Source organism: Schistocerca nitens, chromosome 7 (assembly GCF_023898315.1).
Source record: "Schistocerca nitens isolate TAMUIC-IGC-003100 chromosome 7, iqSchNite1.1, whole genome shotgun sequence".
Classification (NCBI taxonomy): Eukaryota; Metazoa; Arthropoda; class Insecta; order Orthoptera; family Acrididae; genus Schistocerca; species Schistocerca nitens.
This window is the reverse complement of record NC_064620.1, coordinates 550,063,847-550,135,935: the sequence shown is the minus strand read 5'-3', so window position 1 is coordinate 550,135,935 and position 72,089 is coordinate 550,063,847.

Genomic DNA, 72,089 nt, shown 5'->3' with positions numbered 1-72,089 from the left:
GTGTATTCTTCATTGAAATCGGTTGTTCATCTAGATCAGTTGAACAGCCTTCCATCTCTTTCTTGCTCCGTCCCATGAGTGTTCAGGGCTTATTATGCAGTTGTTGATTTTCGTATGGCCTGATGACATTTTCCGCTATTCTACATATTGAGTTACAGAAACGCGTTTATTCTTCTTCCTGTGGTCAATCTAAGCCTCCGTTAGTCCTCGCCGTAATATGTCCGCCCCCGTTCCATTTCGGTGGACATTCTTTATCTCTTCGTAAGCTACTTTGAATAGCTTGCGATAGAAGTGTCAAGTGTCGAACACTTTCGCAAAAACCATTGTTATTACGCTTGTGTGTGGCTTTCGTAGGAATAAAGCTCACGTCAGGGTACATGTTGCTTGCATTCAGGCAGCGTTGTATCTCTCCAAACCGTTGCACAGGGTAGGTATCCTCTAGGGACGTTGTTTCCACCAAGGCCTCTTCTTTTGTTATCTTGTAAGCTGATGTACCAGGCACTCACACTCCGTGTTCCATCCTCTCACGCCTAACCGCTCTCCTTGGTTTCGTCGTTGATCTGGCCGCAATGATGCTGCACCTTGGCTGCTGACTTCATATCTAATACAGAATATCTCCCTTATGTGATAATCTTACTTTCCTTACATCCTCGCCTATTTTCTGTTTTCTCAGTTATTTATCTTATATTATTGTAACCCTTACTCCCTTAGATTACGCTATCAACTTTACAAATATTAAACAATTTTTATATGACTTTACAGAAAGTATCATTAATTTTATCAAATACATTTTCCTATTATTAGAATCCTCCTTTTTTTCTCGTTTAATTTAATTGTACCGTAAGGTAAAGGTCATGATTTCCTCATCTTCATCACGATGGATAGTAAGAGTGAGTGGTGGTGATGATGGTTAGTAGGTTAGAAAAATTTCAAATGTTCACTTCCTTTTTCGTTTTCTAATTACATTATGTTGTTGTGAAAACTTGGCACCTTGACTCCGACTCCAACGTCTTTTTCTGTGTAATCTCTTCTGTTTGTCCTTAGCTGTAACAGAACTTCAAAATACACATTATCTCTACTGCTGAATTTCAAAAATCGTCTCTATTGATCTGTTGTATTGTTTTTAAAGTCTTGATGTTGTAATTTTTTTCTCAGTTGTAATTATCCCTTCCTCCCTCCTTTTCTCGATAGCAAACTTTTATATTCCTACCTTCCCTCATCATACTCTTCCATATAGAAATCTTTTCTGGGTTAACCTGACATACTACTACCTCCTTCCTCGAAATAACATGTTTCTTGCTTAGCTTAATATTTCAATTCTCTTTCCTAATTATTACCTTCCTAACGACTTCTTATACCTATTTCCCCCATATTTCTATTTCAGTATCAGATTGTGGTACCTTTCACAAGTCCTATATGCTTCATATAGTCCTCAAAACATCTTCTCAATTATTTGTTCATCGTCCTGGACGGAATATATCAAAATGCCTATCTCCTTCTTCCCTAATCATCTATTTCCTACCTACTTCTTCACTTCTTTTCTTCTATAAAATCAACTTTCTCCTCCTTCACACTACGTCTTTAAGAGAGAATCCACTACGATTTCGTTAAACTATCCAAATGCTGATCTGTATTTTTCTCCTTACGTTGAATTCTTTCCCCAGAACACATTTCGTTCCCAGAAGAGTTACTTTAGTTGTTACTTTCCTGTCTTTTCGTCATCATTATTATTTTACCTTGTTACGAAAGTTATTTTATTTAATTAACTGAGATAAGTACAAGTTAAAAGTTTTTCCTGTGTGCGTTTTGCTCTCTTCCCTACTCTTTGACTTCAGGACATTTAATACAACTAAATTCTCGAGTGGAGTTACTCTGTTTCCTTTTGTCTAACCTTTGTGTAACTTTAAATGACTCAGGTGGTGCAAAGCTAATGCTTTTCCTGTCTTTGGGGTAACCAATTCAGCAGCATTATCATGGACTACTTTACTCACTTCCATGGGGCCTTTGTATAAAGAAAAAAATTGTATCTCTGGTATTTTTTCTTGCTAGAGAGAGGGTGTGTTTTTACTAGTACCTTTTTTCCTGGTAAAAATACTCGTGTGTTTGGCGTTCTATCCGCTGGGTTCTTTCTCTTTAACGCAGCAGCTTTCAGATTGCTCAGTGCTAATTTTACTACATGCTGAAGCTGTACACAGGGTACTGGTGGGAATTTAATTATGTCTCGGATTTTATTTGGTGCTGGTTTATTTTTAAGAACAGTAATTGGGGGTGCAGATGACACGGTTGTCTACAAGAAAGTAGCAACATCAGAAGACTCGTACGTACTCCAGGAAGACCTGCAGAGGATTAATGAATGGTGCGACAGCTGGCAGCTTTCCCTAAACGTAGATAAATGTAATATAATGCGCATACATAGGGGCAGAAATCCATTCCAGTACGATTATGCCATAGGTGGTAAATCATTGGAAGCGGTAACGACCGTAAAATACTTAGGAGTTACTATCCGGAGCGATCTGAAGTGGAATGATCACATAAAACAAATAGTGGGAAAAGCAGGCGCCAGGTTGAGATTCATAGGAAGAATTCTAAGAAAATGTGACTCATCGACGAAAGAAGTAGCTTACAAAACGCTTGTTCGTCCGATTCTTGAGTATTGCTCATCAGTATGGGACCCTTACCAGGTTGGATTAATAGAAGAGATAGACATGATCCAGCGAAAAGCAGCGCGATTCGTCATGGGGACATTTAGTCAGCGCGAGAGCGTTACGGAGATGCTGAACAAGCTCCAGTGGCGGACACTTCAAGAAAGGCGTTACGCAATACGGAGAGGTTTATTATCGAAATTACGAGAGAGCACATTCCGGGAAGAGATGGGCAACATATTACTACCGCCCACATATATCTCGCGTAATGATCACAACGAAAAGATCCGAGAAATTAGAGCAAATACGGAGACTTACAAGCAGTCGTTCTTCCCACGCACAATTCGTGAATGGAACAGGGAAGGGGGGATCAGATAGTGGTACAATAAGTACCCTCCGCCACACACCGTAAGGTGGCTCGCGGAGTATAGATGTAGATGTAGATGTAGATGTAAAAACGTACTGCTATGTGGCATTTCATTTATGACTTCTTGGAAGTCAGACAAATGTCCATCCCATGTATTATGTTGCTTATTACAGTACAAACGACAGAGGGTTCCTAAATCTGTCATCGTTCATTTAGCTGGGTTGGCGCTTGGTTTGTACCTGGAAATCTAAATAGGTTTAATTTTATGTCGTCGCAGAGTGTTTTGCCATTGTGCTGAACGATATTCCGGTCCATTGTACGATAGGATTTTATCGACTAGACCTACTTGTCGAAGAAAATATCGTGTCAAGCTTTGCTTATGCTCCTCCTTTGTGCTTTCACAGTTGTGTAAATGTCACTATTTTGAAGTTAATTCTAGCACTACAAGAATGAGTACGTGACCTCTCTGTGTACGGGGTAGTGGACCCATGAGATCTGTTGCTATGTGTCTCAATTTCTCCGGAATGATAGGGAATATTGGTGGTATCGTTTGAAATGTTACATGCTTAGCTCCCTGGCATTTCTTACATTGAGCTAGAACCTGTCTCATTCTTCGCTCCATATTTTCTAAGTGACATCTTTAATTTAAAAAAAAAACCATTTCTTAGATCCAAAATGGCTATTACTCAAATGGGTGTACAAAATGTTCTTGTTTTTCGGTTCCTGTGGTATGCGTGTGACCCATAAACTTGTATTTGTATCACGTCTGTAAATAAGACGTTGTCCCTTATGACATAAAATCGTGTTATGTCCCGTGATTCCCTGTTCTTCCACTTAATTTTAATTTTGGCTAGGTCTGGGTCTTTGTCCTGTTCTCTGTCTGTTTCAAGGAATTGGTGACGTAGTTCTCAAAGGGCACATTTTTTAGGTAACACATAAGCAGTTGCTCTTCTTCCGTATTGCTCATTCTGTTTGTGTTAACTCCTTCTGGCAATCGGGAGATGATATCAGCTATGACACTGAAGGTCCAGATACGTAAGTGATTTGAAAATCATATTCCTGAACCATCAACATCCACCGACCTAGCCCCCTGGCAATAGTTCTGCACTTAATAGTTCTGCACTAGTGCTTTATGGTCTGTGAACACATTGGTTTTTCGCCCAAACAGGAAGTATCTAAATCTACGAAACCCCCATGCTACTGCCAAAGCTTCTAATTCCGTGACTGAATAATTTTTTCACATTTTGTGAGCACACGACTAGCGAAAGCTATTGTTTTTGTTACCCGCTGTCCGTCTTCCTCATATTACTGAAAGAGTACCACTCCAAAGCCTGTTCTCGCACTGTCTGTTGCCATAAAGAATTCCTTCGTTAAATCGGGATGCTCTAAAAGTTGTACTTTTACCAATTATCTTTTCAGTAATTGGAATTCCTGTTCTGCTTGTTCATTTCACACCCAGGGCATCTTTTTACTGGTCAACGCACATAAAAGTGGGGTAGCAAGGGATTCTATGCAAATGAATCTTTTATAAAAGTTAATGAGTCCCAAGAAACCACGCAATGTCTTTCTATTATGTGCCGTACCCATGTTTTGTGTCGCTTGTAGTTTGTTAGGATTAGGTTCAGTCCCTTGTTCAGTGATAATATGGTCTAAAAACTCAACCCTTTTATTTCCAAAATTGGATTTCCTTATGTTTACGGTTACGCCATATTCTTTTAATGTCCTTAGCAATTTATCAAGTACCTCATCATGGAGTTTCCATGAAGGCTCAGCTACTAAAATGTCATCAACATAACTAGTGAGATGCTGTTGGAGTTCTTTGTCCTCTTATAAAAGCAGCAGAGGATATGTTCAGAGCGAAAGGGCGTCTTTTGAATTGATAACAGCGTCCAAATGCGATAAAGGCTGTATACTTTCTGCATTCAGCTGTTAGTTCTATCTGCGAAAAACTAGCTCGCAAATGAAGGGAAGAAACAATCTTAACTCCATAGAACTTTTGTAACAGCTCTTCCAATTTTTCTGGGCGATCGTTTTCAGGAATGATAATGAAACTTATTCGTCTTGCATCCACGACTATCCTAATACTCCCATCCTTCTTATCTACAATTTGCAAGGGACTGTTGGATGTTGAAGTTGAAGTTTCAATAATATCATCTTTCATTTTGTGTAGTTCTGCAAATACCTTTTTTCTCTAACATAATGGAATAGTGTAAGGTGGTACTCTAAATGGCTTGTGCTCCTTCACTTGGAATTCATATTGAAAGTTCTTAATGGCGCCGGGTTTTGGTAGGAACACCTCGGCATTTTGTCGTAATATTCTTTCTAATTCGGCTTTGTCTGTTTCTGAAATATCCTTTACTCGTCGCGAATTATCATCTATCTCTTGATGAATTTCCATCATTACTTCGTCATCTACAGGTCATCTACAGATATCGTGGATGTCCCTCCTCCGATTGACGCATATCCAGTTGCATATTCATTGTTTGTTAGCCTTTGTCATCTCTTCATGTCTGGTTTTCTCTTCAAAATTAAGACGCACCTTCCCGAGCATCATATACCCTTCGTCCATATTAAGTGTAACGCGATTTTGACCCATGAAATCGGCTCCTATTATTATGTGTACTTAAAGTTTCGGCACAATTACCATATTCGCCTCTATTTCATGCCCCTGACATGAAAAAGTTACCCGCGTTTGCCTATTAATCACCGGAGACGCACCCATGATCGGTCCTTTGACTTTAACACGTTTTGTCCTTAATTCTGGTAGTGACTGTTCAGCGTTACATTTCTTAAAGAGTTCTTCTGAAATCGCCGTCATTTCACTTCCTGTATCAAGAATGGGGTCTACAAGTATGCTGCCTTCTTCAATCCGAACGATCGGCTGCACCTCATGAGGAGCTTTGGTTTCACTTTCGTGCATTAATGCCTCCTCGATTGAATCATAGGTTAATCTGTCGATATGTTTGGCTTTATTTTCCCACCAGTCTGTTACCATTACTTTATTTTCGTCAATACTTTTACCCCCGTCATCTTAATATTTTGGGATAGAGTTATTTGCCCATAATCTTTGTTAAACGCCTCTATTACTTCTTCATATGTCCCTGTCCTATATTTTCGATCTGCCTTAGGTATCACTATTGGTGTGGCTAATGGTACATTACCCTCTTGGCATACTACCTCTCTCTCCGTTCCGTATAAATGCGTTATGACTTTTACAATTTGCTCCTCATCGGTCTTTGTACTCCAGTCTATATTCACCGTTTCTGTCTCCTGTTCCTCATCATTGGCGGTCGATTCCCAGTCAATTGAATCACAGCATGCTGGTGTCTGTATTCGATCTCCCCTTAAACCTACTTCAAAACTAAGTCTATTTACATGTTTGATAATACGATTAACTTCATTGTTCCATCGAAATGCTTGTGACTGGCCTTCGTACCGTTCAGCTCGTCAATTTTGTCTTTTACCTGGGCTTGTGGCCTCACCTCGACTTCCTCTACTGGTTCATTTCGCGTGTTTTGTCCCGCTGAGGCTTGATTTTCCCAACCTTTCTGCGTTCTGGTCATTCCACTTCCACCTGAATAACCTGGATTTTGCTGCTGAACACTTCTAAACCTTCCACCTTCGTTTGCACGGGTATTGTATCTCGGATCATAGTTATCACCGTAGTTTCTAGGCCCAAATCCCCCATTGTAATTCCGCGGTCCCCCAAAACCATAACTGTTCTTTCCCCTCTGCGTGTTACCAAAACTATAGTTATTATTGTTATCCCATGGGCGATTACCACTCCTTCCAAAACCATTACCTTTTCCTACGTTATTATTACCATTGGAAATATTATTGAAACCTGATCGGTTGCTGTTATTCCCCCTATTTTTGTTTTCTCTGATTGTACGTTGTTTCCTTGTGTCGTCTTCACTGAAAATGGATTCAAGTTCTCTTAATATTCCTTTATATGCTTGTATATTATCTCCTGTCCTACCAACCAATGATTGCTGATAACGTAACGGCAACTTCATTGTGCACATCCGTATCAGTTCCCCATCACTGTATGGATTATCTAAACACTGATTTTCCTCTGTCATATCTACGAAAAATATAACGGGTTTCTTTTCCCCGGAATTTTCGAACAACTCTTTCTGTAACAGCTCATACTTTATTCTGTTTTGTGTATCTGTGGGCTACTATCGCTCCAAGAAGGCAGATTTAAATTGCTCATATGAATGACAGTTCGCCGCTACTCTTTGCATGGTTTCCGCTGTTGCGCTGTCCATATGCCCACAAATGAAGTCACGTTTATGGCTAAGTGGCCAATGCTCTGAAATTGATTTATAAATGTGCATGGATGTAAGCCGTTCCCGCTCTCTTTGTAATGTTGGAACTTTCTGACTGTCGAAAAGTGATCACTGTCAAATTTTTCTCTTCCACCACACGGCGTTTGTGTTTTCACAACATTACCCGTTCCTTTTACCTGTGTCACATTTTGTTGTACTCGTTCTACCACATTTTGGTCTTGATATGCCGTATTTGTGTCCAATTTAGCATCGTATCTACGCAGTGGTGTGCAGTTGTATACACCGTACCGTTCCTCCTGTATCGGAATGAAAGATTCGTTTACATTTCCCGTTAGTGGTTCAGTGTTTTGCCTTTCTGTTAGATTCACATTAACTTGCAGTGTGTAACCTGTTGTACTGTAACTTTGACATTGTGGAATTAGAACATGTGTCGTCGCAATAGGCTCCGCTCTCGCGACATCCGCGTACTTTCGGAGGGCCGGCTGCCGCTCTGCTGGAATGCGCGCCTTTACCGCTTCTCGCTTCATTGTCTGCGGTGACCGTATATCGTCTACTTCGTTCGCCTGTGTTAACTGTTCTTTTCCTATTAACTTTTGTTTCGTTTAGGTGATTACTGAAGCCATCTCTTGGAGATAAACGGCTGGAATGCTACGGCAGATTGCACAACTGACTTGTTTACCTCTGGATTTCTGTCCATTACTATGTAGGATGATACTACCGATTCCGCCACCTCGCTACTACATTCTATACGGCTCTCGATACACTGTTTCAGTTCTGTACGAAACTGTTCATACTGTTTCTGATTTTTCGAGACTATGTTTTCAATATGTGTGTCAAATCTTTCTAAAGCCGTCGGCACACGGACCGTGCATCCGAACGTTGAGCGTTGAGCGTGCCGAGTTTCTGACGTCGTAGCGTCGAATAGCACGTTCGGGATAGCACGTTCAGATATTCTGAGCGTGCGGCTGAGCGTTGACCAATGAGATGGCACAACGCCACCTACGTCACACGCACGCCGTCACCCTTCAGTACAGAGTTGTGAGGCGCCATATTGGCATTCATTTCAAGCCTGTATGTAGATATGCCGTTTATGAGCACCAGCAAATTGAGTATTACTCGAAAACCCGTTGTTAACTGTGTGTTTCGTTGCAAAAAATATAATGAGAAACATCTTATTCGTGGCAAAAGTATTATTGTAACTTGCGCGTTATAAGAGTATGCCATTTGAATGCAACGGCACACTGAGGATCCACCAAAAACAGCATTTTTCTTGGTACAATTTGTTATAATTAAATTTCAATTAGTAACATAGTAGCTGGTAATATATCAGTTTAATAAGTCACAGCTGCAAAATACTAACGCGAATTCTTTACAGACGAATGGAAAAACTGGTGGAAGCGGACCTCGGGGAAGATCAGTTTGGATTCCGTAGAAATGTTGGAACACGTGAGGCAATACTAACCTTACGACTTATCTTAGAAGAAAGATTAAGAAAAGGCGAACCTACGTTTCTAGCATTTGTAGACTTAGAGAAAGCTTTTGACAACGTTAACTGGAATACTCTCTTTCAAATTCTGAAGGTAGCAGGGGTAAAATACAGGGAGCGAAAGGATATTTACAATTTGTACAGAAACCAGATGGCAGTTATAAGAGTTGAGGGGCATGAAAGGGAAGCAGTGGTTGGGAAAGGAGTGAGACAGGGTTGTAGCCTCTCCCCGATGTTATTCAATCTGTATATTGAGCAAGCAGTAAAGGAAACAAAAGAAAAATTCGGAGTAGGTATTAAAATTCATGGAGAAGAAGTAAAAACTTTGAGGTTCGCCGATGACATTGTAATTCTGTCAGAGACAGCAAAGGACTTGGAAGAGCAATTGAACGGAATGGACAGTGTCTTGAAAGGAGGATATAAGATGAACATCAACAAAAGCAAAACGAGGATAATGGAATGTAGTCAAATTAAATCGGGTGATGCTGAGGGGATTAGATTAGGAAATGAGACACTTAAAGTAGTAAAGGAGTTTTGCTATTTAGGGAGTAAAATAACTGATGATGGTCGAAGTGGAGAGGATATAAAATGTAGACTGGCAATGGCAAGGAAATCGTTTCTGAAGAAGAGAAATTTGTTAACATCGAGTATAGATTTAAGTGTCAGGAAGTCGTTTCTGAAAGTATTTGTATGGAGTGTAGCCATGTATGGAAGTGAAACATGGACGATAACCAGTTTGGACAAGAAGAGAATAGAAGCTTTCGAAATGTGGTGTTACAGAAGAATGCTCAAGATAAGGTGGGTAGATCACGTAACTAATGAGGAGGTATTGAATAGGATTGGGGAGAAGAGAAGTTTGTGGCATAACTTGACTAGAAGAAGGGATCGGTTGGTAGGACATGTTTTGAGGCATCAAGGGATCACAAAATTAGCATTGGAGGGCAGCGTGGAGGGTAAAAATCGTAGAGGGAGACCAAGAGATCAATACACTAAGCAGATTCAGAAGGATGTAGGTTGCAGTAGGTACTGGGAGATGAAGAAGCTTGCACAGGATAGAGTAGCATGGAGAGCTGCCTCAAACCAGTCTCAGGACTGAAGACCACAACAACAAACAACAGTAACATAGCTACGATTAGCGCTTTTAGCAACTGGTAATATATTAGGATAGGATATACAAGCTTCGTTGTCAGTGTAGCGTAGTGAGTAACATTACCAGCTTCTACCTAAATGCCAGAAATGATGTTGGTTCGCGTCTCGCGCTGTCCAACTTTTTTTTCCCCCTAACATTCGTGTAATAGGTTCTGACGCATTATTATTAGTTTAATATATACACTATAGTATTTGATGTGATGTAAATATAAGTGCACCTTATTTTGAGGAGTGAGTTTGTTCGATTGGCTTAATCTACAGGACAGCTTGCGCTACTTGTATAACGATACTTTGCTCCTTTTTCTTTTACGTCTTGTAATTCACATGTAAAAATTCTGCTACTGAGTAGCAACAGTGATCAAGTAAAAATGACTTTAGGGTTTTGCTAAAATGTGGGAATGCTGAAATAATGCTTACCTTATATGGAGAACTATTGTAAATTTGTGTCACACTGTTTGTAATAGAAATTTTATAAGTCTGTGTTATTACTTATTAGACATGGTACTTTCCTTTTCGTCTTAAAACATGTACATGGATATTGTAGTTTTTATTTGTGTATATTACATATAGAACAACGTGACTAGCCTATGGGTAATGCAGGAAATGTGCGTTTTGATAGAGTTAATGCGGGAATTTTACGCGCATCCGTTCAAGTGAACAGTGTGATTTACGAGCTAGAAACATACCGCAACTGCCGCTGGAGTGCGTTGTGATCGCGTATAGTACGTTGGGGCCCACGTACCGTATGCACAAGTCGCATCGTTCCTGAGCGTTCAGCAGCACGTTGAACTCAGCACGCTCAACGTTGGCGTTCGACAGCACGGTCCGTGTGCCGACGGCTTAATGCGGCTCGCGTGACACGTTTTCTGACATTGAGTTCTTCCACAATTTATTGCGCCTTACCAAACGTCTTACGTGCTTACTTATCCACTCTTTGATTAACGTTAAACACTGCATCCTGCACCTGGTCAAAGTCAGAACGCATCTTTTTCTGGTCTGCCATGAACGATTGTGTCAGCTCGCGAGAGTCTCTCGCTTCTCTCCGGATTTCAGTAAACTGTTCATTGACCTCTGTTCGTAATTTTTGCCGATCATCGCGGACTTTTTCGAACCCAGCGTAAGTTTCATATTGGAGATGCTTAAGGCAGCATTGGTCTCTGTTTTTAAATTTGCTAACCCTGCATTTGTTTCTGCTAACCCCGCATCTGTTGCTATCTTTAAATTCGTTAACCCTGAATTTGTTTCAGTGTTCAAATCTTCTAGCCTTGCATTTGTTGTTTCACTAGTTTGCTTTACAACCACAGTAAGTTGCTTCAATAACGCGAAAATACTATCTGACTCTTCGCCATCGTCACCTGTCACCATTTGATGAAAATTTTCCCGTTCGCGTCTTTCACGTGGCGTTTCACCGACTCCTGTGCACAGTGCGGGCGCACTTACACACAATCTTTCTGTTGGAAACTGTCCCGTTTGGTTCAAAATTGCTTTATTCGGTTCAACGTACCGAAGTTGCTCGTCCTCTGACTCTGTTTCTGAACCACTAGATACGTCATTTGCTTATTTTTGTGCATTCACAGACCGTGATACCAATCTTGAAACTGCTATCATTCCCTCTGCACTATCACTACTTTCCGTTTCGTGACTGGTGCCCGATGAGTTTTGTTCTATATCAATCTCTATCCCGTCAAGATCTTGAGTTTGACCTATCTGCGATACTCTCCGTTCTTCCGCCACTTCTGATCGTTTAGCTAACCTCTGTCTTTCTCGAATTGCGCTAGTTTGAGCACTCGTCAACATCAAGTTATATTATTTTACACGTTTCCAAAATATCATAGAAAGTTTCTTAGATTACGCACACAAAACTAGTCACACTGTTCACTGTTCGTGGAATTTCAACCCAACTCAACAACACCGTGAATAACTTCGCGCGCGCCAGCAAGGTCATGTACAATCTACTTCTAGACAACGACAAATTAGATTCTACTTGTTAATAAAACTTTTTTACACTTTGGATCACACATTTACTGTATTCTGTCCACTATACATTTACATACATTTAGTAGGCTCGTCACAAAAAATACGAAAGAAATTTTTTTCCAAATTCAAAAATTTGTTTTTATTACTAATTTGACTAATTGCCATCCAGGCAGACCAATTTCCATCCTGGCAGGGCCGCCATTTGTAGTGCGGTTACTTATTCTAGGATTGAGAACAAGATGAAATGACATGTTTAATGTCGTAATTTTTAGAATAAAAATTGACGCTTTTACACAGTTTTCAATTTGACAACATAATAACAGTTGTTAGGATTATGCATCTCGCCGACATCAAAAAGTGAAATAATCCTATACACCACAAAATTAAATATTAACTCTCAGAAAGAATATTAATCCTAAATACAACAATATTAGATTTTCTTCCAATCCGTATGTGGCATACAGCAAACCAGTGCTTAACTGTATTGGTTAAAAACAGTCATGGTTGCAATTTTAGTTTTTTTATTTTTCAACGATGCGTTTCGCTTTATTTAGGCATCTTCAGGTTATCTTTTCTAGATGGACTCGGGAGGCACCAAAATCGGCATAACGCGTTCCCGTTCACAGGAGCGAGTAACAGTAAGATAAAAAAAATTGCAACCAAAACTTTTTTTAACCAAAACAATATTACAGTTTAATTAGAAGTTTCTTTACAAAATTATTCCTACACATACGTTATGATGTTGGTCAGTACTACGAAAGTCGTCCGACTCCAGTTCAAAGTTCGGCGCTATTTAGGATGACAATCAAGTCTATGGTGGATGGTTAGTTACGTGACAAATTGAGCAAAAGATTACCCAAGGCCGCTCGAGTTTACACTGGACACAAGTTGGCGAATCTTCAAGTTTATGCCTCTGCACGCGGTATTTACCTTAAGCTGCGACGAGCTGCCGTCTGCTAGGCTGCTCTCTTCCGCTGAAATTCCTGTAATACTAATCAAAGCTTTGCTGAATTTTCCAGCAGAAACTTTCCCTGTGTTTCTCGTTATGTGAGAGAACATGCACTCAACACTAGTATTAGTATGTGGTAATATACACACACATGGTTGGAGCAGCGTGCATATTATAGTGCCCTCTCAGTTCTCGCAAGAACAATCAACTAACTGACTGGTTCGTTTCTCCACAGTTGGAGCTAAACGTCGCTACAGCTAATTTCTAGCTAGATTTCAGCCACTGTGAACGCAGTGTTCACACAGATTTCTTCTCTGCGTCGTACAGAGCATTAAGCACTCCAATCTGCACTTGATGTTGGTTGAGAAAAGAGTCCTTGAAAATTTATCTCTGGTCCTACTCATAGAAGAACTGCCTCCCCTCCTGGGTTCATTCCTTGTTCACGTCACAGCCTTTTCGACCAATAGGAGCGTTCCTCTTATTTTGTGAAAACTCTCTGTACCAATCGCAATGTTCCTTGTATTAAACTGCGTCGAATCTTCAATATTTTTCTCCTTCCTAGTGCGCTTCCGCCAATCGGACGTTTTGTGCCCGTCCTAGAAGTCTAAAAGGCATTGACCTTTCCGTGTGTCGCAGTCGCTGGACACGTGATCCAAACGCATCACTGTTTTTTTTTTTTTCGTATCCCTTTGGAATGCCGAAATGCAGCTTTCTAAGGCTCTTTCTCACCACATGAGTTTCTCCCACCTAAGCCACCTGGCCGTGTTGTTGACTTTCCGCCGGTTCTAGGCGCTTCAGTCTGGAACCGCGCGACCGCTACGGTCGCAGGTTCGAATCCTGCATCGGGTATGGATGTGTGTGATGTCCTTAGGTTAGTTAGGTTTAAGAAGTTCTAAGCTCTAGGGGACTGATGATCCAGCTGTTAAGTCCCATAGTGCTCAGATCCATTTTTTTTTTTTTTTTTTACTTTCCGCCTGCCACCCCTTTGAGTGGTTTCTGTGGTAACCCCTGTGGCACACCTTCGCTTCTGCCCTTGTCCCTCTGGCTTTCAAATTAAATCGCCTCATGCTCCTTGTTCCACCTTCCACTCAAAGATATGCATTATGTAGGAACGGTGTGTTAATTACCATCGATTGACTGCCATCCCTAGTTGCATTACATACTGATAGGAAAATTTGCTCATAACCGCCGAATTACGTTAGGTGCCATATTCACTTTCTCGTTGCGATGTATAAAGCTCTCATGTAAGGTGCGAATCTGACTTTCATTTATTCTGCCACCTTACACATTGAAAGACTCTATGAAGGGGAATTTTGGTATGAGGAGGTAGAAGAAGAAACAGGAGTCGATTTAGAAGAGATGGGAGATCCTGTATTAGAATCACAATTTAAGAAAGCTTTGGAGGACTTAAGAAGAAATAAGGCAGAAGGGATAGATAACATTCCATCAGAATTTCTAAAATCATTGGGGGAAGTGGCAACAAAATGACTATTCACGTTGGTGTGTAGAATGCATGAGTCTGGTGACATACCATCTGACTTTCGGAAAAGCATCATCCACACAATTCCGTAGATGGCAAGTTTGTCTTTAGGAAAGGTAAAGGCATGAGAGAGACAATTCTGTCATTGCAGTTAATAATGGAAGCAAGACTAAAGAAAAATCAAAAGACGTTCATAGAATTTGTCGACCTGGAAAAACTGCTCGACAATGTAAAATGGTGCAAGATGTTCGAAATTCTGAGAAGAGTAGGGGTAAGCTGTATGGAGAGACAGGTCATGTACAATATGTACAACAGCCAAGAGGGAATAATAAGAGTGGACGACCAAGAATGTAGTGCTCATATTAAAAAGGTTCAATCTGCACATCAAGGAAACAATCATTGAAGTAAAAGAAAGGCTCAGGAGTGGAATTAAAATTCAAGGTGAAAGGATATCAATGATACAGTTCTCTGATGACATTGCTATTCTCAGTGAAAGTGAATAAGAATTACATGATCTGCTGAACGGAATGGATATTTGAATGAGTATAGAGTATGGATTGAGAGTAAATGGAAGAAAGACGAAAGTAATGAGAAGTAGTAGGACTGAGAACAGCGAGAAACTTAACATCAGGATTGATGGTCACGAAGTAGATGAAGTTAAGGAATTCTGCTACCTAGGAAGTAAAATAACCAATGACGGATGGAGCAAGAAGAACTTCAAAAGCCGACTAGCAATGGCAAAAAGACATTCCTGGCCAAAACAAGTCTACTAATATAAAATATCGGCCTTAATTAGAGGAAGAAACTTACGAGAATGTACGCATTGTATGGTAGTGAAACAGGGACTGTGGGAAAACCGGAACAGAAGAGAACTGAAGCATTTGAGATGTGTGCTATAGACGAATGTTGAAAATTAGTGGACTGATAAGGTCTGGAATGAGGAGGTTCTGCGCAGAATCGGGGAGGAAAGGAATATGTGGAAAACACTGACAGGGACAAGGGACAGGATGATAGGACATCTGTTAAGACGTGAGGGAATGACTTCCATGGTACTAGAGGGCAAAAAGTGTATAGAAAGATAGAGATTGGAATACTTCCAGCAAATAGTTGAGGACATTGGTTCAAGAGCTACTCTGAGATGAAGAGATTGACACAGGAGAGGAATTCGTGGCGGAATGCATCAAAACAGTCAGAAGACTGATGAAAATAAGGGGGGGGGGGGGGGCGGGTTGAGAAACTGCTCCAACAAGACGGAAGACTCAGCAACGAATAACGGCATGAGGCTGCAGAAGGCAATGGAAACCACGGCATGGAAGATACATATCGCGTATCCAACGGGCATGTGTTCTGTAATTGGAAAAATAGTGTCATGATGATCTCTCCATTGGAAAAAGCTTCTGGATCAGTCCCCCAAGCGGATCTATGTGAATGGACTGGCAAGGGAGAGGTGACAATAGGAAAAATATAAGATAACCAACGAAAGGATAACATCCTACGAGACGAAGCATGGAAGCTGTAACGTAGTAGAAAAGCTAGAAAATTTGAAGAGGGAAACGCAGAGGCTCAGTGAAGTGAAATGGAACCAAGGTAAGGGTTTCTGGTGAGAATAGTATTGGATGATATGAACAGGAGCATAAAATCTTACAACGAGGGTAGGATTCGTTATGGGAAGTAGGGCAGAGGGTGAGCTATAGTGAACAGATTAGTGATAGGGTTGTCCTCATCGGATTCTACAGCAAACCTACACCAACAAATATAGCTCAGGTATACGTGCCGACGTCACAACCGGAAGATGAGGAGATAGAGCAAGTATATGAGAACACTTAATGGGTAATTCCGTATGTAAAGGAAATAATAATCTAATGTCAGTACTTTGATTTGTTGTTCTCAGTAGACAAGACGAGTTGCTGATGCAACTACTTAGATCCGAAAATTATCCAGAGTGATAGAAACTTGTAATCGAATTAAAAATTGAGTAACTGGGATTGAACTATAATTGTGAATTATCTTAAATATCAAAATTTCAGAATCACGTGACGAAATGATATACTTGGAAAATACCGAGAGACATGGAAGTGTTCCAGTTTCAAAAATGGTTCAAATGGCTGTAAGCACTAAGGGACTTAACATCTGAGGTCATCAGTCACCTTGACTTAGAACCACTTAAACCTAAGTAACCTAAGGGCATCACACACATCCATGCCAGAGGCAGGATCGAACCTGCGACCGTAGCAGCAGCGCGGTTCCGGACTGAAGCGCCTAGAACTGCTCAGCCACAGCGGCCGGCGGTTCCAAGTAGATTGCACGATGGTCAGATATTCTGTAATCAGAAATTGTATTGTGAGACATACCAAGGAACAAACAGAGACTCAGATCATGATTTGAGAAATATAAAAAGTTTAGAGAAATACAGGACTACAGCATCATACAGCACTTCGGAATAAAATGAATGGGAGGTGCAGGGCAACCAAAGCGAGATGCCTGCAGGAAAAATGTGAAAATGTGGAAAAGAGATGATCATTGCAAACGACTGATTCAGTGAAGAGAAAAGTCAAAAAGCCTTCCGTAAAATAAAAATGCAGGGGTATAATAGTAAGATGGTTCAAATTGCTCTGAGCACTATGGGACTTAACACCTGAGGTCATCAGTCCCCTAGAACTTAGAACTACTTAAACCTAACTAACCTAAGGACATCACACACATCCATGCTCGAGGCAGGATTCGAACCTGCGTCCCTAGCGGTCGCGTGGTTCCAGACTGAAGCGCCTAGAACCACTCGGCCACATCGGCCGGCTATGACAGTAAGAGTATACCGGGAATTCCACTGTTAAGTGCAGAAGAAAGAGCAGATAGTGAAAAGAGTACACTGAAGATTAGGCTTGTACACTACGGATACACTCCTGGAAATGGAAAAAAGAACACATTGACACCGGTGTGTCAGACCCACCATACTTGCTCCGGACACTGCGAGAGGGCTGTACAAGCAATGATCACACGCACGGCACAGCGGACACACCAGGAACCGCGGTGTTGGCCGTCGAATGGCGCTAGCTGCGCAGCATTTGTGCACCGCCGCCGTCAGTGTCAGCCAGTTTGCCGTGGCATACGGAGCTCCATCGCAGTCTTTAACACTGGTAGCATGCCGCGACAGCGTGGACGTGAACCGTATGTGCAGTTGACGGACTTTGAGCGAGGGCGTAAAGTGGGCATGCGGTAGGCCGGGTGGACGTACCGCCGAATTGCTCAACACGTGGGGCGTGAGGTCTCCACAGTACATCGATGTTGTCGCCAGTGGTCGGCGGAAGGTGCACGTGCCCGTCGACCTGGGACCGGACCGCAGCGACGCACGGATGCACGCCAAGACCGTAGGATCCTACGCAGTGCCGTAGGGGACCGCACCACCACTTATCAGCAAATTAGGGACACTGTTGCTCCTGGGGTATCGGCGAGGACCATTCGCAACCGTCTCCATGAAGCTGGGCTACGGTCCCGCACACCGTTAGGCCGTCTTCCGCTCACGCCCCAACATCGTGCAGCCCGCCTCCAGTGGTGTCGCGACAGGCGTGAATGGAGGGACGAATGGAGACGTGTCGTCTTCAGCGATGAGAGTCGCTTCTGCCTTGGTGCCAATGATGGTCGTATGCGTGTTTGGCGCCGTGCAGGTGAGCGCCACAATCAGGACTGCATACGACCGAGGCACACAGGGCCAACACCCGGCATCATGGTGTGGGGAGCGATCTCCTACACTGGCCGTACACCACTGGTGATCGTCGAGGGGACACTGAATAGTGCACGGTACATCCAAACCGTCATCGAACCCATCGTTCTACCATTCCTAGACCGGCAAGGGAACTTGCTGTTCCAACAGGACAATGCACGTCCGCATGTATCCCGTGCCACCCAACGTGCTCTAGAAGGTGTAAGTCAACTACCCTGGCCAGCAAGATCTCCGGATCTGTCCCCCATTGAGCATGTTTGGGACTGGATGAAGCGTCGTCTCACGCGGTCTGCACGTCCAGCACGAACGCTGGTCCAACTGAGGCGCCAGGTGGAAATGGCATGGCAAGCCGTTCCACAGGACTACATCCAGCATCTCTACGATCGTCTCCATGGGAGAATAGCAGCCTGCATTGCTGCGAAAGGTGGATATACACTGTACTAGTGCCGACATTGTGCATGCTCTGTTGCCTGTGTCTATGTGCCTGTGGTTCTGTCAGTGTGATCATGTGATGTATCTGACCCCAGGAATGTGTCAATAAAGTTTCCCCTTCCTGGGACGATGAATTCACGGTGTTCTTATTTCAATTTCCAGGAGTGTATTTTGGAACCCGTGACTGTTAGTTGAATGTAAATATAAGGGGCGTTCAAAAAGAAACGAGCCGGAGGCATAATTACAGAATACAATACCTGTGTGTTAGAAGAAGTATTGACCCTGGCTGTTGAGACACTTGTCCCACTGTGACACTAGGCGGTGAATGGCTGTTTCATAATATCCCCGGGGCTGCGATGTTAACCAGTTCCGCACGTAAAGCTGGACGTGGTCTTCCAAGGTGATTTGTTTGCCCCTCAATGCCTTTTTAAGGTTACCAAAAATGGCGTAATCACGTGGAGAGAGGTCCGAACTGTATGGAGGGTGGCCGAGAACCTCCCATTTTAATTTCTGCAGGAGTGCCGCGGCTGCGTTGGCCGAATGAGACTTTGCATTGTCGTGGAGCAAAATGACATCACGGGTGAGACTGCATGGTCGTTTTGATTTGATCGCTTGGCGAAGGGTAGTCAAAGTTTGCGAGTAAGGCTGGGCATTCGCGGTGGCCGAGCGGTTTTAGGCGCTTCAGTCCGGAACCGCGCGACTACTACGGTCGCAGGTTCGAATCCTGCCTCGGGAATGGATGTGTGTGATGTCCTTAGGTTAGGTTAGTTAGGTTTAGGTAGTTCTAAGTTCTAGGGGACTGATGACCTCAGATGTTAAGTCCCATAGTGCTCAGAGCCATTTGAACCATTTCTCTGGGCATTCACATTTGCCGCGTGCTGCAGTAAGTGAATCAGAAGGGGGCCATCTTGGTCAAAGACGAACGTCAGCATAACGTTTCCTGCACTTGTGTGCACGATTGATGCGTGCTGCTGTTTAGCCGCGTGGGATTAGCCGAGCGGTCTTAGGCGCTGCAGTCATGGACTATGCGGCTGGTCCCGGCGGAGGTTCGAGTCCTCCCTCGGGCATGGGTGTGTGTGTTTGTCCTTAGGATAATTTAGGTTAAGTAGTGTGTAAGCTTAGGGACTGATGACGTTAGCAGTTAGGTCGCATAAGATTTCACGCACATGCTGCTGTTAGCTCTGTATAGTCACGTGACGTGCACGCGTGCCCACTAGCGACGAGCTGTGAACTTCCATTATCTGGTCGGAGCCACACCTCGTTACATACGCGACGATATTACCCTCCTGTTACCGGTTCGCGCGTTCCAGACTCCGGCTCGTTTCTTCTTGAACGCCCCTTATACATAAAACTGCAGCCACTCACCGGTCACTTTTTTGAATAGTTTTCGAAACTTTTCAGGTCGCGAGCCAGCACCCAGAATTATGCTAAAAATAGTGACGTAACCTCCAGAAAACCATCTGAAGATGAACCTGAAAAAGTACGAAAACCGGTTCATGGAATAATAAACAACTATTCAAAAAAGTACAGTGGAGGCCACTATCAGGGGAATGACTTGTCTGACGACTTGATAGAAGAAGAAACTGCAGTCGATAAGTAAGGCACAGGGGATCCAGTAATAGAATGTAAAAGAGATATGGAAGACTTGAGATCAAATAGAGCAGAAGGAGTAGATAGCATTGCATCGGAATTTCTAAAATTAGTTGGAGTACTTGCAACCAAATGGTTATTCAGGTTGAGGATTACATTCTATGAGACTGGTAGAGTAGCATCAGAATTTCGAAAAAATATCATCCACACAATTCTGGAGACAGCAAGGGCATAAAAGTGCGAAAACTGTCACACACTCTAGTTATCAAGCATCCAAGATGTTGAGAACAATAATACACAGGAGAATAAAAAGGAAAATTAATTTGATGATTTGTTACACGAGTATCAGTTTGGTTTTAGAATAGGTAAACGCACCAGTTACACAGTTCTGACTTTGCGCTAGATAATGGAAGCAAGACTGAAGAAAAAATCAAGATACTGTTACAGGTTTTGTCGCTCTAAAAAAAAAATTGACATTGTGAACTGGTGCAAGGTGTTCGAAAATCTGTGAAAAGTAGGGGTAAGCCTTAGGGAAAGACGGGTAATATACACCACGCACAAGAACCAAGAAGGAACAATAAGATAGGAAGAAAAAAGAACGAAGTTATGGGATTAAAAACGGTCTGAGAAGAAGAAGCAATCATGGAAATGAAAGAAAGATTCAGGGGTGGGATTAAAATTCAAGGTGAAAGGATATCAATAATACGATTCGCTGATGACATTGCTATCCTGAGTGAATGTGAAGAAGAATTACGCAATCTGCTGAATGAAATGGACAATCTAATAAGTATAGAATCTGGACTGAGACTAAATCGAAGAAAGACGAAAGTAATGAGAAGTAATAGAAATGAAAACAATGAGAAAACTAACATTAGAATTGGGGAACACGAAGTGGGCGAAGTTACGGAATTCTGCTGCCTTGGAAACACAATAAAGTACGACGGACGAAGCAAAGAGGAAACAAAAGGAAACTGTCACAGGCAAAGAGGGCATTACTTGCCAAGAGAAGTCTATCTTCTCTTATCAAATATCGGAGTTAATTTGAGGAAGAAATTTCCGAAAATGTACGTTGGGAGCACAGGATTCCGTGGTAGTGAGTCATGGACTGTGGGAAAACGGAACGGGAGACCTGATAAGATTAGGAAGGGAATAAATGAATAACTGAAGAGCTTACGAGACGAAGGGAAAGAATGATAGGGCATGTGTTGAAGCATCACGAATAACCTCCATGGCTTTAGAGAGAACTATAGATGGCAAACCAGTATGGGAAGCATCGAAGCAGAAGGATGTCACGTCGAGAAATACCTGTAAATGCACGTTGTTAAATATATGTCATTCAATATTAGCAATAAATCTTTGTTAACTCTCAGACGAAGAGTTTTCGATCTCTTATGGACTTCTTTAAATGTTTTGGTGTCAGGAAGACATCCCTACATTCATGAACATCCGAACGTCCTGTATGATAAACTCTCATTACTTCCTCACGTAATTATTATCGTTATTTATTCTGATTTATCGCTAGCCATAGAAAAATGTGAACGCGAATCGAAAAAGATTGTGTTAAAAATTCGTCTAAATGGTCAGTGTGGATAAAAAAAAGTGAAATTCATTCTGCAGTACGTAACGAAAGAACACGAAGTAAGCTTAAAACGAATGAGATAATTTATATGTAAACGGAAAAACTGGTCCCTCGACGAAGTAACAACACCGCTGGGTCGTAACTTCATTTGTCGGGGGACTCCAGCACAGACTCTCGAAGCTAAATGCGCAGTTTTCCAGAAGCTTCGAACCTCTCGCTGTAGCACACGGCAATATTTTTCCAGACCCCAGTGGGAGAATGGCCAGTGCTGCCAACCTAATCCAAACTTGCGACGTGTGCAAACGGAAGGTAATCCGTCCCCCAAAAGGTGTGAAGTAAATCAGGCGAATGGTTTTATTCTTCAGGTTAACTTGCTCTGGAGGATGCATCGGTCGTTCCAAAAGCATTTAATGTTAGCACAGGGCATTCGTCCGCTTGAGTGCAAGAAGATTTCGAAAAACATTCGAAAGATTCCAATAATATTTCTGTAGAGAACCATCTTCTCAGAACCTATATTGCAACTCGGTAGCCGTCGATATTAATATTTCTCGTCTGAGGGTATTACAGCAGGGAATTAAAAGTCAAAATTTTGACAAGTAATTTCATGCCTGTGTATCTCAGACAATAACGAAATAGCGTATCATATTGGGACAATTAGACAAAGAAAGTAGGTGTCCTGAAAAGAGATACCCAGCATTTCCACCACTAGAACAAATCCAGCGTGACCTTAGATAATTCGTACAAATGTCACATTCGATAAGCTGCACACAGTTTTCCCTGTAGCAATATTTTACTCTTGAACAAATTTATGATGTCTGTAACATTTCGAATATGAAATATCGTGCTCTACCACTAAGCACCTACACAGTGTTCTCGTTCGCTAAGAAGGCATATTAACGCAGTTGGCAAAGCTACGGAAATACAAAATAATTTAACTGTTGAAATGGTGTGGAAAATAAAACTGAAGCACAGTACGTGTAAGACGATCAAAAGACCTTTAAATGAGTTGGAATGCAGTCACTTGAATTTTTAATGCTCTACAAAATCTACACTGTGTCCCAGTAGTAACGGTCAATATTCAGGGATATCATAGGTGTACTAAACATGGGCCGTAAAATGCTTGCCTTGAGAGCTACGAGCACTTCTTGATCTTCGATGTGTGAAACAGATCTCTTGTATTGCAAGCTCTTTGCTATTCATATTTTGAGAGGAGGTATTATGGATCAAAATAACAAAAAACTATATGGAAAACATGGACTCTAAAAAGCATATCTTTAGCGCTATGGACACTTCAGGAAAAGATATGTCTTTCACAATGCCAAAGATGAACAAGTGTTCAATGGCTTTGGAGGTACACACTTTAGAGCTGAAGTTAATCAGATTTCTTTTCCATATTTTCTTTCATACTGCCACTTCTCAAAACATGGGAAGCAAAGAGCTTTCAATAGAAGAGATCTGCTTCACAATATCGAAGATGAAGAAGTGCTCATAGCCGTTAAGGTTAACATTTTAGAGGCGATGTTTAGTAGACTTTTTTGCTTCGAATGATCGTCTCTGTCGTACAGCTGAATTCATATTATTTCTCGTGGGACACCCTGTATATTTATGTGAAGTGTGTTGTTCTTCCCTGTCTTCTACGTTATAAAAATGTTCCCATAAATATTAAATAAAGAAAGACTTTCAAGCAACAACACATTGTTTGGTGAGGAAATAGTATGAAAACTGTATTAATTCTGTACCTTACACACAGTAAATATCATTTCTATTGAAAATGGTTGCTACTTCTCTCAATTTATCATTCAAATGGTGAGAACAGATTGAAATGTGGTATGCTAGGATAATTTTCCGTTATAAACCCGTTATTCAATCAGTCCTAGTAGAAGTTTTTAGATCGGTACACTGGGAAAAAGAAGAAAGACTAAGTGATAATGAAACGTATCTGAACCACCCTCCATTTTTCTGATTACGTATTTTATATCTCTGGTAAAGAGAGACATAAACAAATAAACAATTACTTTTGTACACGTTATGGGAGTGACAGTGATCAATGTGTTACAAATATTTACTATCGAAAACAGTCTTGATCACAATTTATTTATTATGGTGACCTGTTTCGACCACTACTGTGATCATCTTCAGACCAATGAGTAAGAACCTCCTTCTGCTGGAGAATCACTACGCCAATATTTTTCCAGGCCCCAGTGTGAGAACGGCCAGCGCTGCCAACTTAATCGAAACTTGCGACGTGTGCGAACGGAAGGTAATCCGTCCCATAAAGGTGAGAAGTTAATCAGGCGAATGGTTTTATTCTTCAGGTTAACTTGTTCTGGATGATGTGTGGGTCGTTCCAAAAGTATTTACTGTTACCACAGGGCATTCGTCCGCTTGGGTGCAAGAAGATTTCGAAAAACATTCTCTAGCAGAAGGAGGTTCTTACTCATTGGTCTGAAGATGACCACAGTAGTGGTCGAAACCGGTCACCATAATAAACAAATTGTGATCACGACTGTTTTTGATAGTAAATAAATAATGATCATATTGGAAGGTAGGTTGGAAAATTCATTATTTCTTAATTTTTCCCTATGTTCATCCCACTGAATACGAGTTTCACTTTCTCAGGATTTTGCTATTTTTACTTTATTATTTAATTTTGTGGGTAGATGCCCTTCCTAAGGCTACAGTTGTCAATGTAACTTAAGGGAGGGAACTCGGTGGCGTCCCCGGTCTGTGTATCGTGTAGCTTATATTCTATGCGTCATCGTGTTTTAACTGTTTGTGTAACTTATTCTCCGAGGTGGAATTTATGGGACAACCCAGCATTTGTCTAAACGAGTGAGAGAAACCGTCTAATAAGCATAGACGGGCTAGCCGTTATACCAACCCACGATCGTCAGACCGCCGTACAGATTCGATCCTGGTCCAGCTCACCTCCTCGTCTCGCCAGTTAGCGCATTGTGCATTACGGTTTACGAGCAGATTTTAAAATTCGGTTCCAATTAGACTAAAAGCAGATGGCCTACATACATAAAAGAAAACAGTAGAAAGTAGCAATTAAATCACTGAACTAGGCTAGGCTGTTCCAATACTGCCTCATAAAACATGAGCACCGCCAGGTGTAGATCAGGTAGCTCGTGGAAGGTGCAAGGCCGGCCGGCGTGGCCGTGTGGTTCTAGGCGCTACAGTCTGGAACCGAGCGACCGCTACGGTCGCAGTTTCGAATCCTGCCTCGGGCATGGATGTGTGTGATGTCCTTAGGTTAGTTAGGTTTAATTAGTTCTAAGTTCTAGGCGACTGATGACCTCAGAAGTTAAGTCGCATAGTGCTCACAGCCATTTTTTGAAGGTGCAGGTTGCGTAGACTTTCCTCTACGTGGCCCTATTGCACACGTTCTGCGCGTGCCCCAGGCCCTTGGCCAGCCCTGACGGTGGCCTCCTGGCTCGTGTAGTACGACTGTACAGTGTCAGTCAAAGGGACATCCCGTACTTGCAGAGGCAGCTGTGTGAGCTGTGCTGCGGATACTGATGTGGTTACCTGCCATTTTCAGTTGACACGTGGCTTGGCTAGGCGAGAATCGTGCTTTTGTTGTGGAGGAGTATATTTGTAATGGTGGTTCTGTGATTACTAGTCAGTGAGTATTTCGCATTCGGATCGAACTTGACAGACATGATTCTGTCCCTGACAGGCTTTAATGCATCAGGTTCGGCACTGAAAAGAAAATCCACTGCCCGACCTCAGACTGTAACAACGCCTGAAAATGTGGCGCGTGTGATAGCCTGCACGCAGTAATCCCTAAAGATTTCAACACTTAAACATGCAGCTGCCCTGGGGCTGTTTGGTATGTGTGTCAGAGATCTTCACATGCACCTCTAGAAATTTTGAGATAGTTATTTCCCACATACTTTCTGTCTTCGCGAGGAGACGGTGAGATTTGTTAACTTCAGTATTTGTAATTATTATTGTTTTGGTTAAAAATGTACAGAAATGCGTAAAGCACCATCTCTGACAGTATTAGTGTTAAACAACAACTTATTACTCTTCCTGTAAGACACCAAAAATCAAATTCTTTTGCATATGACTGCGATTATAAAAATATTTTCTAACATCTAACAGTTAATACAATAATGCTCCCGCACGAAGCGGACAACTTGCCTCGTTTTGCCGCTCCTCCTCCGTCAATAATCTGTATCCGGCAACACGCTAAAATACTGTAATTCAAAAGAAATACTGCGACCCAAGCAGAGTGCAATAAATGCATGGTCACAGCTACTGATACAACTACTGCCATTTTTTGAATAGAAATAGAATGATCAGGAGGGGATTGGTCAACAATCCTTAAGCTGTGTGAGAAGTGAAAGAAACCAATAAAAACTTTTTTAATTTATTGTAATCAGAAAACTAACAATTTAAACACTGACAACCTTTACTCGCACCATTCCTTTCCTCTGACATACTGACTAGCAACAGCTTCAAATATTTCACAATATCTGTAATCAATAATCACGTATCAGGTCACAACAAAGATAAGAATATTACTCAGAATGTATGCATACACAAATCTGACGAAGTCGCTCCATTACGCAAGCAAGCAACAACTACATGCAGTAAAAAGGCAAATTACCAAAAATCCTCAGTTACTACCAAAATCTCCTTCGACACTACTGGCGCGCCAGGCTGCAACCTCACCCATAGTGCGGCTTCTCTCCAACGCAACGCAGGCAGCGTCTGACTACTCTCGGCAACTGTTTGCTCGCTACCACTCCCGACAATAATATATCAGACTCAGAGTTTGTATATACACACCACAGCAGACTCAGTGACCAAATTTCCAAAGAAATGTTAACGTCCAGCTTTCACAAACTCCACTCTCACTTTTAAGAATTTTATGTGTTGATTCTTGCCGAACGTGTTGGCATGCATTATAAGGGACTTCACCTCTAGTCAACATAAGTCAGCGAACAATGTGATTTCTTACAACTGCATAGTCAGCGCAGTTTTCATAACTTATTATAAATACATTCAATCATTGGACACAGGGTCAGTGATTGTCACAAGTACTTCCTTCTTACATGAAAAAACTGAGAAAAATAGCGTCAGATGTTTGACAAAAGTGATAAAATGCATAAATATAAGCATAAGATTACATACGTCATGCGCGAGGGTGAGTCAAATGAAAACCTTAAATTTGTAATAACAACTTGAAATTTGGCGCCGTTATCCTGTAAGTTGGTAAGCGTGCTACAAACAGCGAGCAGAATTGCCTGTAGGTGGCAGCATGGTGCAGATGCACACATACCGTCGCAGTATCAGTGTAAAGATGGCCGCCCCACTAGCGACTTGCACCGGTGAAGAACGGTGTTCCGTTATTCGGTTTTTGCGTAGTGAAGGTGTGAAACCTACTGAAATTCATCGACGAATGAAGGTTCAGTACGGTGATGCATGTTTGTCACAGCAACAAGTCTACGAATGGAGTAGGAAGTTCGCTAATGGTGTGACTTCAGTGGAAGATGCTCCTCGTCCAGGTCAGTCACAACGAGTTGTGACTCCACAGAACATTGCAGCAGTTCAAGTCATAGTGATGGAAAACCGCCGAGTGACACTGAATGACATTGCAGTATGTTTACAGATTAGTGATGGGTCAGCACACCACATTGTGCATGATGTGCTCCCATTTCACAAAGTGTCTACAAGACAGGTGCCATGTCAGCTGACTCCTGAAATGAGAGAACGGCGTGTTGATGCTTGTGAAGAACTTCTTCGGCCCATTGCAAGTTAGTCTACGGTGGCGGCAGCTCTCCATCTGCCAACTGACTAAAAAGTCGTAACCACCATACCCAAGAGATGCCACATTTATCGATAGCTCAAGGAAATGCGACATTAATCAGTGGCGCCTGTGTGGATCGCCCCTGAGTTGGGTAACTAGACATAAAATTAATTTACTTACTTCAGTCCCACAACAAAATAAATGACATCATTGGGAATGAGAATGGGTGTCATTGAAAAATTAATATCAAGGACCTACGGTGTCACAAAGAGATTTATTAAGTAATGTCAAGGTCAAGTGAAAACAAAAATAAAAGCAGAAACCTAACATGAACTCAGGTTGGTTGGCAGTAGACATGGGGAACCTAACTGGAATTTACGTGTAAATGAGACTGGCTACTGTGAGTGGAAGGATGCCACTCCAGGCAAGCACACTCTACTGTATCTTTCCACTGATTGGTCTCTCACGTCAAAATATAATTAAGCATGCAATGGACACTGGAAGTGACTACTGCGAGTACAAGGCTGCTATGAAAAAAGATGGTCGTGAGAACGATTGATAGGCTTCTGAATTTGCTGAAGCTGGGCAACATTACCGATATAGCCGGTGAAAGACGAGACACTGTCGTCTGTGTGCGGGCACTGCCGAAGCATTGTTCTGTGGGAGATGACCCTACGTCCGCCAGTGATTGTCTCACGGCCGCGAAAATATGTTTTGCATGAGTGTTTGGACGTCTTTACAACTAACTGCTCTCTCCGTATAAACGGAAGAGATCTAGCAACTGTAGTCTGTGACGGTCGAGAAGCAAGTCCCTAGGTCCACCCGTTGCTCAAAACCTTCCGATAAACAGCCATCTCCCCCGATGTTCTACAAAAACCTGTCATGGCCCAGCAGTGGTTACCATGGCAATCATGTTTCCTAGCAAGGAGACCCGATCTTCCTCAAACAATCACTGCAGTGCAGTACATATTCTGTTCTCCGATAAAGCAGCACACAATGCCTGGAGGTTCTGCAGCTAAACCTGTGGCGCATTTCACAAGGTAAGAGAAGCTTCCTACTGAAAACAAGCTCCATCTCGTCCATAAAACGATGTAGTGTGCGCCGTCTTGGCTAGGCTCAGTGGCATCTAAGAAACACGACATCCGGAGAAATTCGTCATCCCGTCTCACACGTTACGCTGTTCTTGTAATAAACACATTAGCCACATATTATGATACACCAAAGGCGAATGAAAGTATGTGATAATCACCGAAGCAAAATGAAAGAGGAGGTGCCTTACAGGTACTACCGCCGTCTTTCAGCATTCCTTTGGTAGAATAAACAAAATTTTAGCTATAGTTCTTCAATCAATAAAAATCAATTCAATAAAAATCATCTGGCAAACCAGGTAAAGAAACACATATTTTAGGTGCAGCCGACTCAGGGATAACTCACACTATGTCCACCAACAATCACACAAAAATGTTAATAAATTCATCTGACGGCACACAAGTTTGTCGTGTAAACAGACCCAGGGACTAGTTGCACACACTATGTCCATTGATAACGACACCAACACGTTTTAGTATGTCACTCCTTTTCATATTCAGATAAATATAGTTTACAGTATCATTATAAGGCACAAGTATACAATGATGAATACCAAAAAATTCATGATGAGGTCATAAACACATTGCAGCTGCACCTCTCTGAGAAAACAGGTTCTCATAACTGATATAGAAGAGCAAAAGTCTTATATATAACACAATATCAAAAACAAATTACAGTGAATAAATGAATAATAGTATGTTACATACATTTGAATGTAAAATCTACATCACGTGAATAGGTGCATAAGCTCAGTGCTCAGTTAATGACTCAAAATATGTATGGCCACAAATAATTACACAAGTTTGGCAAGTTTCTTAAAGTGAAGATGTAAATATTAAGTCCAGGCCAACCACATGGTGGCAAACTTGTTCTATACAAATACATTTTCTGATGGCACAGTACACAGTGTACTATGAAATATATGTTTTGATCCAGAACATACAAAATGTGTGACATATAACATCACTGAATGACATACAGATTTGTGTAATGACATTATGATGACATATTTTGAAATGTTTCAATCAGCTGTAGATCCCAGTGTTGGTGCATTTACAGCAATTACATCTGATTCAGATTATCATACAAACAGGAAATTAGCATTTCTCGAAGATATATTCACCTACACAATAAGAATTACAGGTAAACAATAAAAATATGAAGTTCATACAATCAAACCTCTGTAGTAGATATTTAAGAAAAAATATGTGCATATACATGCAATCGCTTCTTATACTTGAGCTCCAGTTAGTGAAGACTGTCATTTCTTATTGCCACGTAATCAGTGCAGATTTCATAACTTATTAGATGTTGAATCATTGAGCATTCAGTCAGTGATCATCACAAGTACTTGCTTTTTATTACAGTACAAACATTTAATTTCTCATAGAATCGCACTAATGTTTACATGATGATCATCTAACAGGAAACAGCAAGTTGCATCACAAGGTCAGTATCGTCAGATGTAAAATGCCAACCTGTCTGAGCGTGGAGTCAGAATTGTATGGCCATACGTAGTTAAGCACAACAGTAAAATAAATACAACATTCTAAAGACATATCTTATAAAGCAACTAACAATGACATACCTTACACTCAGATCCAACACAAAAAGGATTTATCCTCGAACTGTTCAGTAGTAGCTGAAAGAAATGATTTATTAATCAACAGTGAAGCAAAAAACTTCTCTTAAAACTTCCTGGCAGATTAAAACTGTGTGCCCGACCGAGACTCGAACTCGGGACCTTTGCCTTTCGCGGGCAAGTGCTCTACCATCTGAGCTACCGAAGCACGACTCACACCCGGTCCTCACAGCTTTACTTCTGCCAGTATCTCGTCTCCTACATTTACAGAAGTTCTCCTACCTTCCAAATTTTACAGAAGCTCTCCTGCGAGAGCTTCTGTGAAGTTTGGAAGGTAGGAGACGAGATACTGGTAGAAGTAAAGCTGTGTGGACCGGGCCTGAGTCGTGCTTCGGTAGCTCAGATGGTAGAGCACTTGCTTGCGAAAGGCAAAGGTCCCGAGTTCGAGTCTCGGTCGGGCACACAGTTTTAATCTGCCAGGAAGTTTCATATCAGCGCACACTCTGCTGCAGAGTGAAAATCTCATTCTGGAAACTTCCCCCAGGCTGTGGCTAAGCCATGTCTCCGCAGTATCCTTTCTTTCAGGAGTGCTAGTTCTGCAAGGTTCGCAGGTGAGCTTCTGTAAAGTTTGGAATGTACGAGACGAGATACTGGCAGAAGTAAAACTGTGAGGACCGGGCGTGAGTCGTGCTTCGGTAGCTCAGATGGTAGAGCACTTGCCCGCGAAAGGCAAAGGTCCCGAGTTCGAGTCTCGGTCGGGCACACAGTTTTAATCTGCCAGGAAGTTTCATATCAGCGCACATTCCGCTGCAGAGTGAAACTCTCATTCTGGAAACTTCTCTTAAACTTCTAAACTGCCTAATGACAGAAAAAAAGATCCTCATCTTACAACCATTCACTTAAACGTGTTAGAATCGGCATTGCATCACCGCTGCAGCAGATCCTACATCTTCATTCATCACCATAAGAGAAATTCAGAAATAAAATCGTCTCTGAACATCATGTGACCACTGGTATAAATATCTTAAATGTTGCAGAGTTCAAGTTAGCTTCTTACTTCTGTAGAGAAAATATGGAGAATGGAGGAGTTGCCACATTTGTCAGAAAGTGTTTTGGTTTCAAGAATATTGATACCAATAAATTTTTCTCAGAGCAGCACTTAGAAACTTGTGCATCAGTTAGAAGCTTGTGCATCAGAAGTAGTATTTCATAATAAGTCCTTTATGATAGTAGGTGTATACAGATCACCCTCAGGAAATTTTAACCTCTTCATAAAAAATCTGGAAGCTCTGCTGTTCCATTTCATGGTAAAAAAAAACAAGGAAATAGTGGTTGCTGGTGATTTTAATGTGGGTTTATTGAGAAGTTCTGTCAGTGAACAATTATAACAGTCAGTAACAGTATCATTCCATTTAGTTCGTACTGTGAACTTTGCTACTAGGATATGTAAGTGCTCTGAGACTGCTATTGATAATATCTATGTAGACAAATCTAGGGAAAAAAGTCATATCACAAAACCAATAGTAAATGGGCTATCTGATCATGACATGCAGCATCTTGTGTTAAATGCTGAAACCTCTCAGGATAAAAAATCTCTTAAATCTGAATACAGGATGGTAATACATAAGACAAAAATTGAGAAATTCAGGAAATTGCTCAAAGACATGAACTGGATAGGTGTTAACAATACTTCTGACTCAAATGGAAAATACAAAGCATTCATTAATAAAGTTACCTCCATTTTTTAAACTTCTGACTCAAATGGAAAATACAAAGCATTCATTAATAAAGTTACCTCCATTTTTTAAAATTGTTTTCCCCTAAAGGTAACTCAAGTCACACAGAAGTCAAAAAATAAAGTGTGGGTTACACAAGGAATAAAGATATCATGTGGGACAAAAAGGAGACTGTATCTACTATCTAGGAACAGCTCTGATGTTTAGAATTATAATGCATTACAAAGAATACAGCAACATATTGAAGCAAGTAATCCAGAAATCGCAGCAGCTTTATTATGAGAAAAAGATGACAACATCAGGCAACAAAATAAAAACAGTGTGGGATATAGTGCAGACAGAGACAAGTGGGGCCAAAAAGGAAGCGGAACAGTTAGCTCTAAAAACAAATGAGACTTTGGTAACAAGTGCATGTCGTGTTACAAACCTCTTAAACAAGTACTTCATTTCTGTTACTGACAGCTAGGGGTTATCAGGTTCAGTGAACAGTGCAATGGAGTATCTGAGACCAGTCTTTGAAAATAACTTCAGTAAAAAGGAAATGACATTCACATCTCCCAAAGAAGTAGCATACATCATAAAATATTTAAAATCTAAGTATTCCGGTGGGTATGATAACATATAAGTGAAGTTAATCAAAGAGTGCTCATGTGAGTTTAGTTCTGTCTTAAGTTATTTGTGTAATCAATCTCTTAAAAGCAAAACATTTCAAGACTGGCTGAAATATGCTGAAGCTAAGCCTCTTCACAAGAAGGGTGATAAAGAGATACTATTAAACTGTCGACCAAATTGACTTTTTCCAGCTTCCTCAAAATTATTAGAAAAGGTTGTGTTCAAGCATCACCATAACCATCTGATGGCACATAATATATTGCTCAAGTCACAGTTTGGATATCTTAGGGGCTCTGATATAGAGGAAGCTATTTACACTTACAGTGAGGATGTACTTAATTCAATAGATAATAAATTAGAGGCTAATGGCATTTCCTGGGACCTGTCAAAAGCCTTTGACTGTAGGAACCACAGCATTCTCTTAAGGAAATTAGAATATTATGGTGACGCCGGCAATGCTGCAAAATGGTTTGAGTCCTAGCAATCTAACAGGAAACAAAGGATGTTGTTGCGAAATACCTGTGCAGTAACAGTCAGTCTTCATCTGACTGGGAATTAATTACGTGTGGTGTTCCTCAAGGTTTCATCTTGGGTCCATTGCTTTTTCTTGTGTACGTTAATGACCTCTAATCTTTTACATTGCCAGACGCTAAGTTTCCCTTGTTTGCAGATGATACAAACATAGCAATAAGTAGCAAGTGATGTACAGATTTAGAAATAGCTGCTAATCAAATTTTCACTGGCATTAATAAGTGGTTTAACACTAATTCACTGTCATTAAACTTTGGAAAGACCCACTATATGCAGTTCAAAACCTGTAAGAGACTTCCTTCCAGCATGTATATAACATATGAAGACATGCAGGTCGAAGAGGTTGACAATGTTATATTTCTGGGATTACAACTTCATAATAAATTCTGTTGGGAAGGGCATACCACAGAATTGCTTAAGCACCTAAACAAGTTTGCATTTGCAGTATGGATGATGTCAGATGTAGGAAATATAAACATAACAACACTTGCATACTTTCCTTAATTGACCCACCTGGTTAGCTGAGAGCGCTAATTAGCTGCTTCCTGGACTCGGGTAGGCACGCTGGCCCCAGATCGAATCCGCCTGATGGATTGATGATGAAGGGCCGGTGTGCTGGTCAGAATGGATGTGGTTTTTAGGCGGTTTTCCACTTCCCACTAGTTGAATACTGGGCTGGTCGCCACGTCCCGCCTCAGTTACATGGCTCACAGGCATTTGAAACCCGTTCACACTATTTCACGGTTTACACTAGACACAGACAGCTGGGGTACACTATTTCCATCCCGTGGGGTATGGGGCGGCGATAGAAAGGACATCTGGCCACCCTCTGAAGCTAACATTGCCAAAACCCATAGTAACAACCCAGACCGAGCAGTAGCTGGAGCGTGATCGGGATACAACATCAACTTTCCTTACTTTCGTTCTATTATGTCACATGGGATCATATTGTGGAGCAGCTCATCAATCCGAGCAAAAGCTTTTGGGGTACAAAGGGTGTGATAAGAATCATTTGTGGTGTAAATTCAAGAATATCATGTAGAAACCTGTTCAAGGAACTTTATGTTCTAATCACTGCTTCTCAGTATTTATTCCTTAATGAAATGTGTTCTAAGTAATATGTCTCTATTTCCAACCAATAGCTCAATATATAGGTTCAATATCAGGAATAAGAACAATCTACATAAAGACCTAAAATCACTTACTTTGCTCCAGAAAGGGGTCCTATATTCAGGAACACACATTTTCAATAAATTGCCAGAAACCTTTAAAAACTTGATTTCAGATAAAGCACGGTTTAAATAAAGTTTGAAAGACTTTTTGATAGGCAACTCCTTCTACTCTATAGATGAAAATCTTAACAGAGACTGTTAAGCCAGCTTAAGTAAAAATGTCTGTTAGATTTCAGTTTTGACAACACTTGGTCTCAACAGTCAAGATTAGGTATTTTATGTATGATAAATTTATTAACAGTGCATAACAGTGTTTCATTCTGACAGCGTGTTAATTCTGTAAATATTAGCTGTTCCAGTTTACCACATTGTATTCACCTATTTCGATAATCTCCTGGCAAATGATCAAGGTAGTAAGTATTATATTCAAATGTGGAGCGTGTTAAATATAGTCATCAGCTGTTCAGGAAAGCTGATCCAGTTGCTGTAGAGACCTTTGTAAACCTTATAAAGGAACAAGAGTGGCAAGATGTTTATAGCGCTGATACAGTAGACGATAAATATAATGCTTTTCTCAAGACTTTTCTCATGCTCTTTGAAAGTTGCTTTCCGTTAGAACGTTTAAAACAGGGTACTAGCACAAACAGGCAGCCTGGGTGGCTGACTAGAGGGATAAGAATATCTTGTAGAACAAAGTGGCAATTATATCAAAACGTTAGAAACAGTCAAAATCTAAATGCAGCAGCCCATTACAAACAGTATTGTAAGGTGCTTAAAAATGTTATTGGGAAGGCAAAAAGTATGTGGTAGGCAGATAGAATAGCTAAGTCTCAGGATAAAATTAAAACCATATTGTCAGTCGTAAAGGAAGTTGCTGGTCTGCAGAGACAGGTCGAGGATATAGAATCAGTGTGTAGTGGGAATGTCTGTGTGACTGATAAGTCGCATATATGTACAATATTTAATAATCACTTTCTGAATATAGCAGGTGAACTAAATAGAAACCTAGTCCCAACAGGGAATCATATAGCGCTCTTAGAAAAAAGTGTTCCGAGACTGTTACCTGAAATGCTCCTCCATGATACTGACAAGAGGGAGATTGAGTTAATAATTAAATCACTAAAGACCAAGAACTCTCATGGATATGACAGGGTATCTAGCAGAATACTGAAGTATTGTTCTATGTATGTTAGCCCAGTTCTCAGCAATATCTGTAACTTTTCCTTTAGGAGTGGTCGGTTTCCTGACCGATTAAAGTAGTGAAGCCACTTTATAAAAAGGAAGACATTGATAATGTTGACAATTTTAGACCTATTTCTATGCCATCGGTGTTTGCTAAAGTTATCGAGAAGGTTGTTTATACAAGGTTACTGGAGCATTTAAATTCACATAATTTGCTGTCAAATGTTCAGTTTGGTTTTAGAAATGGCTTAACAACTGAAAATGCTATATTCTCTTTTCTCTGTGAGGTTTTGGACGGATTAAGTAAAAGGTTGCGAACGCTAGGTGTTTTCTTTGATTTAACAAAGGCTTTTGACTGTGTTGACCACAAAATATTACTGCAGAAGTTGGACCATTATGGAGTAAGGGGAGTAGCTTACGATTGGTTCGCCTCTTACTTTAAGAACAGAAAGCAGAGGGTAATTCTCGGCAATATTGAAAGTGGTAGTGACGTTCAGTCCCAATGGGGCACTGCTAAGTGGGGCGTTCCCCAAGGGTCGGTGCTGGGGTCACTGCTGTTTCTTATTTATATAAATGATATGCCTTCTAGTAGTACAGGTGATTCAAAAATATTTCTGTTTGCAGATGACACCAGCTTGATAGTGAAGGATCTTGTGTGTAATATTGAAACAGAAACAAACAATGTATTTCGTGAAATAAGTTCGTGGCTTGTGGAAAATAATTTGATGCTAAATCACAGTAAGACTCAGTTTTTACAGTTTCTAACTCACAATTCAACAAGAACCGATCAGACAGAATAGGCATATTATAAGCGAGACGGAACAGTTCAAGTTCCTAGGCGTTCGGATAGATAGAAAGCTGTTGTGGAAAGCCCATGTCCAGGATCTTGTTCAGAAGCTAAATGCTGCTTTATTTACCATTAGAACAGTATCTGAAATAAGTGACACTTCAACACGAAAAGTAGTCTACTTCACATATTTTCATACGCTTATGTCGTATGGTATTATTTTTCGGGGTAATTCTTCTGATTCAAAAAGGGTATTTTCGTCTCAAAAACGGGCTGTTCGAGATATATGTGGTGTAAGTTCGAGAACGTCTTGTCGACCCCCATTCAAAAAATCTGGGAATTCTGACATTGCCCTCACAGTATATATTTTCTTTAATGTCGTTTGTTGTTAGCAATATTAGCCTATTCCTAAGAGTTAGCAGCTTTCACCCAGTTAATACTAGGCAGAAATAAAATCTGCATGTAGAATGCACTTCCTTGACTCTTGTGCAGAAAGGAGTGCAATATTCTGCTGCATCCATTTTCAATAAGCTACCACAAGAACTCAAAAATCTTAGCAGTAGCCCAAACTCTTTCAAGTCTAAACTGAAGAGTTTCCTCATGGCTCACTCCTTCTATTCTGTCGAGGAGCTCCTGGAAGAGCTTAAAAATTAAGCAAATTCCAGTGTTACATTGTTGATTTTCTTCATTTCAACTTACGACTTGTCACCTGAATATGTTTTTTTATATTTCATTTTATCTGTTTCTAATATCGTGTTATAATTTCATGTATTGACTCGTTCCATGACCATGGAGACTTCTCCTTAATTTGGTCCCACGGAACAATAAATAAATAAAATAAATGTTTAATGTTTTTATATTATACTTTCTGACATGTTCCACACCCACGCGAATCATCTCATTTTTTGGATCTGTGGAACGAAAAATGAATCTAATCTAATCTCTAATCTTAAATCGAGAAACACTGAAGTATTGAAGTAGCTTATTTTACATAATTATTTACAATATGCATAAAAATATAGCTGATCAACTTGCAACAACGCATACAAATACTACAAGCTGGAAAGAAAAAAGTTGTCAAAATGCATAACATATTTATGTACAAGTCATGGATCAATGATTTTAAGACGACCAGGCATTCCTCGTATGTCTAGTTCTCCGTAACAGACCGTTGCAACATTTGCATTGTTAAAATGTAACTCGATCGCTACTTACGTTACAGTGCGATCTGAAAGTGATGTTTAGTACATACAAAAGCATACAGTTTTGTGTTTTTTATCACTTCTGCAATAAAGAAAAATTTAATTAAGATCACGTCACATACAAAAAATAAAATACAACAAGTGTAAACAGTAATAGGAAGAGAAACAAAATTTTTCACTGAGACAATTTCATTCCACAACTTCGTGAAGCTAGAAAATTCATCTCACACTGACATAGCATAATTCAGCAGTAGAGAAAAAAATCTTTGTAAAATCATTCGTGCTCATAACTCGACAGATTCATCCACATATGCGCCCTCATCTCCTAATTGGTGAGAGGAAAATATGTCATCTGCAAGCGCTGATATTTCATACAGGTAAAAGTTTAATGTTTTCTGGAGTTTTTAATGAATATAGCAAGTGTGATTGGCATCTCAAACTGTAACTAGTGTTCTTTCCATAATCGATAGCTCTTAACGTAATAATACATCTTGTCAGTGGCAACAAAACTTCAGTACTACTGTCCTCTAAGAAATGCTTTCATGACAAATAAATCTCTCTTGAAAAAATCACTGTGACTCAACCTTCGAATAAAGTGTCCACAAACAGAACATCAGTGTATCTAGTAAAGATGTGGGTTGCTTCTTTTAAAGAGTGTTGATTCCTTACCTTGCCTTGTTCCTTAAATAACTGCAAAAAATGCTTCCTTACCATATCATATATAATGCCTCGTGCGTCTTCCTCAGAGCAACATATTTCGTTAACCTCCAGCATAATATCCTATGAATCGTAATCCACTTCACATAGTATACCATTATTGCACCATAATATATCAAAGTTGCACCATAATAAATCATAATAACATCATAAGCCTCACATGGCAGTCCTTAAGCAAAATTCCTCATCATGTTCCATTTCCATATCACGCGGTGTCCCATAAATTGATCATGTGTAGGCACACTACTCTGAAATTATTACTCTTCAAGATACATCCTAAATAGCAGAACAAGCATCAGTCAAAAATGTTCCTAATTAAACTACTGCCATCAGAAGTACCTTTGTCAATTCAGAACCACTCATACACAATCTCTTATCCAAAATAACGTCTGCAGTTACCTATACCTCTAGAATTCATGACCGACTTCATAAAATGTGTAACTACAAAAAATTTCATCTCATGCACTTTTCTCAAAAATAACACAGTATTCTCTGTGGTAAAGGTAAAAAAAAAAAACTCCACAAGTTACCACAAGTTGCAAGCAACTTCATTGCATGTGCAAACCAACTATTAAAAAAAAAAAAAAAAGAGGGAGAGAGAGAGAGAGATTTTCTTACAACCTCGAAACCCCAAGATCTCAAAAGAAAAGTTCCAAACTCATAAAGTAAGAGGACAGTATTTCATTTAAATCCGATACTTCACCAGTAAACTCAAAATAGTACCAGCTCAATGCAATTTGTTCACAGATGGCTTACCATTCCGAACTGTCATAGTGCAAATATAGATGCAAAAAAAGTCTGCTTCTACTGTATTATCACCTTGTCGGACTACGCTCAGCAAATTAAAAGTACTTTTCCTCAGACAACACAAATCATAGATCATCACTATTCATTAAAATTCCTATTAAGTAGATTCGCAGTAAAAGGTACATTAACAGATGTAAAGAGTAGTTGAAGTGTATGAAACAGTGCTGAAAGCAAAGATAAGAAAACGCACTGCAACAGCTTAGACACCTATGCTCGCCACTGCATATATTTACCAGAGAACAATAAATCCCGTAGTGTAGTATTCTTACTACTCACCGTATGAACTCATTTTCCTGGTAATCCTGCAGTTGCGAGGGTAAGGCGATTATTATCCACAATTAAGTTATACTTTTGTTTATTTTGGTAGTACTGTCATTTTACGTTGACGACGCATGCTTTGCAATTTTCAAGCTGCTAGGTTAGTTTCGTTATCGCTGCCGCGCTATTAATCATGCTGCTCCGCTGTCTATTTGCACTAAAGAAGAGCAACGTTGAGTGATCCGTTTTTTTTTCTGTGGTCTGAAGGCGCATCAGGGGCCGAAATTCATCGAAGACTTTCGGTACAGTACGGGAACAGTGTTTCGTCACAACGGAGTGTCTACGAATGGATTCCGAAATGGTCGCACAAGTGTTACGCTCGGTTAAGGAGCCGGACGGCCGTTTACGGCTACAAATGAAGAAACCATTGAGCGTTAACGTAAATGATTCTCTTAGACGGACGATTAATTATTGACGAAGTGGCACATCGTCTGCAAATTAGTCACGGTTCTGCCTTCGAAATCATCCACAAAAGACTTGGGTTTCATAAAGTTTGTGCAAGATGGGTCCCAAAACCCATGGAGTGGAAACATCCAAATTCGCCGTGCAACAAAACGTTCAAGACCCAACCGTCCGCATGAAAACTGATGCATACGGTTTTTTGGGACGCATAAGGTCCAGTACTGGAACATTACGTGGAAAGGGGCACAACAATAAACAGTGCACGTTACAGTGAGATGCTTACTGCCAGGCTAAAGCCTGCAATTAGAAGCAAACGCCTAGGATTGCTGTCAAAAGATGTTGTGTTCTTGCACGACAATGCCCGTCCGCATATTGCTGCCCACACTGCTGAAACGCTCCAGAAACTCAAATTTGAAGTACTGGATCATCCTCCATATAGTCCCGATCTTGCCCCTTCTGACAATCACTTGTTTGGTTCACTCAAACAGGCATTAAGGATCCGTAGATTTGCCTCGGACGAAGCAGTGAAAGAAGCGGCGCATTCCTGGCTCGCAGCTCAACCGAGAACCTTCTTTTATGAGGGCATCAGGAAGCTAGTACAACGATGGACCAAGCACGTTGAAACCCAAGGAGACTATGTCGAAAACTGATGTTCTTGTAAGTTTCCTATTTGATTGCAATAAAATTTTATAACTACTTTGAGGATAATAATTGACTTACCCTCGTAGTTTTGACCGACCAGAAACAGCTGCATGTGCACAAACAACTTTCGGCTGGTGGAGGAGAAAGGTAACAGCGTTTACAAACACAAAGAATACTTCATTTCTATGACACGTAAATGCTCCAGGATGCCCGATTTAAGTATTGATGTGCCTGGTAGTCGACAGCAAGACAACGTGAACCTGATTATGAAGCCGCTTTACAGTGAAGTTTCAAAAGTGCAGTTAAAAACGGCACTTGTGTGCAGTAAGCAGTTTCTTCTTCAAAACAATCTCATCGCTTCGAAAGATTATGCAGAAGTAACACAAGAAATCATGGAATTTGGAGAAGAAATATTGCGCAGAGTTTTCGAAATGCCAGTGGGGAAACAACTCGTGGTACAAGACGAACTAATTGCCCATCAAGACATCGAAGAAGATAGACCGAAGAGAAGCAGTCGAAAGTGGACGCGATTTTGTTCCGCAGTATTACAAGGTTAAGGTGGTTAATCTAACCAGAGAACGTCTAGAATGGAGTTTGGTCACCCTTCGCAGAAGTGGAGCTTCACGTCTCGAAAGAGTGGAATTATTGAAATGGAAGGTAGAACATATAAAACAAGGTGAAAGAAGGCAAGAACAAATTAAAACAGTTGATTCGAGGATCTGTGATCATGTCATAGAAGCTCGACAATGTAATAAGCAGATGACGACAAGAAACCTGTGGAAATGCGCTCTTGCTGCTGCTAGCCACTATCCTGATTTAAATTTTCAAGCTTGTGACCCACGAGCCGTGCTCATCAAATGAAAACATCGAAATCGTCACAGAAAAATCACCAGATTTGTACCCAACAGCCGCGCGGGATTAGCCTGCGGTATAGGGCGCTGCAGCCATGGACTGTGCGGCTGATCCCGGCGGAAGTTCGAGTCCTCCCTCGGGCATGGGTGTGTGTGTTTGTCCTTAGGATTATTTAGGTTAAGTAGTGTGTAAGCCTAGGGACTGATGACCTTAGCAGTTAAGTCCCATAAGATTTCACACACATTTGAATTTTTTTTTTTTGTACCCAAGAGGTAAAGCGCTTCGCTGCAGAACTTCATTGATGCAGCAGCAAACTTCCCACCAAAATACGAGAAGGATTTTATTATTAACACTGATGAAACAGATATTACACATAGAAGTACAAGATGTATTTACATTAATTTGCAATATTATTTTATAGAACATACGATGCTAAGTTGAGAATGTTTATTCTAGAGTGCCAACATCAATAATCTTATGATCGGACTCTTGCCGAACGCGGAAAAATGTGGTTCTTGTGCAGCGAAAGGATGTACACAAGGTGACACATTCATACACTGCACAACATGCTGTCATCTTATCTGGGAAATTACTACTAACCGTCTTCGTTTTTCTTGCAAGAGACCACTGGCTCATTTGGACCAAGGATGCAGAGAGCAGCTGATTAGTATGCACACACATACAATAACGTTATGATAATATCTTCAAAATCCGGAAAACTCGCAAGAGGATTATAAAGGAAATTTCTAATTGACATCTTGAAGGTATACGTGAGAGAAGAACAGTTTATTTTCTCCTAGTTTCATGGACAGACGAATTTGGTTTTCTAGCGACGAAACTTTTTAAGGGGGTTGGGTTGTTTTGGGGGAGGAGACCAGACAGCGAAGTCATCGGTCTCAATGGATTAGGGAGGAACGGGGAAGGAAGTCACAGTACCCTTTCAAAGGAACCATCCCGGCATTGGCTTGGAGAAATTTAGGGAAATCACGGAAAACCTAAATCAGGATGGCCGGACGCAAGATTGAACCGTCGTCCTCCCGAATGCGATTCCAGTGTGCTAGCCACTGCGCCACATCACTCGGTCTTTTTAAGATATAGAGGCTCCGCCAACGTGTAATGTTAAAGTAATTCCTTCTAAATGTACTCTGTTGGTGCAGCCTCGCGACTACAAAATCGCTCGTATATCATCGAACGCAATAGAGAGATGGCTTCAAGAGAAGATTGCATAAACATTCCATCATTTGAACACCGTCAGTTGTATGCACCAGTTGAATGTATGTGGTATGATCAGATACCCGTGGTATGCCGAGAAACTGTGTGATGACTGAGAACAGTTTATGAACGTAAACCAAGTCGGGTTTGCAGCAGAAGTATTGAAAAAAAACCATCCTCATGCAAAAACCCGGCGTTCATTACATGTGCTGTATACCACAATAATTATGGTTTTACATTTTTCTGTGATCAGCATCATCCTGATTCATGCAGAGCTCCATACGCGTCACAAATGTAGGTACAATAATGTAAATAAAAAGGTTATACTGATTTGATTCAGAATAGTCTTTTATCTTTTTTTCCAATGTCCTTACAAAAATATTTTGTTTTTATATATTTTCATGATAAATATTATGCAAGCGATAAATAAATCATTCAATGCTGAGTATGTGGGCAGTCATAATAAATCTGTTGTTAGAGTTACTTTTGAAAAAAAGCACCTGCAGGGAGATTCGATACAGAGACCTTGACCTTATGAAACGGAGCACTTAATCACTTGGCAACGGACTCCTTGCCCGTTAGTGATCACACAACAGTGTATATACGCTTGCCTAAAACATTCAAACTTGATTTTCTCAAAAACGGTTGAGAGTTGTGCCTTCATCTTTACATAAGTTGAAGCCATAGCCATGCTCTACACACCCTCTCAACGTGAATCAAATGGGTTAGGGCACGTACATACGGTACCCTTTAAGCCGGGAGAGCCACCTGCTTCGAGCTTGGCAGCCTGGTGCAACACTTTTCAGTCGACGCCACTTCGGCGACTTGTTGCCGATGAGAATGAAATGCTGATGGAGACAACACACCTAGTCCCCGAACGCAGAAAATTCCCGTCCGGAAATCGAACCCGGGCCCCTCGATGGAACTCCGCCACTCTGATCACTCAGCTGTGGAGGCGGACAACATCTCATTTCTAAATGTTTTTCCTTGAACGTATTCTCAGTTCGAATATAATAAATTTTCTTGACACTTCTAAGCTTACGTCCACGATTCAGCACAGTTATAGAAGCATCGCTCGTGCGAAACTCAGCATGTCCTTTTCTTACGTGATATACTGTGAAGTCTGGATGAAGAGCAACAGGGAGATTCCATATTTCTGGATTTCCGGAAAGAATTTGACACGGTGCCTCATTGCTGGGTGTCGACCAAGGTACAAACATATGAAATAAGATCACAGGTATGTGAGTGGTTCGAAGACATTTTAAGTAATAGAATTCATTATGTTATCCTCGACGGCGAGTGTTCATCAGAGACAGGGGTATCGTCAGGAGTGCCCCAGTGAAGTGACAGGGCTGCTGTGGTTCTCTATATATGTATAAATGACTTGGCGGAGAGGATGGGCAGCAACCTGTCGTTGTTTACTGAGTTTACTGGTGATGTTGCATAGTGTCCGGTAAGGTTTCGAAGTTGAGTGACTATAGGAAAACACGAAACGACTTAGACAAAATTTCTGGTTGGTGTGTAAAATATGGATCAGGAAAATGACATGGATTTATTAGTCCCAGTGTAACCTCCCCGCAAAAATAATAAATGAAAAGAATTGAATGGAAATGCAAATAGAGCCATATGTTAGCTTCCCACAGTAATAAAACTCAATGATAATAAAAATGTGCAAAAATGTTAAGTCCCCAGTAAATTAACGTTAAGATGAACCTGATAAATTTTATAAGCCCAGCTGCGCTGACCTTCGGTCCTGTGCAATAATTAAACCTGAACACAAAAACCAAAATTCTTACCTCAGTAAACTGCATCTACATCTGCTCTTATATTATGGCACAGCTTCGTGCAATGCTGGCCCATGTTTAATTTCGATTCTTGGAGGGAATGCATGGGAAATATTATTTAACTTGAAATGAATCTTTTTGTTTAAAACAATTACTTTAAAAGAAAATTATTATTGGGGCAATTCTTCAACAAATTAATTACAATTAACATATGTTATTAGCTGAGCGCAATGCTGCTTCATTACCTTCAATAACAATATACCTCGTCCAGAACCGTGACCAGAGATGTAAGGAGAGCACGCCGCCGACCCATGCTGACGGCCGCTCAGTACAACCGTCCACTCGCTACAACTACTGCCGACTGAGTGCCACTCGCAACTGACTACTCCCTCTGCCGACTCCACACACACTACTACTGTTCCTGCCGACTCGCTACACCCAACTGAACTCTCGCGCGGTCAAGCGCAGACTAGCAACGATAAATAACTCTCTGGTCAGAGATTCTGTCATGCCTCGCCACCGCTGCCAATGAACACATACGTGTTTCATAACCCTCCACTGGGGGGGGGGGCAAAAATTTGGCAGCGATGGTGAGTCATTTGGACTTGCCATGAGCAACGAATTTTTTCTTAACTAATTGACTTTACAATCACAAAATATAAGTATAGGTGTAGAACATGAAGTAATTATAGTGTACATGCACCGGGTACACAACATATCAGACAATGACAAAAAATATATATACAATGAGTACAGAACATATCAGCAAATCACAAAAACTGTATATACAAATCATATTGATAAATGACAAAAATGCACACTCACTGAAGTAGTGAACATATCAGGAAATCACAAATGTATAGGCAACGAGTACAAATCACATTGAGAAATGACAGAAGTGCACACTCACTGAAGTTCAGTACAAAACATATTAACAAATGGCAGAAGTGCGCACACACTGTAGTTCAGAACATATTAAGTAAAGACAAAATGTATATACAATGAGTACAGAACATATTCACAAATGGCAAAAGTGCACATGCACTGTGGTTCAGAACATATTTGCAAATCACAAAAATGTATAGGCCATAAATACAAATCATGATAACGAAAATGATTTTTTTTGTACCATGTCACAAGAATTAGGACAGAAAAGGGAAGGATTGCAACATGGTTGTAGCACTTTAGGTTGCACGCAGCTGCACTGAAAGTCCATATCTTTCTACTGAAGCACAACACCAAGTGAGACAATCTGAAGCTCTTTTCCTTGAAGTCTTAATCAGTGTAGCCAAGACACTGAAATGTCATAATAATATTCCATGTTATCATTTAGCTAGTACATTAGGTACACCAAACAGTGGGACCATAATAGCGTCTCCATCGCTTACGGTGGTGGACAGCATGTCGTGTCAACACCACGTCCTTGTAAGGTACACCAACGTAGAATTAGTGCAAAAACCAAATATAGTGCTCCATGATCAAGAGGATATACAGGACAAACGGATATTGCAGTAATTCAGGGTAGTTAGGCCAGAAGGTGAAGGACATTAAGTCACATACTAGTTGCTGTGTCTAGACAAGACAGTCTAGACACAAGGGAGGTAGCCGAAAGGGCACGCGTCAACTCAAGCCGTCCTGCGTTAAGTCTGGAACAGGATACGTTATGAATGCTATAAAGAAAAGAACGGAGCTTCTCGTATACTTAACTTTTATTCACTTCTGCGGTACATCGCTCTTGGTAATACAAGTGAGACTCTCTCCAGATATGGTTAATGGCGCCTTGCTAGGTCGTAGCCATGGACTTAGCTGAAGGCTATTCTAACGGTCTCTCGGCAAATGAGAGAAAGGCTTCGTACGTGTAGTCGCTAGCAATGTCGTCTGTACAACTGGGGCGAGTGCTAGTACGTCTCTCGAGACCTGCCGTGTGGTGGCGCTCGGTCTGCGATCACTGCCAGTGGCGACACGCGGGTCCGACATGTACTAATGGACCGCGGCCGATTTAAGCTACCACCTAGCAAGTGTGGTGTCTGGCGGTGACACCACACTAGTCTTCACTGAGAATTACATTAGTAGTTTGCGGCTTTCATTGCCCAGTTATTGAACATTTCTGTACCATGTATGTAGTATTACAGAATAATGTTCATAAATTGCTTTACAGAGAACATTGGCACTCATTTCCTAATTACAAGCCATCAGAAGTCATAATATTCATGTGGTGTTTTACAGAGAACATTGCACTCATTTCCTAATTACAAGTCATCAGAAGTCATAACTTAAAACAGGAGGTAGTCAATAACATAGTATTACAGAATAATGTTCATAATTAATCATTAGTCATCTCAATACAGTAATCAGTAGGATTCATTTCCCAGTTACAAAGCATAAAACAGGAGGTAGTCAATAACATAGTATTACAGAATAATGTTCGTAATTAATCACTGGTCATCTCAATACAGTAATCAGTAGCATTCATTTCCCAGTTACAAAGCATAAAACAGGAGGTAGTCAATAACATACTATTACAGAATAATGTCCGTAATTAATCATTTGTCATTTCAATACAGTAATCACTAGCATTCATTTCCCAGTTACAAAGCATTATTATTATACTGTAACTATTACTCAAAGTCTGTGATTCGAAAACATCATTCAGTATTACTTAAAATTCATTATTCAGGTGACATACTATTCAGAGCTGATCAGTATTACTCAGAACTTTCTTAAACTGGTATCATTATTTGGGACTGGTAATGCATTTTTTTTGTTAGCAATGCATTGCGTTGGGTAATTACAGGGGAAAGAAAAAAATTGCTTTTGGGTTGTTGCTGCAAATGAAAATGTGTAACGTCATTCGTCATGAGTCAGCTGTAGCAAGATTATGAAACAAGGCAGTATATGTGATCACATTTATAAATGATAGACACAACTGGGTAAAAAAAATGCAAGTACTAGAACAGGTTTAATAAGTAACAGGTTTAGTAAGTATCATAAAAGGCTTCTCCTGAAAAAAAAATACAAAATGGATTATTGAGCTGAAAGAAGAAACGCATATTATGCTGAAAAGTAGTGAACTTCAAATTAACAAGTAGTGAAATGTGTATAAAAAATATGTGTGTTCCCTAGCAGTCCTTTCCAAAACCTTCATTCATCCTACTATGCAATATAACACATACTGTCAAAACGAACTGCAACAAATGCTTAAATAACTACATAGCATAAATACATAACTCCAACGTTATCCTCATCTGTAAAGAAAAAACTTCATTATCCATCACATCATTATCTACACTCCTGGAAATTGAAATAAGAACAGAAAATTCGTACCTAAAATAATGTCTGTCGTCAATAAGGGAATAATCCAAAAATTTGAGTGAAATGTATGACCTGCAATACAAAATGATAAATGTGTCTGTCATTTTACATCTACCCCTTTACTAGATACTGCTCCTTTTACTTTAGTTTTGCCTAATGGTAACGTAGGATAGGTATTCTCTTTGTTACACTCGTTGAAAGTTTTTTCATTTATAACTGACATAGGTGATCCAGAATCGATTACTGCTGAAAATTTCGATGATCCAATTTTAATTTCGATGACAGGGTGTGAAATAGTTTTTTTAACAACTGGTCTTTCCTGTAAAAGAGTGTCTCGGATGTCGTCGAAAGTAATAACATTTTAGTGAATAAGATTCTGTGTATCTGAAGTATTTCTTACGTTGCTGGAAGATGCAACCTGTACTGTATCTAGTCAAATTCTATCTGACGTGTTATTATTTTCGGGAGGGTGCTGTGGCATTTCGACTATTTGAACTGTTCTGTTATTTCTTCCAGACGTATTACGCTCTGGATGATACCTACTGTCTGGTTCATTCACGATTATATCTTGTGGCGGATGTTCTTGCTGCTGATAAGACCGACTGTCATTAAATGTACGCTGCAAATTGTGCTCATTATTTTTACGTTTGTCGTGATAGTCATTTCTATACGGTGCATTGCGATACGAATTGAAATAGTGTGTTTTCTGTACATACTGATTCCCTTGTTGCTGTGCGTTACTATTTGTTGAGGCTGACGCTATACGTGCACGCGGCGAAACATTAAAGCTTGGTTGACCTTGTACATTACATTGTTGGTTAGGTATGCTAACTGGTTGGTTTTGTTGCTGTTGTTGGGAAAAACCTCTATTGTTACCAACACTTGGTTCCTGTTGCTGATAATTTTGACGATATTGATAATTAAAATTTTGTCTGATATTAAAGTTCTGTTGGTTGTCGTTCCTGAAGCGTCTATTAGCTTTGCCATTGAAATTGCGTGGCTGATCGTAATTACTGTAAGTTTGTTGGCCTTGGTCATAATATGAAAAATTTTTGTTTTCAAAGGAATAATCCGATTGCTGCACTTCCAAAAGCTGTAACAGATCTCTGAATGCCGAAATGTTTTCCTTTTGCTGACCTGTTAGAAGTGACACTCTTAATGATCGTGGTAATTTAGAGATACATAATTGAATAACTGCAGATTCACTGTATGGTTCACTTAGGTACTGGTTTTGTTGGACCATGTGCTCAAAAAATTGCGTGACACTCGGAAAATTTGAGTTCTCATAATTTGGTAAACTAATTAGTTGATCTTTAATTCCGCGCTGTGTCGTCTTCGACCAATACGCTGACATAAAAGCATTCTGAAATTCTTCTACTGAATAACATTATCTCGCGATCGGTCTCATACGAGTTGCCGGATCGCCTTCCAGAAAACTGCAAATAAATTCAAGTTTGTGTGTTACGGACCAAGTCGGTGGAAAAGCAAAGCTGAATTGTTGTATCCAATCCAGAGGGTGAATCTGTGTTCTATCGTTTTTAAATACCTTAAATTTTCCCACTGACAGAAAATGTTTGTAATCAAAATTATCGTCTCTGTATGATGGAACAGGTTCAGGATTGTATGGGAATCTGTTTGACTGTGACTGTTCGGAATCTAACTCATGTACGCTGTGTAAATTACCCAAATTATACATGCTGCGTGAATCTGACAAATGTTCGCAAAGTGGCGTCTGCTGTGACGTGTTATTAACTGAAATATTTTTTATCTCTGTTACCTCTTGCTGTAAACTTGACAATTTTCTACGTAATGTGTTATTAGACGAATCAAACTCATTGATTGTCTGCTGTAGATTTTGGAATTCAGGTGTTTGGTTAAACGAAATTGGTGCAATATCGTCTGATTTGCCGTCATTATTACTTTCAATAATGTCAATACGACTGGCCAATTCATCATATTTTTCAGTCAGTATTTTTACCTGATCATCGTTTTTAGTGTCAGAAGCATTAACCTGTTTTTGTAATTTACGTGTAGTTTCGTTCAATTTTTTAACGTCAGCTTTGATGACATCGGAATCCTGTGTTAGTTCTAATTGTTCGAATCTGTCGGTCACTGTTTGAATATCAACTGTGTGTGTATCTGTTTTTGATTTAACATCAGAAATTTCACCACGTAATTCTGTGTTCAACTGTTCGATGGTATTAATTTTGTCCGATACTGTAGCAATATTGTTGTCTACGTATGTTTTTGCTTTCGCAAACAATTTACGTTTGTCTTCTTGTCTCTGTGCAGTAATTGTTTCCATGACTTGACGTTTTACTTTATTTTGATCCTGTATAAATTTGCGGAAACGCGTATCACTGTTTTGTAGGTGAAGATTAAAACGCTCGTCAATTTGACTGTTCTGTTGTTCGAATTTCGCGTCTATCTTTGCATCCATTGTGCGCGAAAGTTCTGCTGTCATTAGCTTAAACTCGTCGCGTAATTGTGTTGTCTTCTCAGAGCATTGTTTACCGACTGCACTAATTTCGTCTCTAAGTGATTCTGTTGTAGTTGATTGCATATCTCTTAATTCTTGCGCAACAGATCCAATTTCTTCGCTGCTTTTCCTAGCACAAGCCTCAATTTCCTCGCGTAATTGTTCCTTAGTATCATGACACCTCGCGGCAACGGCTCTAATCTGTTCACTAAGCTGTCTGGAATTGTTGTCTAATTTCTCATTTGACTGTCTGGAATTGTTGTCTAATTTTTCATTAATGTGGTTGGGATTGTCATCTTGTCTTTCATTCTGTTGTTTGGAATTTTCATTAAGTTGTTGTTTAAAATCTTCACTCTGTTGTTTGGAATTGTTGTCTATTTTCTCACTAAGTTGTTTATTCATTTGTAGCAACAATGCCACAATTTGATCCGACCCAAAATTAGCAACTCTATTCGCGGTGCTGTTTAATGGCGTATCTGCAATTGTCACGTTTTGTGTATCCATTAGGATAATCTGTGATTCTAGAAAATGTTTGCTGATCGTATGTGCACTATCGGTCACTACCTCGGAATTAAATAACTCCGACGCATTCCGATTACACTGTTCATTTTCATTAGAAAAATTTGTCTGTTCGTCACGTGAATTTTGCAAACCGGTTGTGTTAAGCTGGGCAGCGCTCATTGTAACAGAACGCCCCGCGTCATCAATTGTCATTAAATTATCAGAGGACACAATTGAATTCATTTGTTCATCACTAGGATGATTATCAGCAAACGGTGGATTGTCATCATTATACTGCGTGTCGTAAGTACTATCGGTGAAGTTATTTAAGTTGGTAATTTCATTCATTATACCTCGCAATGCACCATTAACAGTCTTTCGTGGCATTTTTACACTAATCACAATTATTCACAAATGAGACAAAGACAATGCAAAATCCAACAAATACAGATACAACAAAGAGCAACGAATTGCCGATGATCTGAGGAAAAAAAGTCACAAAATTAGTAAAAGCGTTGCGCCAAAAATGCTAATTATATTAAGTAAATAAGAGCAGATATCTGACTACTTCTCAGAAGATTCTTAAAGAAATACGATCCTGGTCCGGTTGTCGCCAAGTGTAACCTCCCCCCAAAAATAAAAAAATGAAAAGAATTGAATGAAAATGCAAATAGAGCCATATGTTAGCTTCCCACAGTAATAAAAATCAATGATAATAAAAATGTGCAAAAATGTTAAGTCCCCAGTAAATTAACGTTAAGATGAACCTGATAAATTTTATAAGCCCAACTGCGCTGACCTTCGGCCCTGTGCAATAATTAAACATGAACACAAAAACCAAAATTCTTACCTCAGTAAACTGCATCTACATCTGCTCTTATTTTATGGCACAGCTTCGTGCAATGCTGGTCCATGTTTAATTTCGATTCTTGGAGGGAATGCATGGGAAATATTATTTAACTTGAAATGAATCTTTTTGTTTAAAACAATTACTTTAAAAGAAAATTATTATTGGGGCAATTCTTCAACAAATTAATTACAATTAACATATGTTATTAGCTGAGCGCAATGCTGCTTCATTACCTTCAATAACAATATACCTCGTCCAGAACCATGACCAGAGATGTAAGGAGAGCACGCCGCCGACCCATGCTGACGGCCGCTCAGTACAACCGTCCACTCGCTACAACTACTGCCGACTGAGTGCCATTCGCAACTGACTACTCCCTCTGCCGACTCCACACACACTACTACTGTTCCTGCCGACTCGCTACACCCAACTGAACTCTCGCGCGGTCAAGCGCAGACTAGCAACGATAAATAACTCTCTGGTCAGAGATTCTGTCATGCCTCGCCACCGCTGCCAATGAACACATACGTGTTTCACCCTTTAACTAACATCATTTATCCTTCAACTACAATAACAACACTTACTTGTATATCTTTTCATCGATAATAGGTCCCCTTTGAAAACCAGGCAGAGAAATTGAAGTTAATTTTCGTTCAAAACAGTGTGTAAAGCGGACGTCAAATTAGAATAATAATAATCTGAAACTAATTCAAGAAATAAGTCCTTAAGAGTATTGGACTTTACAAAAAAAATTCAGATTAAGTAATCTTAAATAAAACAACTAATTAAAATAATTAGAACAGTTCTAGATATATTTCTTCAAGCGAATTCTAGTCCAAGCGATTAGGCGGAACCCAAAAAAGAAAAATGTGTACAAAGATACCATAAGGATTTCCCAAAGTCTTACACAAAATATTTCAGTAAACGTTAGAGCAGATAGGCCAATATATTATTCCCAAAATCACAATGCAAAGTAACAAGGCGTCCATGATGTCTCAATGAAATATAAACACGAACATCTGTTCAGACAGCTTGTTGTTGTTGTTGTGGTCTTCAGTCCTGAGACTGGTTTGATGCAGCTCTCCATGCTAATCTATCCTTTGCAAGCTTATGGAGAGGGAAATCGATGCACAGAGCTGAACAACTATTTGCACATAACATAAACGAACCAGACCTTGCCTTCTGCAGAGCCCTGGCGAAGAAGAATCAACGACGAGCTGGCAAAGACGTCGTGCCGAGTGATAGTGGTCTGGTAGATATTGTCGGAAGTTCCATGCGACTTCTCGCGGATGATGCTGTAGAATACAGAGAAGTTGCAGCATTAGAAAATTGCAGCGAAATGCAGGAAGATCTGCAGCGGATAGGCACTTGGTGCAGGGAGTGGGAACTGAACCTTAATATACGAAAATGTAATGTATTGTGAATATATACAAAGAAGGATCCTTTATTGTATGATTATATGATAGCGGAACAAACACTGGTAGCAGTTACTTCTGTAAAATATCTGGGAGTATGCGTATGGAACGATTTGAAGTGGAATGATCATATAAAATTAATTGTTGGTAAGGCGGGTGCCAGGTTGAGATTCATAGGGAGAGTCCTCAGAAAATGTAGTCCATCAACAAAGCAGGTGGCTTACTCGTTCGACCTATACTTGAGTATTGTTCATCAGTGTGGGATCCGTACTGGGTCGGGTTGACAGAGGAGATAGAGAAGATCCAAAGAAGAGAGGCGCGTTTCGTCACAGGGTTATTTGGTAAGCGTGATAGCGTTACGGAGATGTTTAGCAAACTCAAGTGGCAGACTCTTCTAGAGAGGCGCTCTGCATTGCGGTGTAGCTTGCTGTCCAGGTTTCGAGAGGGTGCGTTTCTGGATGAGGTATTGAATATATTGCTTCCCCCTACTTATACCTCCCGAGGAGATCACGAATGTAAAATTAGAGAGATTCGAGTGCGCACGGAGGCTTTCCAGCAGTCGCTCTTTCCGCGAACCATACGCGACTGGAACAGGAAAGGGAGGCAATGACAGTGGCACGTAAACTGCCCTCCGTCACACACCATTGGGTGGTTTGCGGAGTATAAATGTAGATGTATATTGTAAGTAGGCTGTTTAGGTTTTTTTTGGTAACGCCACTTCTGTATGAAAATCACTAGCTGTGCTGTGTGCAGTCTGTGGCTGTTTTGCATTGTTGTAATACTCGCCATTGTAGTGTTAGGCAGCTGGCTGTGAACAGCGCGTAGCGTTGCGCAGTTGGAGGTGAGCCGCCAGCAGTGGTGGATGTGGGGAGAGAGATGGCGGAGTTTTGAAATTTGTCATGAACTGCTATATTTATATATGATGATATCAAGGTAAATACATTGTTTGTTCTCTATTAATATTTTTCATTTGCTAACTATCCCTATCAGTAGTTAGTGCCTTCCATAGTTTGAATCTTTTATTTAGCAGGCAGCAGTGGCGCTTGCTGTATTGCAGTAGTGGGAGTAACGAAGATTTTTGTGAGGTAAGTGATTTAGTGATTTGTGAAAGGTATAGTTTAATGTTAGTCAGGGCCCATTCTTTTGTAGGGATTATTGAAAGTCAGATTGCGTTGCGCTAACAAAATATTGTGTGTCAGTATAAGCACAGTTATGTAAAAATGTTCAAAAAAGGGGACGTTTCATATGGCGACCCTGCCAGGATACCTCACTGGAATCTTCTGATTTTTCTTGTCGTTTGTGTAATTAGTGTAGATTTTGTTTATTGCTAGTGCGTAATTATAGAGAGAATTTCCATTGGAGTAGTAGTTTTTCATTGTTGTACAGTAAAACAGTTGTGGCATGTATGTAGATTTGCAGCAAGTATTTCGCAGCTGCAATTAACTAGATATTATTTTCGGTGTAATGTTAATGTGTTCTCTTATTTTTGCTCTTCAAATTGTGTTTTTCTGTGTTGTCGTGTGAAATACTGTGACAATAATGGCGTGTGAAAAACGTAATACTAGGCTCCAAAGTAAACTGAGAAATGACAGTAAAGACGAAAGCAGTGTGTTAGCGCCACCGAGTAATGAATTAACTGATGTTCAAAGTAATAATTTGGTAATTGTGCATAGGGAAATGGAGCGGGCGGCAAACAATGGCGTAGACAGTGAAACAATTAGTGAGCAGGGAAGCATTATCGATCGGTCGGTCGGCAACAGCTCGCCTCAGGAATCCGAAATTATAGGACATAATTTTGCAAATACTGTAGATTCAGGTTTTGCGTCCTCACCGTTTTCTCAAATGAGTCAAGACACATTTTCCGCTTGTCAAAATGTGAATGTTGCCGGTGCAAATTCACTGCCGAAAAGCGTAGAGAAACAGATTCCATACACTAACACATTATTATTGCAATTAATGCAGCAAATGAAACAAAATCAGAGACAAACACAGCAACAGTTAGACACAATGGAACAACACCAGAGACAAACACAGCAAAAGCTTCAAAAGTTAGACACAATGGAACAAAATCTTCAAAAGTTAGACACAGTGGAACAAAATCTTAAAAAGTTAGACACGACGCTTGAACAAACACGTGAAGATTTAACTAGTGAGTTACATAACATCGAATCGAAATGTCAAAAAGTCTGTAATGATGTAAAAACACAAATTTGTGAGCATTTTCAACCTATTTTTTCGCGGCATGAAAATGCATTACAGAATCACGAAGCAGCCATAAAAGAACTGCAAACCATTGTTCACGAAAATCATGAGACCTTGTGGGCTAAAATTGACTCAGTTGCATCTACCGATTCGGTTACGCAACTTGCAAAAACTCAGGAAAACTTGAAGGACACAGTAGATTCGATTTCAACACAAATGGACAGTCTGAAACTTGGTTCAGAAAAACACACTGAGGAAATAAGTACACTATCAGAGAAAGTAGTTGAACTTTCGGATCAGCTAAATAATTTATCTACGAAGGTAGATGATAATCTGAATGACACAGAAGAGTGCGAACAAATTAGGAAATTCAAACAAAATCAGAATCAAATTAATACGCAACACCAAAGAGAAATCTGGGAAGTACAAGATCAGCTGACACAGGTAATACAAGAATTACGTATTTCAGAGGACACTCGCGCCCCAATACAGGAAGAGGGACATAGAAATACGGAACAGCCACAAAATAATAACACAGCGCATTTCGGAAATTATGAAAGAAACTGGCAAGGCACACCGAATTTTGAGATGGAACCACAGAAACAACGTAACAATGACCGATATGCGACTCGCCGACACGATGATTTTGACTATAAGCTGTTCATTACTACACGTCAATTCAAAACATTTAAGAATTCTGGCAATGACATTCATCCACAAGCATGGCTCCATCAATTCTCTCATTGTTTTCCTCCCAACTGATCGTTAGAGCACAGATTAGAATTTATGTGTGGCTATTTAGAGAATGAACCAGCTGTAAGAATGCGATCGGTCATTCACGATTGCCATAGTGAAGGAGAATTTTACCATGCCTTCCTCTCAGCATATTGGTCTCAAGCCACACAAGACCGAGTAAAACATGGCATCATAATGATGAAACATTTCGAACAATTTGAATTCTCCAGTCTTGTGAAATATTTTGAAGACATGTTGCACAAGAATCAGTACCTGTCAAACCCATACAGCCCCTCAGAACTCATCCGCATTTGCTTAATCAAATTACCTGAACATTTACGACATATTATTTTAGCAGGACGTTGCAAAGAAGACATTGAGGCTTTTCAGGGACTGTTACAAGAACTGGAAATTGATACTGACAATCGCGGAACGCACGAGCACAACAATTACAGATCACATCCATCGCAATTCCGCGATGAAAGAAATAATAACTGGACGCGACAAGGCTATTCTCATAACACAAATCGTGACCGAAACAGACACCACCCTTATAACAACCGTTGGCAGAGTAGTAATAATTACAGGGAAAGATCACCTCTCTGCGGTAATGACTATCACAGAGACAATCAGAGAAACAGACAATATGGGAACCAAAACAATTATTATCAGGGGAGACAGAATAACTTCAGACGCAACAGTTCAGCGCGCAGTTACGATTCAGGGAGAAATTCTCCACCACATGACCGACAAGAAAGAAACTATGGCATCTACCGACATGACGACAGACGATATGATCGTAACGACAGACCTGAATTGCATCAGAACTGACGTGATTCAAACAGAGCAGGGCCCTCTCGAGGAGGTGAATTTGTAGAAGTTAGGTCTCCAAATCCCAATAACGACGCACGCCAACAAAGAGACAGACAATGACTCGCACCGCAGGCTACCACGTGCGCCGGCTGGCTCAGAGAAAAATAACATAGACGCTAACCTTGAGAAAAGTTCCAGTATTCTTTACTGACGTACACCGCATGACAATTGCATTCAAGTTCAAACTCTGAGTACTATGAAGAGTAAAGGATTTCACCACACTTCACATATAAAACCGTTTATTGAAAGATAATCTGCTTTTTGACTTTGTCTTTGCTATATAACTTTTCACTTTACATTGCTAGTAAGCTTTGTCAGACTTAGAATCTGTTAACATACAACAATGTTTGAAGTTAAATATCCAATCAAGAACCAAGAGAACTTATTTCAACAGGAATTACGAATGCATTGTTATTGTGAACAGACGTCACAGTGCTATTGTGTGCGTACATTCTTGCTTGTTTGTTGCACGATTACGTAACGACTATAAGGCTCACATACTTAGAACATTTACCAGTACTGCTAATGAGATTTTAATGCAACATTTTGGTTTACTTGCAAATACATTATGGATTCAAGGTGCTTTCTGAGAGATACCAGGTGACACAGTGGTTAGTTTATGTGACAGCTACACGATTTTATCACGGCGCTACTAATGAGTGACAATTTACAATGTTGCTTTTGCGCTGTATCTGTTTTATATCTGCACAGTTTTCTGAATTCTTCTGGAAAGAAAAACATGTTTTAGTAGTAACTTTTGTGGTATAGCAACAATGAGACAGCCTTTTTCGTGGCACAACAATACGTTACAGTACAGTACTTTCTTCATCACAACAATAAGCGTAATAACTAAGATATCTATACACAAAGCATTTCACTTTTGTTTATCATGAGGTAAGTACATTGACTTCTGCTGAACTTAGCTTTCGGAGGACGATAACTACGAGACTTCCACAGAGGTTATCTTACAACATGACGCACAGTTTAGCGCTACAGGACACGTATTTGAGTGATTAATTTTGTACTTAAAACATTTGTTTTCCAAGATTTTTGAATTACAAAGAAAGTTTTCCATGATACATTTCATTCCATTGCTGTAATCTGTAACACCTGAGGGTATAATTACATTAATCCTCAGGGGGGTACACACCTACTTTGTGTACCATGTGTTTGGCAAGCACAAGGAGCCCTAGCTATTATGGTATTTGCTTATACAACTTTACACATCGGTACCATATTTCTCTAACACATAAATTACACAGTTATCTGATTATTTAACAAAGAAACAAACATATTTTTACTACCTCAGTGACAAATGTCTACGTAATTATACCGTTGGATAACTTCACACTTATGAAATTGCATTTTGTCAGTACTTTGTGAACTGTTCATATTTTTTCGGAACCATTGTGATACTATGAGAGCTTTGAATGATGTATTTGGTAAGGGAGCATGATTTTAAAGTACGTTTGAGGTAGATGACACTATTGAAATGAGCAGAGAATATTTTTTTAGGATTTGAAATTATTGCAGAAAGCTACGACGATTTTGAGAGTTGACTGAGGTGTTATGATGTTATTTTTACGACGAAGATGTGTATTATGCTGTTGAGGTATGTTTATGATCAATAAGCTGATGCTATATGAGGAATATTTATTATGATATCCATTTATTATGATGAAATACTGAAGAAGTGTCGACGAATATGTATATGTGTAATAAGGTAAGGAGTAATGAACAGTGTTTAGGGACTCTGACTTGTGAAAAAGGATGTTGGAAACCAAGAATCGTACTTTAAGAGTTATGAAATGTGTGTAAATGCGTGAATGTATCACAATGCCGGCGAAAATTTTTTGGACACTGTTATATTCATACGAGTTTGTTTCTACAGATTTGTAATGCAAATTCTTGACCTATGAAATTTTTATATGAGACTGTCGCTGTAGCGAAAACTGCTGTCGTAAATACTTCGTTAAGAAAGGTAAGTGACCGTGAAGTAATTCGTTGTGAGCGGCCAGGTGTGTCAGACGCCTGGAAAAAAAGCTATTATTGCGAGCCCTTTTCAGTGGCACAGGTAGAAAAAACAAGGGAGGCCATTATCCTCGCTATTGACGTTCCTTTGTAGAGAGCATCGCAAAAACGACACGGTCGAACTTGAAAACATATGTTGACACTGTGCAGCTCTTAATTTATGATATTTACAGAAATGCCTAATGAAATGACGAGAAATATTTTTACATCTGCACACCTGATTATGACAAGCGTCTTTCTACGAGAGTTGAGAGAATGTCTACTAACTTATGAAATGTCACATGACTATTGAATGATATTTTTATGCTTTGGTTTGCGTAATTGCTTATTTCATTTGATATCTAGTTTCTAGCTGCACTGCAGCATTGGTTAAAATAAAATTTTATAGATGTACTAATATAAATATTTTCTGTCTACAGATCGAGTAAATAATAATTTTTTCAAAAAAAAAATGAGGGAGCACAAAAAGACATTTACCTTCACAGGAACTGCAATCATAGTTTTCTTTTCAAGTACTTGTTAATTTCTTTTGTAGAATAAATTGTGATGCATCACTCTAGTGTTAAGATGTGACATAGGTATTAGACATGGCCATTTTTAGTGTAATACTTTTTCTGCTTGAACTTTGTCATGTTTAGGTATAAGTTATGCATTTTGCCAGGCATAGTGCTACTGAATTTTAATTTGTGTTACTCTGCTAAGCCAGATTTATTTTTCTTGTTTGCTGCACATTGCCTTATATTAGTCGTAATATTGCAATTGCTTCGCTAATTTCTAAAATGCTGCTTCCTTTGCAAATCTGTACTTTTTTGTCATTGCTGTTTGCGTTAATTGTTTTATGTGCTGCTGCATTGCCTCGTCCCTTAGTTTAGCATCTGAGCTCAGTAGATTTAAGTTAGCTTAAGAGGGGGTAGACTATATAAGAAACTAGTTGTGATGAATGGAAAGAAATGCATTGAAGGTATATGAAAACGTTTTGGGCCAAAATGAGTATTGTACAAAGATCCGTAATTATTTTGAAAGAAATATCAACAGAGTAGAGAAAGCAGGTATTGATAGGACTTTTTGGAAATAATGAGGAATGAAGGGAGATCTCCGAGAAGTAAAGAAAGTTTTGTTTGCAAAATACTGCAGTAAAAGAAACCCTGTCCTTTCCTTTTATTATTCCGCTATGTTTTTGTGTACCCTTGTGTATTTGTGTTTTTCCTGTATTTATATGTTTATCTGATAAGACTTATGTTGTAGAATTTTTCTAATACTAAGCTACATTCACTATGATGAGGAATACTGTTATCCTCAAATATAATTGGCATTAATAATATTTTATTTACCTTGTAAATATGCTTAGACATTATTTATTCTGTTCTGTTTTAATGCACATGTGTAAAGTTGATGTTTCGAAAGTTATTCTGATCTTTTATGTATGAACTTATGTCATAATTCCTGTAACACTGATGTATACGTGATGGCTGGGTGTTGTGTGCTGTCTTTAGGTTAGTTAGGTTTACGTAGTTCTAAGTTCTAGGGGACTGATGACCATAGATGTTAAGTCCCATAGTACTCAGAGCCATTTGAACTATTTGAACTGATGTATATGTTTATTTCTATTCTTTTGTAAAGCCCCTATTACCGCAAATGTTATTTGTATTGTTATGTTCTTTACTGATGTATTTTGTACCTTGGTAATTGTATTTTTATGTTATCAAATTGTAATCGTTACCAGGTCATCAAATTAAGTAACTTGTAAGTTACATTTCACTGTACACATTTCTGTTGGTCATAGTATATGGACAATATGTGAGAAGTAGGGACTGTTAGTGTTTGCACGTGTGTTAATAATTCAGCAAGGGACTGGATAACAGCATTGCTGGTTCTAAGGACATTTCAAAAAAAAAAATTTTTCTGTGCGTGCACAAGTGGTGGTTTATGGACTTGCTATATTCTCCGCAAGAATCTTCGATGGTGATTGTGCACCTGCACAGTCACAACCGATGGCTGCTGGCCATCTCTACAAGGACTGCAGTGGGTCTGCACCTCTGGTGGCCCACCAGTACCATTATTTCTACAAGGACTGCAGTGGGTCTGCGCCTCTGGTGGCCCACCAATACCGTAATCTCTACCAGGACTACAGTGGGTCTGCTCTGTGATGACCTACCCACCAATACTCTTCAAAACTTCGACTGACTCCGCTGTGGGTTTGCTCTGTTGTGGCCCATTACCTGTCAGCATGTCAAGAGTCAGCACTGTCTTTCCGTTGGAAGGACAACACTGCTTCTTCAAGACTGCATGGAAATCCACTACTTTCGTGTGCATTTTCTTCTACTGGTCAGACTTTGAGAAAAACACTGAAATGTTATTGTGATGAATGATCAGGACTGTCTTTATGGACTGTGAGAAAATTTTAGCTTTTGACCAACATTGTATCAATAAGTGTGTGCATTTGATTTCTTTGTTATTGTAATTATGAAAATTTTTTTCAAATCTGTATTGGCCACTGCCCAAACCAATTTGTAAAATTTTTTGTGGGGAGCATGGGGGCTATGTAAGTAGGCTGTTTAGGTTTTTTTTGGTAACGCCACTTCTGTATGAAAATCACTGGCTGTGCTGTGTGCAGTCTGTGGCTGTTTTGCATTGTTGTAATACTCGCCATTGTAGTGTTAGGCAGCTGGCTGTGAACAGCGCGTAGCGTTGCGCAGTTGGAGGTGAGCCGCCAGCTGTGGTGGATGTGGGGAGAGAGATGGCGGAGTTTTGAAATTTGTCATGAACTGCTATATTTATATATGATGATATCAAGGTAAATACATTGTTTGTTCTCTATTAATATTTTTCATTTGCTAACTATCCCTATCAGTAGTTAGTGCCTTCCATAGTTTGAATCTTTTATTTAGCTGGCAGTAGTGGCGCTTGCTGTATTGCAGTAGTGGGAGTAACGAAGATTTTTGTGAGGTAAGTGATTTAGTGATTTGTGAAAGGTATAGTTTAATGTTAGTCAGGGCCCATTCATTTGTAGGGATTATTGAAAGTCAGATTGCGTTGCGCTAACAAAATATTGTGTGTCAGTATAAGCACAGTTATGTAAAAATGTTCAAAAAAGGGATGTAGACAACCCTTGTGCGTCGCTCCAATGGACAATCCTTTTCCCCTCACTGTATTTGCGAGTGGATCAGGAAAAATGGCTCTGAGCACTATGGGACTTAACATCTATGGTCATCAGTCCCCTATAACTTAGAACTACTTAAACCTAACTAACCTAAGGACATCACACAACACCCAGTCATCACGAGGCATAGAAAATCCCTGACCCCGCCGGGAATCGAACCCGGAAACCCGGGCGTGGGAAGCGAGAACGCTACCGCATGACCACGAGCTGCGGACGATCAGGAAAGGAAATAACTGTTGACGGTACAGGATACCCTCCGCCACGCATCGTACGGTGGCTTGCGGAATATCTTTGTAGATGTAGATTTGACTGTGACAAATGGAAGATGTCTTTTTTTTGCTCTGGATACGTTTCGAGGCCCCATTATCCCTGCTTCAATCCTCTCCGGCCTACGCCTTCTTCTGGTATCACGGAAGTTATTCCTTGATGTCTTAACACATACTGCAGCATACTGCATCCTTCTTCTTGTCAGCGTTTTACATTCGTATATTTGTGCGGAGCACCTCCAGATTACTCATAATATGAGTCCACCTAATTCTCAACATCCTTTTATAGTTCAAACGATTCGATTCTTCCCGTTTCCTCACAGTGCTGTGCTCCAAACGTATTGAAATTTCTTCTTCGAATTAAGGCCTGTGTTTGATACTAGTAGACTTAATTTGGCCACAAACGCCCCTTTGTCATTGTCAAATTTTTATGACCTTATTACTTCTACCGTCGTGAATTATTTTGTTTCCAACGTATCAGGAATCCTTAAGCTCGTTTATTTCGTGGTCACCAATTTTGATATTAACTTTAACGCTGCTGCTTATCGTTACTTTGGTCTTTCTTCCGTTTCTTCTTAATCAGTTTCTGTACCCCGTATTCTATTAATTTCATTCCGAAGGAACATTGCATCATACTTCTGAACAACACGCGCACTGCCATGCCTGAATTGAAGTTCAGGTCAGCTTTTATTCGTATCCGTTTATGTATCAACAACTGAGTACTGGGGGAAAGCTCGAGGAGAGGGGGGGGGGGGGGGAGGTGGCTAATAATCGTAGAGGCAGACCAAGAGATGAATACCGTAAGCAGATTAAGAAGGATGTAGGTTGCAGTAGTTACTCAGAGATGAAGAGGCTTTCACAGGACAGAGTAACTTGGAAAGCTGCATCAATCCAGTCTTTGGACTGAAGACCGCAACAACAACACATATGTATGTTATGGCTTACTCAAATAAATAATGATAATAATACCCAACATAAAAAATTAATTTTGTTGTTGTCCGAAGACTGGTTTGATGCAGCTCTCCATGCTACCCTATCCTGTGCAAGCTTCTTAATCTCGGAGTACCTACTGCAACCTACATCCTTCTGAATCTGCTTGTTGTGTACATCTGTTGGTCATTTTCCACCCAATACATCTCTCCAGTATCAAATTGGTCATACCTAAATGCCTCAATATAAGTCCCATCAACCGATCTCTTTTTTCAGTCAAGTTGTGCCTCAAATTTCTAGCGTCCCCAAACTCTTCATTATTTATGTGATGTAGCCATCTAATATTCAGCCTTCTGCACCACATTTCAAAAGCCTCTATTCTACATCTACATCTACATCTATACTCCGCGAGCCACCTTACGGTGTGTGGCGGAGGGTACTTATTGTACCACTATCTGATCCCCCCTTCCCTGTTCCATTCACGAATTGTGCGTGGGAAGAACGACTGCTTGTAAGTCTCCGTATTTGCTCTAATTTCTCGGATCTTTTCGTTGTGATCATTACGCGAGATATATGTGGGCGGTAGTAATATGTTGCCCATCTCTTCCCGGAATGTGCTCTCTCGTAATTTCGATAATAAACCTCTCCGTATTGCGTAACGCCTTTCTTGAAGTGTCCGCCACTCGAGCTTGTTCAGCATCTCCGTAACGCTCTCGCGCTGACTAAATGTCCCCATGACGAATCGCGCTGCTTTTCGCTGGATCATGTCTATCTCTTCTATTAATCCAACCTGGTAAGGGTCCCATACTGATGAGCAATACTCAAGAATCGGACGAACAAGCGTTTTGTAAGCTACTTCTTTCGTCGATGAGTCACATTTTCTTAGAATTCTTCCTATGAATCTCAACCTGGCGCCTGCTTTTCCCACTATTTGTTTTATGTGATCATTCCACTTCAGATCGCTCCGGATAGTAACTCCTAAGTATTTTACGGTCGTTACCGCTTCCAATGATTTACCACCTATGGCATAATCGTACTGGAATGGATTTCTGCCCCTATGTATGCGCATTATATTACATTTATCTACGTTTAGGGAAAGCTGCCAGCTGTCGCACCATTCATTAATCCTCTGCAGGTCTTCCTGGAGTACGTACGAGTCTTCTGATGTTGCTACTTTCTTGTAGACAACCGTGTCATCTGCAAATAGCCTCACGGAGCTACCGATGTTGTCAACTAAGTCATTTATGTATATTGTAAACAATAAAGGTCCTATCACGCTTCCTTGCGGTACTCCCGAAATTACCTCTACATCTGCAGATTTTGAACCGTTAAGAATGACATGTTGTGTTCTTTCTTCTAGGAAATCCTGAATCCAATCACAAACCTGGTCCGATATTCCGTAAGCTCGTATTTTTTTCACTAAACGTAAGTGCGGAACCGTATCAAATGCCTTCCTGAAGTCCAGGAATACGGCATCAATCTGCTCGCCAGTGTCTACGGCACTGTGAATTTCTTGGACAAATAGGGCGAGCTGAGTTTCACATGATCTCTGTTTGCGGAATCCATGTTGGTTATGATGAAGGAGATTTGTATTATCTAAGAACGTCATAATACGAGAACATAAAACATGTTCCATTATTCTACAACAGATTGACGTAAGCGAAATAGGCCTATAATTATTCGCATCTGATTTATGACCCTTCTTGAAAATGGGAACGACCTGCGCTTTCTTCCAGTCGCTAGGTACTTTACGTTCTTCCAGAGATCTACGATAAATTGCTGATAGAAAGGGGGCAAGTTCTTTAGCATAATCACTGTAGAATCTTACGGGTATCTCGTCTGGTCCGGATGCTTTTCCGCTACTAAGTGATAGCAGTTGTTTTTCAATTCCGATATCGTTTATTTCAATATTTTCCATTTTGGCGTCCGTGCGACGGCTGAAGTCAGGGACCGTGTTACGATTTTCCGCAGTGAAACAGTTTCGGAACACTGAATTCAGTATTTCTGCCTTTCTTCGGTCGTCCTCTGTTTCGGTGCCATCGTGGTCAACGAGTGACTGAATAGGGGATTTAGATCCGCTTACCGATTTTACATATGACCAAAACTTTTTAGGGTTCTTGTTTAGATTGTTTGCCAATGTTTTATGTTCGAATTCGTTGAATGCTTCTCTCATTGCTCTCTTTACGCTCTTTTTCGCTTCGTTCAGCTTTTCCTTATCAGCTATGATTCGACTACTCTTAAACCTATGATGAAGCTTTCTTTGTTTCCGTAGTACCTTTCGTACATGATTGTTATACCACGGTGGATCTTTCCCCTCGCTTTGGACCTTAGTCGGTACGAACTTATCTAAGGCGTACTGGACGATGTTTCTGAATTTTTTCCATTTTTGTTCCACATCCTCTTCCTCAGAAATGAACGTTTGATGGTGGTCACTCAGATATTCTGCGATTTGTGCCCTATCACTCTTGTTAAGCAAATATATTTTCCTTCCTTTCTTGGCATTTCTTATTACACTTGTAGTCATTGATGCAACCACTGACTTATGATCACTGATACCCTCTTCTACATTCACGGAGTCGAAAAGTTCCGGTCTATTTGTTGCTATGAGGTCTAAAACGTTAGCTTCACGAGTTGGTTCTCTAACTATCTGCTCGAAGTAATTCTCGGACAAGGCAGTCAGGATAATGTCACAAGAGTCTCTGTCCCTGGCTCCAGTTCTGATTGTGTGACTATCCCATTCTATACCTGGTAGATTGAAGTCTCCCCCTATTACAATAGTATGATCACGAAACTTCTTCACGACGTTCTGCAGGTTCTCTCTGAGGCGCTCAACTACTACGGTTGCTGATGCAGGTGGTCTATAGAAGCATCCGACTATCATATCTGACCCACCTTTGATACTTAACTTAACCCAGATTATTTCACATTCGCATTCGCTAATAACTTCACTGGATATTATTGAATTCTTTACTGCTATAAATACTCCTCCACCATTGGCGTTTATCCTATCCTTGCGGTATATATTCCATTCTGTGTCTAGGATTTCGTTACTGTTCACTTCCGGTTTTAACCAACTTTCCGTTCCTAATACTATATGCGCACTATTTCCTTCAATAAGCGATACTAATTCAGGAACCTTGCCCTGGATACTCCTGCAGTTTACCAATATTACGTTAACTTTTCCTGTTTTTGGTCTCTGAGGACGGACGTTCTTTATCAACGATGCTGATGTTCTCTCTGGTAAGCCGTCAGGTATTTTATCGTTTCGCCCAAGGGGGGGTCCCTCTAACCTAAAAAACCCCCGTGTGCACGCCACACGTACTCTGCTACCCTAGTAGCTGCTTCCGGTGTGTAGTGCACGCCTGACCTGTCTAGGGGGGCCCTACAGTTCTCCACCCAATAACGGAGGTCGATGAATTTGCAACCATTATGGTCGCAGAGTCGTCTGAGCCTCTGGTTTAGACCCTCCACACGGCTCCAAACCAGAGGACCGCGATCGACTCTGGGCACTATGCTGCAGATATTAAGCTCAGCTTGCACTCCGCGTGCGATGCTGGTTGTCTTCACCAAATCAGCCAGCCGCCGGAAGGAACCAAGGATGGCCTCAGAACCCAAGCGGCAGGCGTCATTCGTTCCGACATGTGCTACTATCTGCAGCCGGTCACACCCAGTGCGTTCAATAGCTGCCGGAAGGGCCTCCTCCACATTACGGACGAGACCCCCCGGCAAGCACACCGAGTGCACACTGGCATTCTTCCCCGACCTACCCGCTATTTTCCTGAGGGGCTCCATAACCCGCCTAACGTTGGAGCTCCCTATAACTAATAGGCCCGCCCTCTGTGACTGTCGGGACCTTGCCGGAGAATCGGCCACTGGCCCAACAGGCGAGGCATCCTGTGGTGGCTCGGAAACGATGTCATCACCACTAGGAAGCACCCCGTACCTGTTGGAAAGGGGTAAGGCAGCTGCCACGCGGCCAGATCCCACCTTCGCCTTTCGGCCAGGCACGCGCGAGCCCACCACTGTCCGCCATTCACCCTGGAGTGATGGCTGACCGGTAAGATGCTCACTGCCGGAAGACGCAGCGACATCAGGGGTTCCATGTGATTCCAAGGCCACCGAAGTAGGCATAGGTCTCACCACAGTTGCCCCAACGCCACTACGAGCCGACGCCTGCGCCTCGAGCTCGATGAGCCTAACAGACAAAGCCTCCACCTGCCCCCGAAGAGTGGCCAATTCTCCTTGCGTCCGCTCACAACAACCACAGTCCCTACACATGACTATGTTTACCCTACTCTATACGGTGACAAATTCCCAAGATAATCTTCTGATGAGCTACTCTGATAATCAAGAAACACTCACTGAAATACGAGACGCGAAAACTACGCTAGGTTTTCCCAGAAAAACTATTTAAAAGCTAAGCACAGCAAATAAGTACAAAATAAATTTCTCTCCTAACGATCAAGAACTGTTAGTTTCTATGCAGAGCAGATAAACACTAATAGAATCCCTTCCTTAGTGGAAGGTCGTATACAAAATGCAAAATAAACGCTTTATACAAACAGTACTCGCTGCTGCTGGTCCTCTCGCTCTGGCTGTCACAAGACAACTGCTGATTCAAGTGACTAGTGGCTAACGGCCGCGAAACAAACAAAAGACGGTTTTAGGGCGCTTTCTGTTCTAAACGATCAAGAAAACACTAAGAAATCTAACACGAAAACTACGTAAAGTTTTATCAAGAACTGTTAGTTTCTATGCAGAGCAGATAAACACTAATAGAATCCCTTCCTTAGTGGAAGGTCGTAAACAAAATGCAAAATAAACGCTTTATACAAACAGTACTCGCTGCTGCTGGTCCTCTCGCTCTGGCTGTCACAAGACAACTGCTGATTCAAGTGACTAGTGGCTAACGGCCGCGGAACAAACAAAAGACGGTTTTAGGGCGCTTTCTGTTCTAAACGATCAAGAAAACACTAAGAAATCTAACACGAAAACTACGTAAAGTTTTATCAAGAACTGTTAGTTTCTATGCAGAGCAGATAAACACTAATAGAATCCCTTCCTTAGTGGAAGGTCGTAAACAAAATGCAAAATAAACGCTTTATACAAACAGTACTCGCTGCTGCTGGTCCTCTCGCTCTGGCTGCCGTCGTCCATGGTTCATTTTCGTACTAAAGTCGACTCCAAAAAAATCTTCCTAACTGTTAAATCTATATTCGATGTCAACAAATTTCTCTTTATCAGAAACACTTTTCTTGCCATTGCCAGCCTCCATTTTATATCCTCTCTACTTCGACCATAATCAGTTATTTTGCTGCCCGTTTCCTAATCTAATTCCCTCAGTACACCTCATTTAATTCGACTACATTCCATTATCCTTGTTTTGCTTTGGCTGATGTTTATCTTATATCCTCCTTTCAAGACACTCTCCATTCCCTTCAACTGCTCTTCCAAGTCCTATCTCTGACAGAATAACAGCATCGGAAAACGTTAAGGTCCTTGTTTCGTCTCTCTGGGTTTTAATTTCTATTCCAAATTATTCTATGGTTTCCTTTACTGCTTGCTCAATGTACAGATTGAATAACTTCGGGGACTGGCTACAAACCTGTCTCTCTTCCTTGTCAATCACTGCTTACCTTTCATGTCCCTCGACTGTTATAACAGTTGTCCGGTTCCCGTACAAGCTGTAAATAGAATTTCGCTCCCTAATACTACGCAAAAGACACATCTGTCATGGTAAATCCTTGTGGCGTAGTCGCAGTGGTAAAGGGCGATACTGTTAACGGAATTAACAATTTTATTTATCGTTTGCTCTAGTATAATCGAAAATCCGCTAGCAGGAATGTGTGCATCCGAACGACATTTTTAAATGCATTTTAAATCGTTAGTATGAATCCTATGGTAAAAGTGAATTCGTGATTCCCTTTGAGGTATAAAGATTTTTTATCAATCGGGTTTTCTGTTCGCGTGTTGAATGAGAGGCAAATGACTTCGATTACCATGCTATAGATCGTATTCGATACGCTATAACCCGTTTAACGAGCCAATAGACGGTGACGCACAACGTGCAGTTAACGTATTCCTTAACGTTACGGAAGATCGATGCTGTTATGGAATGCAAAAATGGAGAACCCGATCTAGATGGAGGGGATGTCGCTGCCGTAGCGCATGCGCGAATGGCACCATATGCCGACAAAACGCGGGCGCTTGCGGACAATAGGTACGCTTATGCATTTAAATCGGTTGGAAAGGCGAGATAGCGCGCATTTGTGACACTCCATAACCCGCGCGCGCTGTTTTCGGGCGTGTATCAGCGGCGCCACGCTGCAGCCGCAGCCGGCCCTATCAGCTGTTGTCCACGCAGTGCGGCGGGCGTCAGATAGATGGCATCGCAGGCGCGCTGCATCAGATAGCAGAGAGCGCTGAGAGTAAATCATTATCTGTCTGTAGATGCGGGAAGCGATGTCAGATACGGAGCGGCGACTGGACAGTTCGTTGTTGTCATCCGTCATTGGACTGACGGACTTGTCCGAAACCGCGGCAGTTGAAGGGATTAATGGGCTGTTCCTCTTGAACTTCGATGTCAATATTCTAATTTAGCTGCTGAAAAATTAATGGGCCATCTGTCAAACTGTCAGGTTTAAAACACATTTAGGTAATTAGACATTATTACTCCATTTATTTTAGTTCTAATAGAATACGATGGAACCATGAAATACAACTTTGGATGGGGGTCTTTACGTCTGGCAAATACACATTACGTTGCTGTAAAGATCCTTTCTGTGCTGTGATCAGCGGACGTCTGTCTTGTCACACAATGATTTGTCCTCGATCATCATCAGATTGTAATGTCATTTACCAGCTTTTTCGTTTACCCAGATATAACATACCATTGATCACTTTCGTTCACTACAGTACTTTGGTCTTTTCCTTTTTCCATCATACATAAACAGAGTCTTTTTGGAATTATAATATGAACTACCAGTCTTTCCGATATACATACCAGGTAATTATTGCTATCAGCGAGAATATTGATCAAAGAATCTGTTCTTCATACAACTTGCAGACACCTGATAACAATACAGATGTGATGGTATTTTACAGGTAATAAAACAAAATTATAAAAATGGTTCAAATGGCTCTGAGCACTATGGGACTCAACTGCTGAGGTCATAAGTCCCCTAGAACTTAGAAATACTTAAACCTAACTAACCTAAGGACAACACACACATCCATGCCCGAGGCAGGATGCGAACCTGCGACCGTAGCGGTCGCGCGGTTCCAGACTGTAGCGCCAGAACCGCTCGGCCACCAGCGGCCGGCAACAAAATTATATCTATAAAAAAAAGGGTAACAAAAATTTTAAGTTCTTAAGGTACAATACAGCTCATGAAAACAAAATGAAGTTTCAACGTAGCATAAAAAATTCGAACTTAACGGATGACAATAATAGATGAACCTTACGAAGGAAAGTACGGAAAGAGACACTTCGGAAATTTTACAGAACTCTGTCATTTCCTGTTGTAATGACTGGAAACAGAACCTGGATAGATACACTAAGAATCCAGCGTGTGGAAATGAGATTTCTTAGACATTTAACAGTGTGCACAAGATCGAAAGAGGAACACAGAAACATGAACAGAATTAGGATTAACGCAAGTGAAAAAAACTAGAAGACTACCGAAGGAAATGGAAAGCAGACATCATCAGGATGGAGGGCGACAAATTACCAATCAATGATAGACAAATATATACAGATACAAACCGACAGGACGAAGAAACGCCATGAAAACCAGATGGAAGAACTTAAACTCAGTTCTATAAGTAGGTGTAACAGGCGAAGCCTAACAGGTGCAGAAGAAGAAGAAGATGATGATGAAGATCGTGTTTTTCCTTCACTCCCAAGGTATCCATCCCTGAATATGTAGGCATCTTTTTAATTTTCTGATGACAGCGAGGGGACGTTTGGAGAATACGCAATGCCCCATACGCATTGCTCCTCTAGGCAAGATTGTCTTCTTCTTCTTTTATGTTTTCTGTATTAGGCCAAATGTGACCTACTCCCTTTTTTTATCGGTCTGCCAGGATCTCTTTTCCTTTTCGGTTTAAAGTTCTTTATATGACTTGGTAGGCTCCTTAAACCTAATCGTTGTAGATGTTCGTTCACTCCATTTCTGTTTTCATACAGTTTTTCTTTCACACTCTAAATTTTCAACTCCTTTCGAATATCTTCATTTCGTATTTTATCTGTCTCTGTACATCCACTCACTGCTCAAAGAAATCTCATGTCTACTTCTTGTCATTATTTTTACTGTCTTTTACTCACTACCGACGATTAGTTTCCATATGATGGGGTTGGCAATTCAACGCTTTATAAAATTTCAGTCTTTTTTATTTCCGTATTGCTCAACTTGATCTGAATACTTGTATTCATACGATATTTTACGTGCAAGATAGTTGAAATAATTTACCTTTTCTGATGTGTTTACGTCAACTATTTAGTTCTCATTGAAAACTCTATGCAAAAAGGTATTGACTTTGATTTAGAACAAGATATTTTCATATTATATTCTTTACATATCTTATTTAGTTCACAGATTCTTCCTAATGAAGATTATTTAGCATTTTATTCCTTCGATCTGTTATGAAGTGTAAGGTGTGTATCTACACGTATTCCGTGTGCGTGGGTGTGACGAGCTCTTGTACAGTACGGTGTTTGTGTTGTGGCTGGCTGCAAGGAAGACGCTGAAATCCAGAACGGGCATACAGCCTACTCCTCTCGAATAGTATCAAGAAGCCGGCCGCGGTGGTCTAGCGGTTCTGGCGCTGCAGTCCGGAACCGCGGGACTGCTACGGTCGCAGGTTCGAATCCTGCCTCGGGCATGGATGTGTGTGATGTCCTTAGGTTAGTTAGGTTTAAGTAGTTCTACGTTATAGGGCACTGATGACCTCAAAATGGTTCAAATGGCTCTGAGCACTATGGGACTCAACATCTTAGGTCATAAGTCCCCTAGAACTTAGAACTACTTAAAACTAACTAACCTAAGGACATCACACACACCCATGCCCGAGGCAGGATTCGAACCTGCGACCGTAGCAGTCCCGCGGTTCCGGACTGCAGCGCCAGAACCGCTAGACCACCGCGGCCGGCTGATGACCTCAGAAGTTAAGTCCCATAGTGCTCAGAGCCAATTGAACCAAGTATCAAGAGGGCCGCCGAACGTAGCGTCCCCGTTTGACTGACGTATCACCATCAACAGTGTAGCATGTCCCCATGACGTTACAG